Below are 72,089 nucleotides of genomic sequence, written 5' to 3' on the forward strand. Positions count from 1 at the left end.
TGCACCATGCTGATATGAGATAGTCCTTGGTTGGCTTTATAGAATGTTTCTTGTGCTTCACTTATATCTTTTGAAGTTTGGATTGCCTATTTCCTACACATAGAAAACCGCCATTTGTAGAATGCTCTTTTGTTTCACTTATATTTGTTATAGCGGGGCATATCTTTTGTAGAAAGAATTAAACTCTCATGCTTCACTTATACCTATTTAGAGAGTTAACAGGAGTTGGTCATTCACATGGTTAGTCATAAAATCCTACATAAAACTTGTAGATCACTGAATATGATATGTTTGATTCCTTGCAACAGTTTTGCGACATGAATATGTGATATTAGAGTCATGCTAGTGACTAATTGTGTATTTTAAGAAATACTTGTGTTAAGGTTTGTGATTCCCGTAGCATGCACGTATGGTGAACCGTTATGTGATGAAGTCAGAGCATGATTTATTTATTGATTGTCATCCTTTGTGTGGAGGTCGGGATCGCGCGATGGTTAACTCCTACCAACCTTTCCCCTAGGAGCATGCGTGTAGTACCTTGTTTCGATGACTAATAGACTTTTGTAATAAGTATGTGAGTTCTTTATGACTAATGTTGAGTCCATGGATTATACGCACTCTCACCCTTCCACCATTGCTAGCCTCTCTAGTACCGCGCAACTTTCGCTGGTGCATTACGCCCACCATATAGCCTCCCTCAAAACAGCAACCATACCTACCTATTATGACATTTTCATAGCCATTCCGAGATGTATTGCCATGCAACTACCACCGTTCCGTCTCATGACATGTGCCACCACTTCCATATTGCCATTGCATGATCGTAAGATAGCTAGCATGATGTTTCCATTGCTTGTCCGTTTTTTGATGTCATTACTATGCTAGATCATTGTCACGGTACACTACCGAAGGCATCTCATATACAGTCATCATTGCTCTAAATATTGAGTTGTAAGTGTGATGATCATCATTAATAGAGCATTGTCCCATGTGAGGAAATAAAAGAGGCCAGCGAAGCCCATTTATAAAAAAGAGGCCAAAGATGCCCACCAAAGTAAAAAAAATAAAAAATAAATAAAAAAAAGAGGCCAAAGAGCCCACAAAAAAAGGGAGAAAAGAGAGAAGGGACAATTGCTAATATCCTCTTTCCACACTTGTGCTTCAAATAGCACTAAGATCTTCATGACACAGAGTCTCCTATGTTGTCACTTCCATATACTAGTGGGAAATTTTCATTATATAACTTGGCTTGTATATTCCAATGATGGGCTTCCTCAAAATTGCCCAAGGTCTTCGTGAGCAAGCAAGTTGGGTGCACACCCACTAGTTTCTTTTGTGAGCTTTCATACACTTATAAGCTCTAGTGCATCTGTTGCATGGCAATCCCTACTCACTCACATTGATATCTATTGATGGGCATCTCCATAGCCCGTTGATACACCTAGTTGATGTGAGACTATCTCCTCCTTTTTGTCTTCTCCACAACCACCATATTCTATTCCACCTATAGTGTTATGTCCATGGCTCACGCTCATGTATTGCATGAAAGTTGAAAAAGTTTGAGAACACTAAAGTATGAAACAATTGCTTGGCTAAAACCGGGGTTGTGCATGATTTAAATACGTTGTGTGGGGAAGATGGAGCATATCCAGACTATATGATTTTGTAGGGATAACTTTCTTTGGCCATGATATTTTGAGAAGACATGATTGCTTTGTTAGTATGCCTGAAATATTATTGTCTTTATGTCAAATGATAGACTTTTGCTTCGAATCACTCGTGTTTTAGTATTCATGCCAAGATTAGATTATATGATCAAGATTATGCTAGGTAGCATTCCACATCAAAAATTATCTTTTTTTATCATTTACCTACTCGAGGACGAGCAGAAATTAAGCTTTGGGATGCTGATACGTCTTCGTCGTATCTATAATTTTTGATTGTTTCATGCCAATATTCTACAACAGTCATATACTTTTGGCAACTTTTTATACTATTTTTGGGACTAACATATTGATCCAGTGCCTAGTGCCAGTTCCTGTTTGTTGCATGTTTTTGTTTCGCAGAATATCCATACCAAACGAAATCCAAACGTAATAAAAACTTACGGGGATTTTTTTGGAATTTTTATGATTTTTGGGAAGATAATCAACGCGAGGCGATGCACGGAGGGCCCACAAGCCCTGTAGCCGCTACCAGGAGGTACGGCGGCGGCTGGCAGGGTTGTGGCCACTCCTTAAGGCGGTTGGAGCTCTTCTTTCCCACAAGAAAGATAATATCCGGAAGAAAAACGTGTTAAAACTTCATCCCAATCGGAGTTACGGATCTCCGGGAATTTAAGAAACGGTGAAATGCAGAATCTGAGAGCGCGGAAACAGAAGGACACAGAGAGAGAGATCCAACATCGGAGGGGCTCTGGCCGCTCTGCCGCTATGGAGACCATGGACTAGAGGGGAAACCCTTCTCCCGTCTAGGGAGGAGGTCAAGGAAGAAGAAGAAGAAGGGGGCTTTCTCCCCCTCTCTCCCGGCGGCGCCAGAACACCGCCCGGGACATCATCGTGTGACGACGATCTACACCAACACCTCTGTCATCTTCACCAACATCTCCATCATCTTCCCCCATATGTAATTAGCGGTTCACTATCCCGCAACCCGTTGTACCCTCTACTTGAACATGGTGCTTTATGCTATATATTATTATCCAATGATGTGTTGCTATCCTATGATGTCTGAGTAGATTATCGTTGTCCTATCGGTGATTGATGAATTGCTATGATTGGTTTAATTTGCTTGTGGTTATGTTGCTGTCCTTTGGTGCCCATCATATGATCCCGCGCGTGGATCACACCATAGGGTTAGTTGTATGTTGGTAGTACTATGTATTGGCAGGCTAGAGTGACAGAAGTTTCAAACCTAGCATACAAATTGATGCATATGGGATTGAAGGGGAACCAATATATCTTATTGCTATGGTTGGGTTTTACCTTAGTGAACGTTAGTAGTTGCGGACACTTGCTAATAGTTCCAATCATAAGTGCATATAATTCCAAGTAAGGGATGACATGCTAGCAGAGGCCTCTCCCACATGATACTTGCTATCAATCTAGTAACGTTGTCAATTGCTTAGGGACAATTCCACAACTCCTACCACCACTTTTCCACACTCGTTAGACTAACATATTTGTTTCTTTTTCTAACCAACCCCTAGTTTTATTTACGTGTTCTTTACTTTCTTGCAAGCCTATGCTTTCGCTCCTACAGAGTACTTCTAGTTTCATACTTGTTCTAGTTAAAGCGAACGTAAAGTGTGCGTAGAGTTGTATCGGTGGTCGATAGAACTTGAGGGAATATTTGTCCTGCCTTTAGCTCCTCGTTGGGTTCGACACTCTTACTTATCGAGAAAGGCTACAATTGATCCCCTACACTTGTGGGTTATCAAGAGTACCCGAGGATGGCATTGTATGGCAGGTGGATGTGCGCGATGTCGAAGACGATGATCTCGGTGTGGTAGTTCTAGCGCTCGCCGAAGGTGACGGGCAGATGCACTTGCCCAATGGGTACGATGGATCCCTCTGCTACCCCTGAGAAGGGCTTGGTCAGCATGAGCTTCTCATCCGACAGCTTCAGTTTCTCGAAGGTCTCGACTGAGAGGACGTTCAGCCCCGCTCCACTGTCAATGAGGGTCTTGCTGACGAGGCCGTTGCTGATGGTTGGGGTGCACATCATTGGGAGCTTGCCGTCCATGAACGTGCACCTAATCTGGTAGCTTGGGTCGAAGGCAATGGTGGTCTGGGACTAGTTGAGGGGACGCATCGCTTCAGGCCTCGGGAGGGTGGCATTCACCTCCCGGGCAAACTACTTGAAGGTGTGGTTTGAGGCTGGGGTCTGGGCACCGCCCAGGATGGAAGCCACTACCCTGGCCTCCTGGAAGCCCCCAGCCCCGTCGTCCTACCTGTCTTCATTCCTCCTCCTAGGTGGCGGAGGCAACGGGGGCAGCCCGGCCTCCCGAGGGCGAGCCACACGAGGCTGGCCGCATCACTGCCCCTCGTGAGGGTTGTCACACCAGCAGTCCTCCTCAGCCTGGCCACGCCAGGGGTCCTCCTGAGGCCGTTCACGCCACCCCTAATGCGGCTCCCGGTCATACCAGCGGCCCCCATAGCGGCCTCCTCCACGCGCGGGGCTTCAGTCGAACCGTTCGGGGCGCTTGTTGAAGTGCTCAGCACGGACCAGACGGAGTTCTTGACACTCCGAATATCATGGCCGCTGGTGCCATGGAAGTTGCACGTTGGCCCCCTCCAAACGGGCGCTCTCCCCCTCGTACATAATTTGCCTCAGGCTCAGCAGCGAGCACCACCAGGGCGTTGCGCTTCACGTCCTTGACTTTGGCTTTCTTCTCTTCTGGGTCCGCCGTCTGGGGCCCGAGGAGCGAAAAGCTTCCATCTTCAGCCTTGGCGCATTTGCTCACTAAGTTGACTATCTACAGTGCGGTACTCATTTCATCATGCATGGCGAGCTCTTCCTTCATCTTGAGGTCGGTGACCCGTCGGAGAAGGACGAGATAACGGCTTCGTCCGACGCTTTGGGGATCTTCAGGCTCACAACCGTGAAGCACTGTATGAACTTTTGCATGGTCACTCCCTCCTGCTGCTTGATGCGCCGCAGGTTGTTCATAGTGGGGGCATGTTCGCGGGTGCCCTGGAAGTTGGCGATGAAGCACCCGCTCACCCGTCCCAGGAGGTAATGGACGCCTTCGGGAGGTTGAGGAGCCACGAGAGCGCGCCACCCTTGAGCGCCATTGGGAACCAATACGCCATGATCTGGTCGCCTCCTCCTGCTGCTCTGATGCTCGGCATGTAGAGTTGCAGGAAATTAGCCGGGTCTTGGGTGCCATTGTAACGCGGGGGTAGGTCGGGCTTGAACTTGCAGGGCCACACAGCAGGGTAGAGCTCGGGGGCAATGGCGAGTCACCCCATCGGTCGAACAGGTACAATGCGCGCTGGAGCCGCCGAATCTTCTCGATCCATGGGGTATGCTTCGTGCGGGGCGGGCTCATGACGCGAGATTTGCAACATCGGGGGCGCGCATGCATTGGTGCGGGGCCGGGGGATCATCTGGCAGCTTGCTTCATCTCCGGGTCCTACCCTGGGTTCACGAGGTCGGGCGCGGGGTCGCGCTTCCTGCCTGGGCTTTGGGTCCATGACATGTCGCGCGGGTGGTCGTGGAACGTCTTGTTCCTTGTTGTTCGCCAGGGATGGCTGGGGTCGGAGTGAGCAGGAGAGCGCCGCTGAGTCACCAGCGGTGGCAATGAGCTCCTAAATGCGCTGGAGCCAGTCGTCGTGGCGGTTAGGAGCAAGCCGGTAACGGAGCAGCTCCATGGTGATGGCAAGCGCGCGTCGGCCGTGGGGCACCTCCGATCAGGCACGCATGCGATCCCGAAGGCCTGCCGAGCGATGGAGTGGCGGTGCGGCCGTCGACCGGCTCGGTCACCGGCTGCGACGAGCCTTGGTGCTCTTCGACTTCGGGGCCGGTGGCGGCATTCACCACAGGTGATGGTGACCAGCGCGTGCCAGCATCATCGACGGGCGCGATCTCGGCGATGCGGGTGGCACGGTGTTCCATGTGAACCCGGCGAGCGTCCGCCATCGGAGCCGCGGAGCTTGGTGGAGGCAGAGCTTGGAGAAAACCTCGACACGCCCCTATTTGGCGCGCCAAATGTTGGATTTCGGGCTCCGCAAAACCCTAAGGATTCCAACACTGGGACGCGTACAAAAGTCTCTCCCTGCTTTGTCTCGCCTAGCCCACTACTCAATGGAAACAATGAAGGACTCACTCGATGGTGAGGGGAACACAGAACACAGTAGTTTACCCAGGTTCGGGCCGCTGCGAAGCGTAAAACCCTACTCCTGCTTTTTGGTGGATTGCCTCTCACGGAGGTTGATGAACGAACTAGTACAACGGTCTTGAGCCTCCGGAGGCCAAGTGGCTAGGTGTGTTGCTCTAGGGTTTCGATGATCCGAGCCCTTGCCAAGTGTCCTACATTCTCTATTTATAGTGGAGGCTTGGGTCCTCTTCCCTTATGGCCTTGGTGGGAAGGGATCCCACAATGAACAATTTTGAAGGGGAACAGGGGAACATGCTCCCCTACCCAAAGGTGGTCTTCGCCTGCAAAGTAGATGTCCGCGCTGCAGAGACGGGCCCGTGGGTGACGATCTCCCTACTGGCATGTGGCTGCGGCTTTGTTGCACCAGAAGGGAAACCTTTGGAAGATGCCTTTGAAACCCTGTACGCTCCTATCCCCATTGCGCCAAAGAGGAAACCGCCCCGTCCTGCCATCTGCTGCTTGCCCGTCCTTTCCTGGCATCACCCTTGACTCCTGAGGCCCGACCTTGCCTCGGAATGTCCACCACTCCGGAGGGGTCCTGAGGGGCCCCCTGCGGGTCATGGCACTGTTCCTCCACGTAAGGCTTGGCCCCTCACGAGGGCCTTACTATGCATGGTGCTGGGTCTGCTGGTTTATTTTGGTGAGGTGGGCTTGCCCTGGGCCACAGGCAGGCAGGTCTGGGTACCCCCATTACCAAAACGCCGACACCTAGAGGTGGTGCGGAGCATGAAGCTTCTCAGAAAATCTAGAAAGAGAGACTTCAAAGACGAGAAAGCACAAGAGAAAATTCCACACCCTTTTTGTTTTCAAAACATCAACTTTTAAAATTGACAGATTTAAGTCTCGCAGAAGGTAGTTCGAAATCCAGGAAAAAGCAAGCAAACGCCGCGTCCGGCACCTATGCTAGCATAGTCATTGGTGGGCTATGTGTGTTTCCTTGCCAGCTGCGGGCATAGTGATTGGTGGACTGAGTTGATTGCCTCCGTTTTCTCCCCACCGCGGAGCATAGGGCTTCGACTAGGCGTGGGGTGGACCCCTTCTGCGTCCATGGGGGACCCTGGGCGTATACAACCTCGACTCGTGATTATGTGAGAGTGTCACGGTGATGGTGTATCTGGGAGGTCGCGAGGACGGTTTGGCCTCGCTAGTGTCCCTACACCTGAGGCATAGGCGCCTGATTCCCGAGTCGTTGGGGGACTGTGTTGATTGCCCCCCCCAGCACTGAGCGTAGTGCTTCCACTAGGCGTGAGATGGACCCCTTCCGTGTCCTCGGGGAGGGGGGGGGGGCTGGGCGTATACAACCTCGGCTCATTATTACGTGAGAGTGTCACGGGATGAAGTAGGTTCTGGAAGGATTGAAGTACGATGTAGAGGTGCGACGGGTTTATGTAGGTCTTGCGTGCTCATGCTCCTTCCCGGGAGGCCTATTAAGGTCCTACGCGCTCCTTGTCCTGAGGCCGGTTGAGGGATTTTCTATTGCTCTACGTTGGCAGGTACCAACCCTACACATTACCCTACCACCGTGAGGCGCCTCACGGGGCAAGGCCCTGGCTACCCTGATACCGACCGAATGTGCGTGGATGGCACCAAGGTGGCCAAATGGCTTTGTGACCAGTAAGGCTCCTGAGGCGCGATGCTCAGGAGCCCCGTTTAACGTTCGAGCGGCACTGCATCGCCAATATCGAGTCCCGCACATTTCCCAACCAACGCTGCATGCGACAGAATGAACGGGCGTAGCTACGAGGTCAAGCCCTGCCACGCCTGATAACGACCGAATGTCCGTGGACGATATCAAGGGTGCTAGGTGGCCTTATGACCGGTAAGGCCCCTGAGCCGCAATACTGAGGAGGCTCCTTTCGACGCTCAAGTGGCCCCCATCTCGTCATCTTGATTGTGGCCCTGGGAAGCTGCGTGGCCTCCCCAGGTCCCCCGACGGGGCGTCGTGCACCGGCCGGAGCCCCCGAGCGGGGGGGGGGGGGGGGGGTAGATCGCCAGAAGATGCAAGCAAGGCAAGATGTCAAGTTGCTGAATGGATGCAACAGAAGTTATACAGACATGAGTAAATCATATGATGAGCAGGGGTAATGCCGTGAACAGTCGAAGTTCGTGTGGTCAGCAGGCACACCCTAGAGCAGTGAACCCAAAAAATTACCTCGCATAGCTTCTTCGCGGATGAGGGGCTCCTCGTGAGGCCCGACCCTAGGCGCCTGCTCCAACTCCGTGGTTGCCCGGGTGGCCTGCGCCACGTGTGTCTTGTTGTTTCATATGCCTTGTCCTCTTGAGGCCTGGGGTCTGGTTCTTCGCAGTTCCTCCACGGGGACGGTGGCTGGCATCATGCCTTGCGGTCTGGGGCGTTGGGGGCCTCCAGGGCGTTCCTTACTACTTAAGAGAAGGCGCCCGAGGTGGACGCTTGAGGCTCTTCCTCGTCGAGAGGGTCAGGTGGTATCACATACTGCGGTACGTAAGGCTTCATGTAGGCGTTTGATCGACCTCCAAAGAAGTTCAGCAGCGCGACGGTGGTAGTTCCTCTCAACGGCGGAGGGGGATCCCCCCGGTCGTGTTGCTCGAAGATGTTCCTGCAATGGGCCTCCGTGCGAAGTCGCTTGTTCCTGTTGCCGTCGTTGGTTGGTCACAGTATTGCCCGGTGCAGACTCCCCCTAGTGCCCTGGTGTGTCTCTGTTGCCGTAGTTCGCCAGTGCCGACGCCTCCGCCACCTGCTGGCTGCGCCTGAGGGAGCGTTCCTGCCTGACCGCCCCGAGTTGTCGGGGACTGACCTGGTATTGGCATTGTCCGCGGGATTGTGCATCGAACGCCGTACCGTTCTCTTCGCGCCCGTGGTGGTTGCCTTCATGCCGCGCCTCGATGCCGGCCGCCAGGACATGGAGGAGGAGGAGGGCGGCATGAGAGGTGCTTCTCTCGGCCCCGCCCCATGCAGGAGGGGCTCCTTCGCTTGCAGGCTCGGGGACCGACACGAGGTGAGAGCCTCCGGAGACCGGCGCCGGCGGCCTTGAAGAAGAGTGTGGTCGGATGGCCTTCTCGGCGATGGCTACCAGCTCCATGATGTGGTATGCCCAGGCGTCGAAGCCCGTTGTGTCGATCGTTGGAGGAGAATCTCGCTCTCCATCTACAACATGTCGTGCGTGCCGAGGCCCGCCAAGTTGATGCGCCGCATCGGGGATACCGGTGGCACCGTCCAGCCACCGGGCGCCTGGGTGGCACAGGTGGTCGCGACGGTGGAGGTGATGTTGACAATCTGGTACAAGCCGCCTCGTACCACAACGCCGGTACACGTTGTGGCCCCTGTGGTACGGTGGTTGGAGGCAAGCTAGACGAGGCTCGAAGAAGTTTGCTGGGTGCCGCTCACCCGAGCAGCCGGCTTAGGGAAGATGGAGCTCAAAGAAGACCTCGACACGCCCCCTACCTGGCGAGCCAAATGTTGGATTTCGGGCTCCGCAAAACCCTAAATATTCGAACTCAGGGGTGTGTACGAAGATCTCTCTGGGACTCACCTCACCTAGCTTGCTGATCGTCGGGGATGGCAAAGAAATCACTCGATGGTGAGTAAGACACATAACACGGCAGTTTACCTAGGTTCGGGCCACTAGGAAGCGTAATACCCCACTCCTGCTTTGGTGGATTACCTGTCATGGAGGTTGGTGGATGGACTAGTACAATGTTTCAGGGCCTCTGGAGGCTGGATGGCCTTTGCGTTGTGTTGGTGGGTAAATGAATGGATCCCCCTCTCTACGGAGGAACCTATCCTCCATATATAGGTTCGCTGCTACTTGCTACTCTTATCACTACTGCTTTTCCTTGTCATTGCTATTGCTCGTTACACTGCTACTACCTGCTACAATTTTGGTTCGCTGGCGTTGACAGGAACTAACAATTTCCGTCAACGAGGCAAGTTGGCGCCATTGATACAATCGTTAGAAATAGTCTGCCGTGTCAACAGATTGTTTCTGACACCGTTGTTATCATATTACTTTGCTGTTACTACTTTGCTTGCAGATACTAATCTTTCAGGTGTGGTTGAATCTGATGAATTCAGCTGCTAATACTCGAGAGTATTCTCTCACCTCCTGTTTGGCGATCGACAAATTTGGCTGAATACTCTACCCTCGAAAACTGCTATGATCCCGCGCGCTGGTGGGCCGTCAACAACATTCTTCTTGTTTCGATTGCCGGAGAGTGCTAGCAGCATTCTTCTGGTGCCGTTGCAAGGGGAAGAACAGTTGACATCAAGCATTTTTCTGGCGCCGTTGCCGGGCAGGTATTGCTATATTCCCTGAGTCACTTGGGATTTATATCTGCTGATCATTATGAAGAATCTGAAGGATCTGAAGACCAAAGTCTTGCCCTCATACTGCTAGAGATGCTATGCCTCATACTGCTAGAGATGCTATGCCTGATACTGCTAGAGATGCTATGCTTGATACTACTTTGCCTGATGATGCTAGAGATGCTATGCCTGATGATGCTATGCTTGATACTGCTAGAGACACTACTTTGCATGATGTGCCACTAGGGGTATTCCTTGATGCTCATATTGCTAGAGTTACTGCCAATGCTCGTGATGCTTCTGAAACTACCGATACTATTGAGATTGAACCTGCTTTTGCTCCTATTGGATCTAGCTCTCCTAGATATGAATTGCCTGATATACCTGAGGGTTACGTTATGGAGGGAGAGATAGCTGAGGATTTTCTTGCGTGTAAGGATGCCTATGACGCTGAGAAATTACTTCTCAAGTGGAAGGAAAAATCTCTGAAAGCTAGGTTGAAATACGACCCGAAGTTTGCCACTTCACCTATCTTTATCACCGATAAGGATTATGAATTCTCTGTCGATCCTGAGATAATCTCTCTAGTCGAATCTGGTCCTTTTCACGGTTATGAGTCTGAGACGATCGTAGCCCATCTTGACAAACTACACGATATAGCCACCCTTTTCACTAATGAGGAGAAGATCCGTCACTACTATATCCTTAAGATGTTTCCTTTCTCTCTAAAGCATGACGCTAAAGCCTGGTTTACCTCTCTTGCTCCTGGATGTGTGAGTAGTCCCCAAGAGATGGTCTATTACTTTTGTGAGAAATATTTCCCTGCCCATAAGAAGCAAGCTGCCTTGCAGGAAATATACAACTTTGCTCAACTCCAAGAAGAGAGTCTTCCACAAGCTTGGGGGAGCCTTGTCCAACTACAGAATTCTTTGCCTGATCACCCTCTTAAGAAGAACGAGATACATGATATCCTCTATAACGGACTTACCGATGCCTCAAGAGACCACCTAGATAGTTGTGTCGGTTCTGTTTTAGGGAACGAACTGTAGAACAAGTTGAGACTCTACTGAATAACATCTTGATCAACGATAATGCTTGGACTATTCCCGGACCACCTCCTAAGCCAACTCCTAAGAAAAGAGGTATTCTATTCCTCGGCCCCGCAGATATGCAAGAAGCCAAGAAATCTATGCAAGAGAAAGGCATTAGATCTGAAGATGTCAAAAATCTACCACCTATCGAAGAGATCCATGGTCTCGATAACCCGATACAGGTAGTAGAAGTGAATTCTCTGTGTAGGTTTGATGAGAGTGATACTCCTTTTGATAAACCTGATAGCCTATGCTTTGATGAATTTGACAACTTTGTTGCCAAACAACAGAGTTTCAATGATTATGTTAGCAGACACTTGGAACAAAGTACTCGTACGCTTAGCCATTTAAGTGCTTGCGTAGACAGAAATGTCAATGATCTGAAGCTTCTGAGTAAACATGCCTCTATGATTACTACTCAGGTAGAACAAGTACTTAAAGCTCAGAATGACCTGCTCAATGAATTAAATGACAACTCTGTCAGAGTCATTACTAGAGGAGGCAAAATGACTCAGGAATCTTTGTACCCTGAAGGTCATCCTAAGAGATTTGATCAATATTCTCAAGGAATCAATGCCGATACACCTAGTCATCCTAAGGAGAAGAAGAAGGATGATAGAAGCCTGCATGCCAGTTCACCAAATACTGTCACACCGGAAGAACCTAATGATATTTCTGCGTCTGATGCAGAAACACAATCTGGTGATGAACATGAACCTGGTGATAATATGGACAGTGATGTTCATTATAATTCTCAACCTAGCAATGATGAGGATGTGGAGATTGAACCTTCAGTTAATCCTGATAACCCACAACCTAAGAAATACGATAAGAATGACTTCACTGCTAGGAAGCATGGTAAAGAAAGGGAACCATGGGTTCAGAGACCTATGCCCTTCCCTCCTAAGCCATCCAAGAAAAAGGATGATGATAACTTTGAGCGCTTCGTTTGGATGATAAGACCCATCTTTTTGCAGATGCGGTTAAGTGATATGCTCAAGATGTCTCTGTATGCCAAGTACATGAAAGATATCATGACTAATAAACGGAAGATAACAGATCTTGAGATCTCCACCATGCTTGTCGATTACACTTTCAAGGGTGGAACTCCTAAGAAACTTCGTGATCCCGGAGTGCCCACTATACCTTGCTCCATTAAAGAAAACTACGTAAGAACTGCCTTATGTGACCTTGGAGCCGGTGTTAGTGTTATGCCGCTCTCTCTTTATCGTAGACTTGAATTGGATAAGTTGAAACCCACTGAAATTTCTCTGCAAATGGCCGACAAATGAACTACTTTCCCGATCGACATTTGCGAGGATGTGCCTCTTGTGGTTGCTAATACCACTATCTTAACAGACTTTGTTATCTTGGATATTCCCGAGGACGATGCCATGGCTGTCATCCTCTGAAGACCCTTTTTAAACACTGCGGGGGCTGTTATAGATTGCAACAAAGGCAATGTCACTTTCCATGTCAACGGTAATGAGCACACAGTGCATTTTCCAAAGAAACAGTATCAAGTACATTGCATCAATGCTATCGAAAAGACTTCATCGATTCTAATTGGGAGCTTTGAATGCCCTATTCCTCGTGGCAAGATGAAGTATGATTTGCTTGTTGGGGGGATACATATCCCCATTGAGGTGACTTAGTGGCTATTCGAAAATTGTCCGTTCTCTCTTGAGATTCGAGAAGGTTTTGTCATCAGGAGTTGATCAACCCCATTGACGGATTTCTTTCCATGACCATGAAACGGATGAATCAAAGAGTCACATACCTCTGTTTTAAGCTTTCATTTTCTTTTGCTTAGAAGAAAAATGATAGAATTAGTTTAGCTTTTCCAGTTTTCTGTTTTAGCGTCCTGGAGAAAAATACCTCGAAAATAAAAGTTCTCCGATGGTCCTGAAAATTTAGTATGATTTTTTCTGGAATTTTTGAAAATTACTCGGCTTGAGAGCTGGCCTAGGGGCCAGACCAGTAGGCCACAAGCCCTGCCACGGCCACCCACCCCCTGGTGGCGGAGTACAAGCTTGTGGAGCCCACAGGGACCCCTCCACTCATTCCAGCTCTCAGCCTCTTCTTCCACATCCAGAAAAAATTGTTTCGTAGCTCAAACCCGTGTTCTTCCTCATTTGGCTGTGATTTTCGATCTCCTTGCTCAAAGTACCATTCTCCGAACCGTTTTAGGGAAATTACTCCTTGGTAAGTAATTCCTCCATTGGTCCAATTAGTTTTTGCTCTAGTGCTTTATCCTTCGCGTATTCTTGTTACCTTGGTGACCCTGTTCTTGAGCTAGAAATGTTGATTTTAGCTGGTCCAAGTAGTTTTAGCGTGTGATACGGTATCTAGGCACAAGTAGGAGTAGTTGCTACAAGTTGAGTTAATCCTTGTTCACTTTTCTTTCGAAGTTTCTAAAAATTTCAGAATTTTTTAGAGCTACAAAAAGAAAAAGATGAGGAGGTTCTTGAGAGGCTCTTCAAGACGTAACCCCAAGGAGGATGAGAAGAACCACCCCAAGTACGTAGTCCCTCGAGTCACAGAAGTTCGAGCGTGCGAGTGGCCAAGTGATGAATTGTTGCGCGCCGCCGGACTTTATGAAGACTTTTATTACTTGGTGGAAAACCCAGGTCTTACTGCGTTCGTTGAATATAAGTGCTCACAGTACCTCCTCCTCAACAATATTTTCATTCAAAGCTTCAACTTTTATCCGAGGAAGAATCCTCCCATGGTTGAGTTCATGATATACGATGTCCCCAATGCATGACGCTGCAGGATTTTTGCAATGTATGCAAATTACCTTATGTTGGGGATATCCGTGACCCTCGTCCATGGGACTTGGAGGATCTCATTGGTTCTATTGCTGTTGGAGAGGAGAGAGGAGTGTCTCGCGCTAGAATTGCTAGCATACATTTTCCTGTGCTTAGGTACTTCGCACTATTTGTGGGAAAATGTTTAATTGGCCGTGGGGAGGCTGGATCACTTAGTTCTCCAGACCTTGCAGTTTTGCGTGAAGGCCTTTATAACGATAAGACTTATAGCTTGGGCACTATAGTAGCTCAATGGTTGAACCAGAACCATTCTAAAGGTGTCGTCTATGGAGGTATCTACGCTACCCGTCTTGCCAGACACTTTGAGTTACCCATTAGACTGGGAGAGGAATGAGAGATGCTTCTCCCTGAGAAATATCTGGATTATAACAACATGGTTCGCCATGATTTTCTGGATAGAGATGCTAGTAGACGGATGATTTATAACCTGATATTTAGTCAGGGTACTCGAGAGACTATTACTTTGCCTGCTCCTTCTTTGTTCAATCTTCATGCAGGCAGGTACACTATTATGCCCCGGGACATCTACGCATATTGGGGCTTGGCCCAACCACAGGCGCCCATGCCCGAGCCGCGATTCGAGTACCAGACGCCAGTTTATCAGTGGGAGCCAGAGGAGCTCACATAGCAGTGGCACCCACAGTCTGCTCCGGAGTATCCTGGAGCTGGTTATTTCCCACCTTGGGAGTAGACCAAGCTAGGCGAAAAGCCTAAGCTTGGGGGAGTACGTGTTCTCACCGACGTTACATTCATGCTTATGCTTTCACTTTGTTAGCCGTTGTTCACACTTTGCCACTGTATTATCCATGCTAGTTTATTTTCGTTTTCTTGTTTTCTTGTTTTGTGTCCTTTTGAGAAAACCCAAAAAGATTTTTCTTTCTTCTTTTGCTTGTTGGGAGCTTTCCCGTGTAAATAGTTTTCTTTTTCTTTGGCTCAAGGTAGAAGATATTGGTTCCAATGCTTAGTGGTTCTTGCATGCTTACCTGTTTAGCTTTCAAAGAGCCATATTATTTTGTCTTCTCCTTTGTGTTTGCCTACAGATTCAGCTTAGTCCAATGCACGTGCGCTTATTATCGTTCACATCGTTCGATCGTGCAAATGAAAGGCAACAATGATGATATATGATGAAGTGACTGAGACTGAAAAGCTGGTATGAACTCTATCTATTTTATTTTTGTAAATATGACTAGCTTGTCGACCTAGATTCAGCTTTGTTGTGAGAGAACCATGTTTGCAGTGACAACTTAGAGATCATAGTTTCTGATGCCATGCTTATTTAGCTGAGAGCTTATAATGGTTTGTCTTGAATGCCAACATAGATTTTGAGATGACTATGATGTAGTATGATAGGATGGTATTCTCCTTTGAATGTTTCAAGTGGCTTGACTTGGCACATGTTCATACATGTAGTTGAAACAAAATCAACATAGCCTCTATGATGTTCGTGTTCATGGTGATTTATATCCTGTTCATGCTTGCATTTAATGTTAGTCAAACTCATTGCATCTGGATGACTGTTGTCGCTCTCTAGTTGGTCACTTCCCAGTCTTTTGCTAGCCTTCACTTGTACTAAGCGGAATACTGCTTGTGCATCCACTTCCATAAACCGAAAAGTTTTTCCATGAGAGTCCACCATACCTACCTATTTGCGGTATCTACCTGCCGTTCCATGTAAATTTGCATGTGCCATTCTCTAAACCTTCAAGAAATAATCTGTTTTGCATGCCCGAACAGCTCATGTGGTGACTGGGGGCTATTGGTATCTTCCATGCTAGGAGTGTTATCCTCGACATGTGTTTATTCACTGTCATTCACGAGAAAGGGGCCGGTAATTGGAATGCCCAGTTCCACGCTTAAATCGAAAACATAAATGTAAAACAAGACTCCCCCTGGATTGATGTTAGTATGGACGGTACCCGAGGATTCGGCCAGCCGTGGAGTGTGATTGATTGGTGGTGGGGGAGTTAAAACTTTACTTTTTTGTTTGGGAACCGCCTATAGCATGAGTAGCATGGAAGATATTGAGAACTCTTGGTCATTGCGTTGACAATGAAAGCATGCCACCCAAAATTATTATCTCTGTTTTCAAAGTTTGAGCTCTGTCACCTCTGCAAATCAATGCTTCCCTCTGCGAAGGGCCTGTCTACTTATTTTCCTATCGATTCATCCTCCTCTTATATAAGCACCAATTAGAGAGCACCTTTGTCATTTTTATGCTTTGCTTTTGATTGATATTGAGTATGACTATGACTGGATGTTCGTTGCTATGAATATCAATGTTTAGTCAGCCCTTGATCTTTGAAAGTGCTCTGCATTTATGTTTTGCGGTCTCACAAAGAGCTAGCGAGATACCACCTATTTGTATTGCTTCATGCTTGTTTTGATTGAAGTGTTGGTATTTGAAACTCATTATTTCTTTTTGACCGGCTACTGTAGGGAAAACCCCCCACAGCCATTTTTCCTTTATTCCCGGATATGAGAGCAATATGTACAAGAGGAAATTAGAATGTACAAAGGGGAAGAGGAGCAACGATTACAAACCTCAAGGAGGCAAAAAGGAAACCCATTTAAGGAGATCATCCCTGAAACTAGCCTTAATTCTATGAGCTAACAGAGAAATGTCATGAATGAATCCAGATCTCCATTTTCTGAACTTTGGCTGCTCCTGGTTGAAGACCTTTGCATTTCTGATAGTCCAGATGTTCCAACATGCAGTGATGACCACCTCAGCAAAGAAAGGGTTATGGAAGTCCCTTTTAGCAGCAACAGCAGCACTCCACATGGATGGACCCTGCCATGTGATCTGCAGGTAATTCCAAACCCTGGTACTGAAAAGACAGTTGAAGAATAAGTGATCTCTGTCTTCCTTGACTCGAGCGTGACATAGAACACAAAGGTTGGAGTCAGAAACATTCCAGTGACGCCGTTCAAGCATATCTTGAGTATTTAGCATGTCCATGATGAGCATCCACGCAAACATCTTAATCTTCATGGTACAGCAGCTTCTCTAGATCCAGTTGAGTAAAGGGTTTGGTATAATACTGCTATGAATATGAGCATAGTAACTCTTGGTTGTGGAAACCTTAGCATCCTTTCCCCATACCCATGTCTCAGAGGCCTGGTGATCAAGAACCAGGTCCTGAAGCAAAGATTGGACCGAAAGCAGTTCCTGATAAGCTTGAGTAGACAGTGGTAAGTGAAACATGGAGAGCATGTTGTCATCATAAAAGGCTGTAAAGACCTCTTGAGTTCTGCAGAAAGGATCAGCCACAAAAGAAAACTGTCATTGGAATCTGGCAGCCAGTGGCATAATGGAGTTTCCAATCAACCAGGAATCAGACCAAAACAGGAAGGAGTCACCCTTGTTTGGGAGAACATATGTAACTGATCTGAATTTGTCAAGCCGTTTACAGATATCCTTCCACCAGAAAGAACCACAAAGGACAGTTCCCTGAGGTACTGTGTCATGATAGTAAGTGTTCCAAATTAAGTGAACCCAAGGGATATCAGCATGATTGAGGAATTTATCAACATGTTTGAGCAGTAGTGCTTCATTCTGGACTGCTAGGTTCATAATCCCTAGCCCCCCTTTATTTTTAGGTCTGCACACCAGAGGCCAAGCAGCAAGAGAGGGTGCATGATCATTCCCATTTCTTCTCCATAGACATTGCCTTTGAATCCTCTCTAGCTGCTTCAGTATGCCTGGTGGGATATCCAGACTGCATAGAAAGAAGATAGGCACAGAAGACAGGGCTCAGTTTAAATACTGCAGCCTTCCCCCCTGAGCAAGAAAAGATGAACTAGCACTGAGTCTTTTTTCCATGTTATCAACCAGAGGCATGAGACCAATGATTCTTGGTTTAGTTGTCCCAACAGGAAAGCCAAGATATGTGAAGGGCAAAGATCCCACCTTGCAACCAATGGAGTCTGCCAGATCCTGTAGATGCTCAGGAGAAGTGTTAACAGGTAGAAGGGTAGATTTATGGTAGTTCACCTGTAATCCAGTGGACTGGGAGAAAAGTAAGAGCATTTTCTTGAACTGCAACAACTGGGATTTATCAGTAGGTAGGATGATAAGGGTATCATCAGCATATTGCAGTATGGGGAAATCCTTATCATGACAAGGTATGCAGCTGTATCAGCCCCTCCACCAGCAGTTGATTAACCAGCGTTTGTAAAAAATCAACAGCAATAGCAAAAAGCAGTGGAGACATGGGATCTCCCTGCCTGACACCTTTCTTGCACATGAACTTTTTTCCAGGCACACCATTGATCAGAACTGAAGATGAGCCAGAAGTTAGGAGATGCTTAACCCAAAGGATTCATCTTTCATTGAAGCCTTTGTGCTTAAGAATCTGGAAAATGAGCACATGTTCCACAGAATCAAAGGCCTTTTCAAAATCCAGCTTAAGAATAACTATAGGTTTCTTGGATTGATGACATTGGTGCAGGTACTCCAGAGTCCATCCCACACAATCTTGAATGGTCCTAGATATGATAAAACCATACTGATTCTTGTGAAGGCACTTCACAATCTGCAACTGGAGCCTGTTAGCAATCATTTTGGACAGAAATTTGAGACCCACTCCAGTAAGTGATATTGGTGTGTAATCTCTCACATGTTCCGGTGATCTCTTCTTTGGAATTAGAGTAATATAAGATGAGTTCATGTTCTGAAGCTGAGCCTGACCAGCATGAAAAGAAGCAACAAGTTGATAAAACTCAGGGGAGATAATGTGCCAGCATTTCTTGAAGAAAAGACCATTGAAACCATCAGGACCTGGAGCTTTGTCAATGGGCACATCCTGAACAGTCTTGTCCATTTCAGACTTAGAAAAAGGTTCTGGGAGAATATCTAGACCCTCCACCTCATGTGGCATGGATTGTAAATCAAATGCCATGTTAATGCCAAGAGAAGTTCCCATTCTATCCTTAAAGATGCCCAAAAGCTTGCAGCAATTTGATCACGATCAGATATGGTAGAACCATCATTTAACTTGAGGAATGCAATGGAATTCCTCCTATATCTCTCAGTAGCCATAGCATGGAAGAATTTAGTGTTTTCCTCACCAACCTTAACAAATCTGATAGTGGCTCTCTTCTTCCAGTACAAGCACTGAAGATGCAGAAGATGTTCCAAATGTAATTTAACAATTTTCCTGAAATTAGCTTCTGGTCTGAAAAGTGACCTCAACTCCTCAAGCTCATCCAAACACAGCACAACTTGATTACATCTGGAAATAAAAGTTTTTAACTATGATAGATTTGTCTGCCATTTTTTCAAAGCCTGCCTAAGATGCTTCATCTTATCCATAATAACAACAGTCATGTGGGTTTTCCTTGAAGGAATGAGCCAGGATTGCTGGACACATTCCACGTAGCCCTCCATTTCAACCCAGTAGTTTTCAAAGCGAAATAGGTTGCATTTAGGGATGGAAGTGTTGACAGTGACCACACAAGGAACATGATCAGAAGCAGTCTTTACAAGGGGTAGCACTTGTGTAAGAGGATATGAGGAGATCCAGTTGGCTGATGTGAAAAACCAGTCATGCTGCTCCAGAAGAGGGGAATCTTGCATATTGGACCAAGTGTAAGATCTACCTTTAATGGGTAGTTCCAGCAATCCCAGATGCCCAATAATTTCATTGAAGATGAACATGTCATTTACATCAGCCCCAGGAAGGTTTCTGTTGTCAGGGGATCTAATGAAATTAAAATCTCCAAGAAGCAACCAATTAGCCCTAGTGGGAATATTCAGATTATAGAGCCAGCTAACAAAAAGATCTCTGGCTTCACCTTGACATGGACCATAGACATTCACTAGAGTCCATGATTCACCCGTGTGATTTGAGGTAAAAGAGATGATCAATCCATAGGGTGTGCATTCCACTAGTTGACCAGTGAGAATGGAAGAGTTCCAAAGGGTGATAAGCCCCCCTGTTGCACCCCTGGAAGTGAGTAAGCAAATTGATCAAAGCGTTTGGGACAGAAACATTTGACTGTACGAAACTCTATTGACTGCATTTTTGTTTTCTGCAAGCACACCACAGCAGCTAGGCTTTCATCAATCTTGTTACGGACCGCACGCTGCCTATGGTCCGAATTTAGGCCACGCACATTCCAACATAGCACACGCCAACTTCTCGTAGAACGACTATCCATTGCACAATATATATATAGCAAAAGCAGGGCTATGTAATAGCCAGTGCGACGAAGGTTCCGAAAACCAAAAGACAGGGCAAGCAGGAGTTTGACAGTACATGGAGCCAGTACAGTAACAGATTAACATAGGTGAATTAAACATCAGTAGACGATGGCGCGGTATCAGCAGGATCTTCCATAAGTCGATCCACCGTAAGCTGCTCAGGGGCAATGCCTAGTGACTGCCCAACCTCCTGAATCACTGGGATAGGAGTGGCAGGAGGTACTTGCACATCCTCAGTCTCCTGGGATGTAGAGGGCATTGGCTTGGCCTTGGGCTTCCTCTTCTTGGGGACGTGCGCAGGCAGGTCCTGCAGGATTGGCTTGAAGCCATCGCGCTTGATGGAGCCGCGAGTACAACGACGGACAGAGGAGTCAACGACCGGAGTGGCCTTCTTGCGGGTCCCCTTCTTGGATGGAGTAGGAGAAAGAAAAGATAAGTCCTCTGCAGATGAAGAAGGATTGAGCGGTATTACCTCTTGCATCGAGAGAGAAGTACTAGGAGGCTCTGATGGTGGTGGTTCTGGAGCATCAAGGTCGAAAGCCGCAGCCGAGGATCGCTTGGGGATCATAATGGGCTCCAGAATTGGCATCTGCAGTTGACGAGGCATGTGCATAGAATTAGCAGCTCCCATGAGAGCATTGAAGGTGCGTGCCCAGGAAATAACTGGCGGCAGAGGAGGCCCGTACACAACCCTTGCAGCCCCAACAAAGATGTTGTCGGTCTGAATGTGAGGGGTTTGTAGAGGACAATTACCAGAGGATTGTCATCGTGTGCCTCCTCCATCACAGGCACATCTTCCTCCGGCTCAGCATCATGTCCCTAGGCAGCCAGTGGCATGTCAGCATCAGGGGCATCAGGGTTAGCTAGCGGGGGTTCTTGATCAGCAGGTTCCACCTCCATGTCACCCTGCGGCTGAGGGTCTAGGTCCACAAGCTCATGAACCAAGTCCGAAGAAGAAGGACTCGGTTGATCAATCACCATAGACGGTTGATCCTGAACAGGATTGACAGAAGGTGCTTCTAGGGCAGCTTCAGGTTCCCATCCTCCTCCATCAGCGGCAGCAGGCGGCTGTCCCCAACCTCCGACATCAGCAGCAGGAACAACTGGATCTTCAGGCGCCAGCGGCACCGCATTCCAACCCAGCACAGGATACGGTGGCAGAGCAAATTGCAGATTATCATGAACGAGATGTCCAGGGAGCGGGTGAGGGTTTCCATTGAGGGGCATGGGATCCTCATCATTAGGCAGAATCTCGGCAGCCTCCGCACCAAGGATGTAAACCGGCGCAGACCGGGAAACCTTGGCGCCTCCCCAAGGAGCATATTCAGAGAAGTTGATACTGCGAGGGACCAGCCGGTCATCTGGGAACGAAGCAAACACGATAGAGCGTACCAAATAAGGATCATCACTGACCCAATGGTGAAACTCTCCGAAGGTGTTGACAGCAGCCCGGAGATCTTCAGTGTTGCGGAAGTCCAGGGGGACCCCCAGAATCATTAGGCAGCCCTGACGAAAACCCTCTTGACCACGGAAACCAAGACCCTGATCATGACACAGGAAGCGCACCACAGAGTTATGAGCAACTTCCTGCGGAACCATGTCGACCGCAGCATAACTTTCGCCGCATCTCGGAGCTCAAACAATCCAACACCCTCAATCCATGGCTGGGCAGACCGAACGTGTAACCCTCGGTGAAGAAGAAAAGCAGCATCTTCTTGCCATACCTAAATCACGTTGTCAGCCGGGGGTGCGGGATGGACGTCAGCGATGACAAAACGCTCATGACATCTGGTGATGGGGACCGCAGGCGTGGTGTAGGTCTGAGGCAGCCGGTCCGGTCCTCCATCGATGATGTCGTGGCCAGGCGGGAGGAAGAACTTAGGATCTAGCTCGAAGTTCGCCATTGCGGAGGCGGTGGCGGAGTGGCAGGTGGCGTCTCAGAGGGAGTTCGAGGATGCGACGGCGATGAGACAGGACGGAACTGTGTCGCAGGCGTTGCGGTTTCACCAAGAGTATCAGTAGTTCCTGAGATATCAGCGACAGGGGAGGTGGTGGGTCTCTTACAGTTCCAAGTAGGACAATTATTACGCATAAAAGAGGCTCCTCTAGATCGTGCGTGGCCCACAGTACTGACAGCGAATCCAGGCGAAGCCGTGCAGTTCGCAGCTAGATGGCCCCGAGCGTTGCAAATTGAGCAAGAAAGGATATCCTCAACCATGCCATTAATGAGTTCATCAAAGGCCAGATGGGCCTCCTGCGAGGATGGAATATCCATCATAGGATTAGTGTCGGGCCGCGAGAAGGAGGTAACCTCAGCAGACTCATTAATGAGTGTGGAAATAGGCCCAGAATCCAAACTTGCCCCCGAAAAGTGATTCATCATTTAGAATACCATCAATCTCGGTGGGATCAGTTGTAGCTCCTTGTTGCTCGTTAGCTGATTATGCCATTGATATTAGTTTACCGTGAGACCTTTGTGTCATTTGCTTATGTGGTTAACTTGTGATCTTGCTGAAATTCTGGTTATGAGGTAGACATAGTTGCAACAACAAGATCAAACAGAGTTTGTCAAAGTTTTTCTTTTTCTCTCAGTTTGTCAACTGAGTTGCTTGAGGACAAGTAAGGTTTTAAGCTTGGGGGAGTTCATACGTCTCCATCGTATCTACTTTTCCAAACTCTTTTGCCCTTGTTTTGGACTCTAATTTGCATGATTTGAATGGAACTAACCTGGACTGACGCTGTTTTCAGAAGAATTGCCTTGCTGTTATTTTTGTGCAGAAATCAAAGTTCTCCAAACATCCTGAAAATTTACGGAGATCATTTATGGAAAATATGAAAAATATCTGCGCCAAGTTCCACCTGAAAAATATGAAAAAATGACGACACACGAAATGCATGCCTACATCACATTGACGTTCGGGAGCTAGTCCGTGTTATAGTTGTTGCATGATGTCATACGTGCAAAAGAAGAGATATGTGGCTAGATCCCGTTCGTCAACGTGATGTAGGCATGCATTCTGTGTGTCGTCATCCGTGCTTAGGGAAAAGACCTTGCATGACATCTATTGTCCATCCCTCCCGTGGCAGCGGGGTCCAACAGGAAACTACGGGATATTAAGGTTCTCCTTTTAATAAAGAACCTGACCAACGCATTAGCACTTGGGGAACACATGGACTCCTCAAACTATGGTCATGACCGGGAGTGGTTCCGGTTATTGTCACTCCAGGGTTGCCGGATCATAACACATAGTAGGTAACTACAACTTGCAAGATCGAATCTAAAACACACATATGTTGGTGACAACATAATAATTTCAGATCTGAAATCATGGCACTCGGGCCCTAGTGACAAGCATTAAGCATGGAAAAGTAGTAGCAACATGAAATCTCAAAACATAGTGGATGCTAGGGATCAATCCCCATCAAAACTAACTCGATTACATGATAGATCTCATCCTACACATCACCGCCCAGCGAGCCTACAAATAGATTACTCACGAACGACGAAGAGCTTCATGGAATTGGAGAGGGAAGAAGGTTGATGATGACGATGGCGACGATTTCCCCTCTCCGGAGCCCAAGACGTACTCCAGATCTGCCCTCCAGATGTAGAACAGGTGGTGGCGGCGCCTCCGTATCGCAAACGCGACGAAAACTTCTCTTTTTATTTTTTTGGACGAAAGACAACTTATAGGCGTGATGTTGGGGGCGGCAGGTGCCTGTGCGCCCCACATGCCTGCCCACCGCCACCGGGGGGTGGCGGAGCAGGGGCTTGTGGCCCACTGGCCCACCCCCTCAGGTGGATCCTGGCGCAGGTATTTTTGATATTTTCCAAAACTGCTCCTCGTAAATTTTCAGGACGTTTGGAGAACTTTGATTTCAGCACAAAAATAACACCAAGGCAATTCTGCTGAAAACAACGTCAGTCCAGGTTAGTGACATTCAAATCATGCAAATAATAGTCCGAAACAAGGGCAAAAGAGTTTGGAAAAGTAGATACGTTGGAGACGTATGAGGGGTCCAAGTTGTAGAGGTCGCCTGCGCCTGCGGGGGGCGTGTTTCCTCTGTTGGCTCCGGGGTGGAGAGAAGGAAGAGGTGGTGCGACGTCGAAGAGTAAGTCAACTTCTTGGGGGCTCTTTGAGCATCCATGTCGGTGATTGGATAATTTAACCCCTTTGCTTGACGTCAGGCATGTCGTCTCGCCGGGGCCAAAGAAGAAGAAGAAGACGACTGCCAAGCCGAAGGCGACTCTCCATGCCCCGCCTGCCCTTGTCGACACGTCGTCGTCTACGGGTGATGAGGAGGAGGGAATCGTAGGTTGCCCGCCCTGGCCTTGGTCGCCGAGCCACCCGAGCCCCCGAAGCATCCTGGGGAGAGCATGGGGATGCCGGTGCATGAAGAATAGGCCTCCAAGGATCCCCAGCCTTTGGAGGTGCTGACGCCCGCAGCTGTGCGACATCCTTCGAGGCCTCTTGTTCTTCGTGGCGCGGCTCCTTCAGTATCGCCGCCTGCGCCAGTGTTGGAGGCTCCTTAGGAGGGGTCCATAGGGCCTCTGGGATTCCCCGGGGCGTAATGTACGCGACCTTCCCAGCCCTGAATGATGTCGCAGTCGAGATGATGAAGGTTGAGGGAGAGGCCAAGGCATCTGTCGAGCGCTACGAAGAGGTGAAATCCCACGTGAGCGCCCTCCACGGGGAACATGCCAAGGTGGTCGAGCAACACCGCTGAAAGGAGGACGAACTCAAGGCCCGCGAGGCCAATCTTGCCGCCCGGGAGAGGGAGCAGTCCCGGGAGGCGAACCGCCTGGGTGCAGAACAGGAGCACTTGGTTGAGCGGGAGAAGGATGCCACCATGAAGGAGGCTCTCCTTGAGGCCCGGGAGAAAGCCCTCGCCGTGGATGAGGAAAAGAAGGACTCCGAGATGGCTCGCTTCCCTGATATCGAGCTTGGGCTTCACAATGCGATCCGCTACCTCTGTCGGGGAGGGTTTGACAAGCCTCTGGCTACTTCGAAGGAAGGCTTTGCCATGCTCGCGAATGGGCTCGTCGCGGCGCTGGAGGCTTCTGTCACCCATATGGACAAGACCTTGGAGAGCGAATGCCGCGACCTCTTCGTCGTGGCCGCGACTCACGTCTTCGCGACCCCGGGTTTGATCTGACCTCCGTGATCGTGTCGGTCCATACCAGGGCAGGCGACCATGCCACGGAGTCGGTGAAGGGTCCTTTGGAGGCGCTAGTGAGGAAGTTTTCCCGTGTCACGCCCCCTCGTCTCCAGGTACCGCTGGAGGCGACGACAGGGAAGACGATGGCTCCGGTGTTGACGACCAGCCACCTGCGGAAGGGGTGATCGTCGGAGGCTCCTCTTGATCTATTGCTCCTGTCATTTACCTGCAATGCACATCCTGCCTTGTGGAGGCATTAAAATTAATAGCGTTTTTATGAACTGGGTCATGGTCTGTAATAGTAGAATGCTTGAGTGTTTTCCTCGCCTTCTTCCTATCATGTTTGCCGTGTTACTCTACGTCGGTAGGGCCCGCCCCACGAGTACCTTCCCACGATTGAACTGACCAGAAACCAAGGACGGCCCAAAGGGGGAAGGGGCTATGAGCACAGTTAGGCTCCTGAGTCGCGATGCTCAGGAGTCCCCCTAGACACGCGAGCTGATCTCATGAGGAGAATGTGGCGAAGATTCTAAAACTTATAACACCTTCAGCACTCCGCGTTGGCTGGGACACCCCACGCGTACCTCCCCGTGATTGAGCCGACCGGAAACCAAGGACGGCACAAAGAAGGGAGGGGCTACGAGCGCAGTTAGGCCCCTGAGTCACGATGCTCAGGGGTCCCCCTTGACGTGCGAGTGATTCCGATGCTCTTCGTAAGAAACCAATGGTATGAGGCTCTCGAACTCCTTCAACACTCTGCTTTGTCAGGGCCCACCCCGCTCGTACCTCCCCGCGGTTGAGCCGATCGGAAAGGGGCACCTCAAAAGGGAAAGGGGCTACGAGTGTAGTTCAGGCTCGTGAGTCACGATGCTCAGGAGTCCCCCTTGACGTGTGAGTGACTCCAGCATTCTTCCTAAGGGATTTAAAGTGATTGGTCAAGCGCACTAGGCTCTACGTCGAAGGGGCCTGCCCCGCGCGTACCTTCCCGTGATTGAACCGTGGAAGTACGGCCCAAAGGGGGATGGGGTTACAAGCATAGTTTGGCCCCTAAATCGCCATCCTCAGGGAATCCCCTTGACATGCGAGCGGCTCCGCAGCTTCAGTTGTTTGCCCACACGCTGGGTGTGGGCGAAGTCGCAGATGGATTGCGCTGATCCCCTTGACGGTTGTGGGTGTAGCCATTGGCGGGCTATGTTGATGCCGGTTGAGGGCGTAGTCATCGGTGGACAATATTGGTTTCCCATGTCCGTACCCTGCACGGAGCATAGGTCTTCTAATAGGCGTAGGGTCGACCACTCCGCATCCTCGGGGGGCCCTCGACGTATACAGCCTCGGCTCGTTATTACGTGAGAGTGTCACGCTAGGGGTGTATATGGGAGGTCGCGAGGACGCTATGGCCTCATGAGTGTCCCTACCCCCGAGGCATTGGGGCCTGATCTTCTCCCCAGCATGGAGCGTAGGGCTTCCACTAGGCGTGGGATTGACCCCACCGCGTCCTCGGGGGGCCCTGGGTGTATACAGCCTCGGCTCGTTATTACGTGAGAGTGTCACGGTGGGGGTGTATATGGGAGGTCACGAGGACGCTATGGCCTCATGAGTGTCCCTACCCTGGAGTCATTGGTGGAGTGAATTCACTTGGTTTGGGTCATTGGCAAACCCTGGTGACTTCTTCTTCTTTAGGAGCGAGGCTGCGCACCTGCGCGAACAAACTTTGACCCGAGCCCCCAAGCGAGGGGGGCGATCGCCCGACAATATAACCAAGGCAGAACGTCAGGATGCCAAGTAGGTGCAATTGAACCACCAAATGATGCATAAAAAAAGTAGTAGCCGGGGAAAGTCCGGAGCTGGGGGAGGCCGCATGGACCTCGGGTTACCTACGGATTGGGCGAACCGGAAGGTTACCTGGTAGCGGCCAACAAAAAGTCACCTGATGCCTCAGCTGCTGAAGTGTTGGAGCCTCCGTTGTCTCTTGATTTCCTGCCTCCGCGTTCGTGACCCTCAAGGGTCCCCCGCCCCCCCCCCTCGAGGCTCGGGGCCTTCGCTTCGCCCGAGCATATCCTCCTGCTCCTCGCGGAGCCCCAGCAGACTAGGTACGAGCATGGCCTGCTGGAGCCTCTGGTAAGTGGTAGCCGCGTTCCTCAGCCTGAAGGGCATGAAGGTGCGGGTGGCGAGGTACTCCCACTGGTAGGCAGTCTGCGTAGGCTATAAGGGGCCATGCGCCACGACTGTGTTGGTTGTGGATGCGTTGATGCACATGCGGCGTCGACCAACCGTGCCGACGATGGCGACTGCGATGGGTGGTGCGGGGCAGTCACCGCGTCGCATGGTCTCGGCCTCATGAAGTTCTCAGATTGCTCTAATGACGGACTCGCGAGAGCCGGTCGGACGTGCTTTGGAGTGCTCCCTCGGGATGTGCTCGGACACCGCCTCCGTCTCACTGATCACGCTAGGGGCCACCATGGTGGGAGACCCCAACCCTGACACCAAGAGAGGCACCGAGCGCGCATCCCTATGTGATGGGGGCAGGGCACCGTCCTCAAGCACGGAACCTGAAGCCCCGGGGCACTCCACGGGGAGGAGCTCCTTCTTCATATTGCGCGGGTCTTTGCAAGGCAGCTCGTCGTCTTCGTCGTGTGAGCATTCCGCCGCCGCCACGCTTCCTTCTCGTGACAGGGAATGGTGATGACACCGCCACTCCCCGACATCTTGAAGACATTGTATCCATGGCGGACCACTGCCATGAACTTGGCAAGTGCTAGGTACTCGAGGATGGCGTTGTATGGCAGATGGATGTGCGCGACGTCAAAGACGATGACCTTGGTGTGATAATTCTGGCAGTCACCCAAGGTGATGGGCAGGTGCATTTGCCCTATGGGTACGGTGGATCCCTCTTTGACCCCCGAGAAGGGCTTTTTCGGCATGAGCTGCTCATACGGCTGGTGGAGCTTCTCGAAGGTCTCGACTGAGAGGACGTTGGGCTCAGCTCCACTGTCAATGAGGGTCTTGGTGACGAGGACGTTGCTGATAGTTGGGGTGCACATCATTGGGAGCTTGCCGGCCATGATTGAGCACCTGAGCTGGTCGTTTGGGTCGAAAGTAATGGTTGTCTGGGACCAGTTGAGGGGACGCAATGCTTCTGGTCTCGGTAGGGCGGCATTCACCTCCCGAGAGAACTGCTTGAAGGCGCGGTTGGAGGTTGGGGTCTGTGCACCGCCCAAGATGGAAGCCACTGCCCTAGACTCCAGGAAGCCCCCAGCCCCATCGCCTTGCCTGTCTTCGTACCTCCTCCTGGGCTGCAGGGGCAGAGGGTGCTTCCCGGCCTCCCGAGGGCGAGCCTCACGAGGTTGGTCACGTCGCTTCCCCTCCTAAGGATTATTAGGCCAGCAGTTCTCCTGAGGTTGGCCACGCCAGGGGTCCTACTAAGGCTATTCACGCCACCCCTGGTGCGGCTCACGATCATCCATGCGGCCCCCATTGCGGCCTCCTCCGCGCGCAAGGGCTTATGTCCAACCATCCGGGGCGCCTATTGAAGTGTTTAGCATTAACCTAATGTAGTTCTTGACATTCAGAGGTGTCATGAACACTAGTGCCATGGAATATGCACGTCGGCCGTCCTCCTCGGGTATGCTTCGCTTCAGGATCAGTGGCTAGCACCGCTGGGGCCTTGCGCTTCACCTCCTTGGCTTTGGCTTTCTTCTCTTCTGGGTCCACCGCCTGTAGCCCAAGGAGCGACAGGCGTCCTTCTTCTGCCTTGGCGCACTTGCTTGCCAGGTTGAACATCTCCAGTGTGGTGCTCATTTCATCATTCATGGCAAGCTCTTCCTTCATCTTGAGGTAGGTGACTCCGTCGGAGAAAGCCGAGATGACAGCCTCGTCCGATGCCTTGGGGATCTTGAGGCGCATGACACTGAAATGTTGTATGAACTTGTGCAGGGTCTCTCTCTCGTGCTGGTTGACGCGCCGCAGGTCGTTCATGGTGGGAGCGCGGTCGCGGGTGCCCTGGAAGTTGGCGATGAACCGCTCGCGCAGTCTGTCCCAGGAGGTGATGGATGCCTTCGGGTTGTTGAGGAGCCATGAGAGCGCGCCGCTGTTGAGCACCATCGGGAACCAACACGCCATGATCTTGTCGCCTCCTCCTGCCGCCTTGATGCTCCACATGTAGAGTTGCACGAACTCCAGTGGGTCTTGGGTGCCATGGTAACGTGGGTGCAGGACGAACTTGAAGTTGCAGGGCCACGCGATAGGGTAGATCTCAGGGGCGATGGAGAAGCACCCCACCGGTCCAATGGCCATAGTACGCGCGGGGGCTGACGGGTCCACAGGGTCTGCCTTGAGCGGGGCGCACTCCGGGCGCGAGATCTGCAAAGGCGGTTGTGTGAATGTGTTGGAGCAGGGCCTGGGGATCATCTGGCAGCTTGCTTCATCCCCGGGTCTCGCCCTGGGTTCGCGAGGCCGAGCGTGGGGTCGTACTTCCTGTCTGGGCTCAAGGTCCGCGACACGTCGCGGATGCGGGGGCGGCGCGTCTTGCTCCTTGTTGTTCGTCAAGGACGACTAGGGCTGGAACGAGCAGGAGAGTGTCGTTGAGTCACCGGCGGCGGCGATGAGATCCTCAATGCGATGAAGCCAGTCGTCATGCCGGTATGGAGCGGGCCGGTAACGAAGCAGCTCGTTGGCCATGGCAAGCGCGCGGCGGCCATGGGGCATCTCTGGCCGAGCGCGGGATGCCGACCCCGAAGGCCCGACGAGCGACGGCGTGGTGGTGCGGCGGTCATGCTTGGTCGGAGGTTGGGAGGAGCCATGTTGCTCTTGAGCTTCAGGGCCGGTTGCAGCGTTCACCACGGGTGACGTCGACCGACGCGCGCCGGCAGCACCGACGGGCGCAGTCTGGGTGATGCGTGTGGCGCGGCGTTCCGCGTACCCTGGAGCTTGGTGAGGACGGAGCTTGTAGGAAACATGGACACACCTCTACCTAGCGCGCCAAATTTCTGATTTCGGGCTTTGGAAAACCCTAAGGATTCGAACCCTGGGGCGTGTACGAAGATCTCCCCTCCTTCACCTCGCCTAACTCACTACTCGATGGGAACGATGAAGTACTCACTCGATGGCGAGGAAAACACAGGCACAACATTTTACCCAGGTTCGGGCCACTACGAAACATAAAACCCTACTCCTGCTTTTGGTGGATTGCCTCTCATGGAGGTGATGGGTGAGTCAGTACAGTGTTCTTGAGCCTCCGGAGGCTGATTGTCTAAGTGTGATGTTATACTGTGTGAATGAACTCCCCTGCTCAAGTATCCTACCCTGTCTATTTATAGTGGAGGCCGAGGTCCTCTTCCCTCATAGTATGGGCGGGAAGGGATCCCACAGCGGCCTATTTTGAAGGGGGAAAGGGGAACATGCTCCCCTGCCCAAAGATGGGCTTCGCTTGCCATATAACTGTCCGCCCCGCAGAGACGAGCCTGTGGGTGATGTTTGGCCTACTGGCGGGATCAATCTTTGTTTAAGCCTTAAAAATTTGTTTAAGCCTCAAGATGAATATGATATTTGCAATAATATTGAAAGTTGGTTTGGAGAAGTCATGACTTCAGTCGATGACAATCTCACTGTTTTTGAAGAGCGTCAACTTTGCATGCATGTGGATCATGAAAAGAATATCCTTTCTGATAATTATATTGTTGAATTTGAATATGATCCCACATGTAATTGTTATGAGAGAGGAAAATAATGTGGTAGAAACTTTCATATCACTAAATCACCTCTCGTTATGTTGAGATTGCTTCTTCTTCTTCCTTGCATATGGTAACGATTGGTTGTCTTGACAATCTATTTTCCTATAAAATGCCTATGCATAGGAAGTATGTTAGACTTGGATATGTTTGTCACAAGTTTCATGATGCTCTCTTTGTGTCCGATGGCTATCTTTTATGTGAGCATCATTGAATTATCAATGCCTAACTAAGGGCGTTAAACAATAACGCTTGTTGGGAGGCAACCCAATGAATTTATCTTTTGTTTTTTGCTTTCTATTTTGTTGTTTCCACACCATCATAATTCTGTTATGATTGTGTTTTTTTGTGTTTCTTTTTGTGTTTGTGCCAAGTAAAACCTTTATGACTAGTTTTGGTCATGGTTGTTTGATCTTGCTGAAAAAGACAGAAACTTTCCGCTCACGAAATTATTTTTAGTTCCTATCCAGAAAGAGCTTTTCAGTTGATTCTTCTTTCTTCTGGTTGATATGCCAATTTCCCTAATTGTCATAATTTTTCAAAATTTTCGAGATAACAGAAGTATACGAAGTATACAAATTGCCATAGAGTGGTCTGTTTTTGACAGATTCTGTTTTTGTTGTGTTGATTGCTTATTTTGATGAAACTATGGATAGTATCGGGGGGGGACCAGCCATGTATAAGTGAGAATACAGTAATCTAACATCAATCTAAATAGAAATCAAGATTACTATAGTACCTAAAGAGTTGGTAGTTTGTTTTCTTATGCTAATGATATCACGAGTTTCTGTTTATGTTTTCTGTTGTGAAGTTTTCAAGTTTTGGGTGATGTTCCCATGGACAATGGGATAAAGAGTGGAAAGAGCTCAAGCTTGGGTATGCCCAAGTCATCCCAAGCCAAATTCAAGAACACCAAAAAGCCTAAGCTTGGGGATGCCCCTGGAAGGCATCCCCTCTTTCGTCTTCAATCCATCGGTAACGTTACTTGGAGCTATATTTTTATTCACCACATCATATGTGTTTTGCTTGGAGCGTCGCGTATTATAGGAGTCTTTTATTTTTGTTGGGTCACAATCATCCTTGCAGCACACCTTTTTGAGAGAGACATGCACTCATCGTGAATTTGCTAGAATACTCATTGAGCTTCACTTATATCTTTTGAGTTAGATAACTCTGCTCTAGTGCTTCACTTAGATCTCTTTAGAGCACGGCGGTGTCATATTTTCAAGAAATAAAAAAATCTCGATCTTCACTTATATCTTTTTGAGAGTGCTCTCTCTAAGTAACTTGGTAATTGGCTTGTGCTATGAAAGTAGTGCTAAAGATGATAGGCATCCAAAGAGGATATAATAAAAACTTCCATATTCAAGTGCATTGATTAGTAAGAGAAGTTTGATTCCTAACAATTAAGTTTTGAGATATGGATTTGATAATATTAGAGTTATGTTAGTAGGGTGTTGTGAATCTATAAATACTTGTGTTGAAGTTAGTGATTCCCGTAGCATGCACGTATGGTGAACCGCTATGTTAGGAAGTCAGAGCATAATTGATTTATTGATTGTCATCCTTTGTGTGGCGGTCGGGATCGCGTGATGGTTAAAACCTACCAACCCTTCCCCTAGGAGTATGCGTTTAGCACTTTATTTCAATTACTAATAAAACTTTCGCAATAAGTATATGATTTCTTCATGACAAATGTGAGTCCATGGTATAGATGCACTTTCACCTTCCACCATTGCTAGCCTCTCTAGTACCGCGCAACTTTCACCGGTACACAAACCCACCATATACCTTCCTCAAAACAGTCGCCATATCTACCTATTATGGCATTTTCGTAGACATTCCAAGATATATTGCCATGCAACTCCCACCGTTCCGTCTCATGAGTTGTGCCGTCACTTTCATATTGCCATTGCACGATCGTAAGATAGCTAGCGAGATGTTTCAACGTCATATGCCAAGCTAGATCGTTGCACATCCCGGTACACTGCTGGAGGCATTTCCTATAGAATCATCATTGTTCTAAGATTTGAGCTGTGAGTAAATAAAAGTGTGATGATCATCATTATTAGAGCATAGTCCCAAGTGAGGAAATAAAAAAAAGGCCAAAAATGCCAACCAAAAAAAATGAAAAGAGGCCAAAGAGCCCAAAAAAAAGAGAAAAAAAGAGAGAAGGGACAATGCTACTATCTATTTCCACACTTGTCCTTCAAAATAGCACCACGTTCTTCATGATAGAGAGTCTCTTGTTTTGACACTTCCTTATACTAGTGGGAATTTTCATTATATAACTTGGCTTGTATATTCCAATGATGGGCTTCCTCAAAATTGCCCTAGGTCTTCGTGAGCAAGCAAGTTGGGTGCACACCCACTAGTTCTCCTTTTGAGCTTTCACACACTTATAGCTCTAAGTGCATCCATTGGATGGTAATCCCTACTCATTCACATTGATATCTATTGATGGGCATCTCCATAGCCCGTTGATATGCCGAGTCGATTTGAACATCTCCTCCTTTTTGCCTCACAACCTCCACCACACTCTATTCCACCTATAGTGCTATATCCATGGCTCACGCTCAGGTATTGCGTGAGAGTTGAAAAAGTTTGAGAAAGTAAGAGTGCGAAAACAATTACTTGGCCAATACCGGGGTTGTGCGTGATTTAAATTCGTTGTGTGAGGATGATGGAGCATAACCTGACTATACGATTTTGTAGGGATAACTTTCTTTGGCCTTGTTATTTCAAAAGTTCATGATTGCCTTGCTAGTTTACTTGAAGTATTATTGTTTTCATGTCAATAGTAAACTATTTTTTTGAATCTTACGGATCTGAACATTCATGTCACAAGAAAGAAGTTACAAAGGACAAATATGCTAGGTAGCATTCCACATCAAAAATTCAGTCTTTATCACTTCCCTACTCGAGAACGAGCAGGAGTTAAGCTTTGGTATGCTTGATACGTCTCCAACGTATCTATAATTTTTTATGGTTCCATGCTATTATCTTATCAACTTTGGATGTTTTGTATGCATGAATATGCTATTTTCTATCTTTTTTGGGACTAACCTATTAACTCAGTGCCAAGTGCCAGTTTCTGTTTTTTCCGTGTTTTTGACCTTTTTCAGAGCAGAATATTCAACGAAGTCCAAACGGAATAAAACCTATGGAATGATATGTAGGGAACTTGAGAACCAAGGCAAAGGACCCCGGGGGAGGTTAGAATCCCCCTAGGCGCGGCCTGGGGGTGCCTAGCAGGCTTGTGGGCCCCCCGTGGCTCCTTTGCCCTACTTCTTCCGCCTATAAATTCTCCAAAAATATGAAACTTCCATAGAGAGCCACGAAAATACTTTTCCGCCGCCGCAAGCTTCTATCTCCGCAAGATCCCATCTGGGGCACGTTCTGGTGCCCTGCCGGAGGGGGATTCGGATACAGAGAGCTTCTTCATCAACACCATTGCCTCTCCAATGATGCGTGAGTAGTTCACCACAGACCTTCGGGTCCATAGCTAGTAGCTAGATGGCTTCTTCTCTCTCTTGGATCTTCAATACAAAGTTCTCCATGATCTTCGTGGAGATCTATCCGATGTAATCTTGTTTTGCGGTGTGTTTGTCGAGATCCGATGAATTGTGGATTTATGATCAGATTATCTATGAATATTATTTGAGTCTCCTCTGATCTCTTATATGCATGATTTCCTATCCTTGTAATTCTCGTCGGGTTGTGGGTTTCGTTTGGCCAACTTGATCTATAATTCTTGGAATGGGAGAAGTGTTTGGTTTTGGGTTCATACCGTGCGATGTCCTCACCCAGTGACAGAAGGGGTAGCGAGGCACGCATCGTGTTGTTGCCATCAAGGGTAAAAAGATGGGGTTTATATCTATTGCATGAATTTATCCCTCTACATCATGTCATCTTTCTTAAGGCGTTACTCCGTTTGTTATGAACTTAATACACTAGATGCATGTTGGATAGCGGTCGATGTGTGGAGTAATAGTAGTAGATGTAGAAAGTATCGGTCTACTTGTCTCGGACGTGATGAGTATATGTATCATCATTGCCTTAGATATCGTAATGACTTTGCGCGGTTCTATGAATTGCTCGACAGTAATTCGTTCACCCACCGTAATATTTGCTATCATGAGAGATGCTTCTAGTGAACACTATGGCCCCCGGGTCTACTTCACATTATATTTTCAGCGCTACACTTTTACTTTGTTGGACTTTCCACCTTCAGATCTCACCTTGCAATTAATCGTGAAGGGATTGACAACCCCTTTATAGTGTTGGGTGCAAGTTTGTTTGTTTTTGCGCACGTACTTTGGAGACTTGTCTTGATACTCCTACTGGGTTGATACTTTGGTTTTCAAACTAAGGGAAATACTTACTATTACTGTGTTGCATCACCCTTTCCTCTTCAAGGGAAAAACCAACACAAGCTCAAGGGGTAGCACTCCTCACAAGGCTTGGTCCCTCGCGAGGGTCTTGCCTTGAGTGATGCCGGGCTTGTTGGTTTTCGGTCGATGAAGTGGGCCAACCCTGGGCCGCACGCAGGCAGGTCTGGGTACCCAGAAGGCCGACATGTGCGTCTCTCTGAAATAGATTTTTCCAGTAAACAATGATTGTGGCAAACTGAAATTAAAATCAAAGAAATGTAAATGACGCTACAAGCAAAATTCATACATTGTGATGAATAAAAACATAGCTCCATGTAACATACCTATGGATTGAGATGGAAGAGTGGATGCCTTCACGGGGCGTCCCCAAGCTTAGACACTAGAGTCTTCCTAGAATATTACCTTAGGGTACCTTGGGCATCCGCAAGCTTAGGCTCTTGCTACTTCTCATTACTTTGTCCATCGAGATAATACCCAAAACATGAAAACTTCGATCACACAAAACTCAACAAAACTTCATGAGATCCATTATTATAGACAACATAATAAACACTTTTAGGTACCGTTATAAATTGATTCTTCTATTATTTTAGCATAACGTACTGTATTCTAACATCTATGTGGCTTATGCCCCCCGATGCAATCCATAGCATAATCAAAACAAGCAAACTATGCATGCAAAAACCGAATATGTTTCAAACAAAACATTCTACAGTAATATATTTAATTGCCATACTTTTGTAACTCATTTTTTTCCGAAAAGTTAGGACGTCCTGAGGAATCTTTATATTAGTACTATGTAAAAATTCAGCTTAAAAAGACGCCCAGTAAAATCAGTGTAATTCTGCACTAGGCATCAAAGTTTCTCTTGTTGGACCTTATCAATTCATCATGGAAGTCATACCAAAGCTTTACTTGGCACAAACATTAAGTAAAACAGAAAAACAAAATAATTACAGCAGAAACAATTATGTTATCACACACTAACAGAAAGTAAGGGAAAAATTAAAGATAACTATTGGGTTGCCTCCCAACAAGCGCTATTGTTTTACGGCCCTTGCTAAGCATATTGCATAGTTTCAAGTGTTGTGATCCTTGACATTGCCTTGAGAAGTATGTTTTTCAAGGACAACAGGGAACACATCGTCAAGTAATATCTTGTCATCTTTAATGATGCTCTCCTTAATGCCTTCCCTATTCTCTCTTACTGTGATAGCCTGGCTAATTAGGGATGATAGACTACTCATATCAATAAGGAATTCCTTCTTTTCCGGGAGCCCGTTCAAACAGAACTCCAAGGTTAAGTGTGCTCGGCTTGGAGTATTTCTAGGATGGGTGACCGACCGGGAAGTTGATCCCGGGTTTGGCTTGGAGTAGTTCTAGGATGGGTGACCGACGGGGAAGTTGATCCCTAGTGCGCATGAGTGAGGACAAAGTGCACAGAAAAGACTTGAGCATTTATATGTGGGACCAGTCTAGATCCCGCCAGGAGTAACGACCACCGGTGGGTCTGTCCGGGGTGTTACACTTACCATCCAAGAGTATTGATTTTAATGGTATTGAAAACTTGGTGTTTAATATGGATAGGGTGAACCTCTTTAGATGTGTTTTCATCATAAGTATGATTATCCGTGAGCACATATCTAATCCTGTAGACTTTTTTCGTATAAAATCTATCTATCACGGGATGTTCACAACTCATATCATAGTGCTCAAAAATCTCCCGTGCTTCACGTACTATATAGTCAAATTCTTGCGCGAGGATAAGCCTGGCTATTTTCTTAACTCCAGGTTCTTTTATGATCGGCGACTCATAAAAAAGCCTTTGCAAAGTAGGGTGAGAGCGCATAAATCTTCTTTCAAGTTTTAAAACAAGAGTGGCAATAGCATCGACATTACTCTTTGTTCTTTTAAGGATTGGAGTATCCTTAGAAGTTAATGTACCCATACAATTGAAAAATTCTTGGATTAAACTTATCCCTATGACATTCACTTTTCCTACAATGAAAACTTTCTCATCTCGTTGTGGGGGAGTTTCCTCAATGGGGAACCTACTCGCATCATCCTTTTCGATGATTAAGTCACACATAGTAGCAACTATCAAGCAAACTAGAGAGCGAAGATGCAATCTAGTCACAAGCTAAACAAGCAAAGATAAATATTTTTGAATTTTTATTTTTATGAGACAAAATAAATATACCAGAAAATAAAAAGAGGAACAAGTGAATGAAAATTAGTGTGGAGTTACTTTATAGTTGGTGATGATATTCCCACGCAACCTTGGCAGAAATCCTTCCTGATACTCGTGAACTGTGTTGGGTTTTCCGTGAAGTGGAACGGGTTATCGCAACACAAAGTGGGCAAGTATTTCCCTCAGTTATGAAACAAAGGTTTATTCAACCAATAGTAATATCAGCCACAAGCATCTTCAGCGGCTGCACATAAAAGAACAAACATCGTGCACCCAACGCGGGAAGAGGGTTGTCAATCCCCTTGGTCCCGTTATTTGCAAGCAAATGAGGTGTGTAGATAATTTTACAATGCAAAATAAAATAAATGGAAAAAGGTATTGGAGGTTTTTGTAATATGTTATGGATAGACCCAAGGTCCATAGTTTGTCCTAATGGCATCTCTCATAAAAATAGCACACGGTGGGTAAGCAAATTACTGTTCGGCAGTTGATAGAAGAGCAGATAGTTATGCAATTTTCATGGCAATGATCATGTAAATATAGGCATCACATCAATAAACAAATAGGAAGACTCCTACCTTCACCTATTACTATTACTTCACTTCAAGAGTGTTTCTATGCTTGCCTCTCTAAATATTAAATTCATGACAAACGAAGAAATGCATGGAGTAAGATGACATGATGTAGACAAAGTAAAGTCAACCAATATGAATAAACCCCATAGTTTTACCCTTAATAGTAGTAACACAAAGACACAACTTGTCCCCTTCTGTCACTATGACATAGAAACTCGCCAGGTTGAATCTACTACAACGAAACTTTCTCACCGAAGAAATAACAATCTAGTTGGCCAAACTATTTCAATAGATCGGACAGAATTACAAAGCTATCATAATCATGCACATAAGATTTGTATTATATATCAGAGGAGACTCAAATATTTGTCATGAATAATATGAACATAAACCCACAATTCATTGATCCCAACAAACGCACCGTACAAAAGTGCTATATCATATGGATCAAACTGAAGATGCGATGATCATTGTATCGAAGATCAAAGAGAGAGATTGCCATCTAGGTACGGGCTATGGAGCCATATGTCTATGGTGAAGTACTCAAACATAATCATGAGTGAACGAAGGTTGATGAAGAAGCCCTCCATGATCGATCCCCCCCTCCGGTAGAGTGCAGGAACGGAGCTCTATATGGCCTCCTGTCGGAACAGAAAGTTGGGGCAACACAAAAAGTGTTTCAGGAGCTCCTTCGGTGTTTTTAGGGTAGATATGAATTTATAGGCTAGAGAACGGAGTTGGGAGAGCTACGAGGGGGCCACAATCCATCAGGGTATGCCCCCAGGTCGCGCCCTCTTGGCTTGTGGGGGCCTCGTGCAGCTTCCGACCTTGTTCCGATGCTCCACGGTCTTGTTTTGATCCATAAAAAATTACAAAAAGTTTCAGGTCAATTGGAATTCGTTTGGTACTGGAAGTTGAAAAGTGGAAAAACACACAGAGAACATCAACTGGTATTGGGGACTTGGTCAATAGGTTAGTGCTCAAAATAATGTAAATTGGTAGATAAGTGCATAAAAAGTGTTCTGATATGTTAACATAATAGCATGGAACAATCAAAAATTATAGATGCATAGCAGATGCATCGTTCCCAACCATGGAGGATAGATCACCACTCAGATTCCAGACCTACTACAGCCTCTCCGTCGACAGACTGGCTCACAACCTGATAAAGGAGTCTGTGAAGCTCCGCAAGGAACTGTACCACAACCATGAGCTACTTCGTCTAGGAAATACAAAGCGTGACATGATCAAGAAGAATGGAGCCCCCAGGGAATACCAGTTATAACTTACAAAGGAGGAGTACCCCCAGCTAGAGATGCATCCTGATACTTGTGATCTATGTTGGGTTTTCAGTGAAGAGGAACGGGTTATTGCATCACAATGGAGGTAGGTATTTCCCTCAGTTATGAAACCGAAGTTTACTGAACCAATAGGAATATTAACCACAACCGTCTTCAGTGAATACCCACAAAAGAACAAACAACTTGCACCCAACGCGGGAAGAGGGTTGTCAATCCCCTTGGTCTCGTTATTTGCAAGCAAATGGGTTTTAAATAACTGTAAAATGAAAAATAAAAAATCAAATAAATGGAAGCAAGGTTTTGGAGGTTTTAGCAATATGTCGTGAATAGACCCAGGGGCCACAGTTTTCCCTAATGGCATCTCTCGTGAAAATAGCACACGATGGGTAAACAAATCACTATTGGGCAATTGATATAAGAGCGGATAGTTATGCGATTTAATGGCAACGATCATGTCAATATAGACATCACGTTGATAAACAAATAGGCCGACTCCTTCCTCCACCTATTACTATTACTTCACTTCAAGAGCGCTTCGATGCTTGCCTTTCTATGTATTAAGTTCGTGACAAACGAAGTAATGCTTGCAGTAAGATGACATTTTGTAGACAAAGTAAACTCAACCAATATCAATAAACCCCATTGTTTTACCCGTAGTAGAAGCAACACAAAGACAACACTTGACCCCTTATATCACTAGGATATAGAAACTCACGATCTTGAACCTACTACAACGCACCTGTGTCACTAAAGAAATATCAATCTAGTTGGACAACCTGTTTCGACAAATTGAGAGAGTTACAAAGCTATTATAATCATGCAGATAGGAATCATATTATATATCAGAGGAGACTCAAGTAATTATCATGAATAATATGAACAGAAACCCACAATTCATCGCATCCCAACAAATGCACGGTACAAAACAGTTACATCATATGGATCAAAGCGAATATGCGATTATCATTGTATTGAGGATTAAAGAGAGAGAGAGACAGAGATTGCCATCTAGGTACTCACTATGGACCCATAGGTATGTGTCAAACCACTCACACATCATCATGAGGGCATCATACTTGATGAAGAAGCCCTCCGTGCTTGACCGCCCTCTAGAAGAGTGCCAAAACAGAGCTCTAGATGGCCTCCCATCGGAATAGAGACTTGCGGTGGTGTAAAATGTGTATCGGGATCTCCCTCGATTATTTTATGGTAGATGGGAATTTATAGGTCAGAGAAAAGAGTTGGGAGAGCTATGAGGGGGACACAATCCATCAGGGCGCACCCCCAAGGCTGCGCCCTGTTGGCTTGTTGGGCCCTCGTGCACCCTCGTGCCTCCTTTCGATGCCTAACGGTCTTTTTTTGGTCAAGAAAAAATAATAAAATTTTCAGGTCAACTCGACTTTGTTTGGTAGTGAAAACCTGAAAAGTGGAAAAACACGCAGAAAATAGCAACTACCACTTGGAACTAGGTCAATAGGTTAGCGCTAAAATATAATATAAATTGGTAGATAAGTACATTAAAACTATTCTAAAATGATAACATGATATAATGGAACAATGAGAAATTATAGATGCGTTGGAGACGTATGAAGCATCCCCAAGCTTAATTCTTGCTCGTCCTCGAGTAGGTAAATGATTAAAACTGAATTTTTTGATGTGGCATGCTATCCATGATGCAATCTTATGAATGTATGCTCATTGGGAAACGATGAATTGACAAATATTAACACATCAATATTTGTAAGTATAGACTAAAAAATAATTATTTTTTCAAAGTGTATGATTCTCAAAGTTTGTTTCACCCCTATCCATCTTTATTATATTAGCAAGGCATGGCGCCACCTTCACCACATAACTACAAATGTCAAGCACCACGGTGCCCAAACAAGGCAATTGGATCGTACCTTTTCAATATGCATCAAATTTTTATTCTTCACAGAATACATGAGCGTGAACCATTGGACATAGCATAAAGGTGGAATAGAGTAAGGTGGTAGTTTTCAAAGGGGTTGAAAAGTGGAGAAGATAGTCTCATATCGACTATCCATACCAACGGGCTATGGAGATGCCCATCTATAGATATTGACACAAGGAGTAGGGATTGACAGGTAAATGATGCACTAGAGCTATAAGTGTACGAAAGCTTCACTGAAGCTAGGTGGGGTGTGCTTCCCACTTGCTTGCTCATGAAGACCTCAAGCATTTGAGGAAGCCATCGTCAGAATATGCATGCCAAATTTATAATTTTTTGATTCCCACTAGCATATGAATGATATAACACGAGACTCTCTATATGATGAACATTGTGCCACTTTGAGGCACAAGTGTGGTAAAGGATAGTAGCAAAGTCCCTTCTCAGTTTTTCTCTCGTTCATTTTTTATATATGGTGGGATCATTTGGTGTCCCCCATATTTATTTCCTCAATGGGACAATTCTCTAGTAATGATGATCATCACACTTTTATTTACTTACAACTCATGGATAACTCAGTATGATGAACTGTGTAGCAATTTGACTCAAATATGAATGCCTCTCATAGTGTACCAGTATGTGCAATGATTTAGCATGACATGTATTCGGCATATGATAATTTGTGGCTTTGCCACAAATTCTATTATGAATGGTGGCTTTGACACAAATACTATGGCAGCTCTCTATGATCATGCAAAGCAATATGATGATGAGCGAACTAGTCTTGTGAAGTGATGATGGAGTTTGCATGGCAATATATCTCGGAATGGCTAACGAGATGCCATAATAGGGAGGTGAAAGGATCAATATGGTTGACTAGAGGGGGGTGAATAGGCAACTAACAAATTTTAAACTTTTCTTTAAACAAATTAGATTTACCAACAAATAGGTTTCCAGATATGAAACTAAGTGAGAAACCTATATGATGCCAACAACAACAATAATAAGCAAGAAGTAAATACAAGTAAAGGTAAGAAATAACCACAAGTGGAACCGATGAAGATGAGGATGTGTTTCCGAAGTTCCTTCCCTTTGAGGGGAAGTACGTCTCCGTTGGAGTGGTGTGGAGGCACAATGCTTCCCAAGGTGCCACTAAGGCCACCGTATTCTCCTCATGCCCTCATACAATGCGAGGTGTCGTGATTCGACCAAGTGGTACCCTCGAAGATAGCGACCGAACCTTTACAAACAAGGTTGGGGAAATCTCCATAACTTAATCGGAGGCTCCCAACAAGACCATAAGTTCACCACAACAGAAAATGAATGCAAGGTGACCTCTTCCATCTAGGGTGCTCAAACACCTAAGTGTAACAAGATCCACGAGGGATTAATGGGGGGAACCACTTTTCTCTTGGTGGAAGTGAGGGGGAAGGCCTTCTCCTCCAAACCCTAGAGTCTCAAAAGGAGTTGATGGTTAGGAGGGAGATCGGCAAGTTTGAGATCTTGGAGCAACAATGGAGCTGGAGACGAAAAATGTGAGGTCTCCTCGGGGAAGAAGACCCATGTTTATAGTGTGTGGGGGAGGGGGGATACGGCCGTTACCATACCCTACTCGCCCAACTAAGCGATAGTACTGTGCACCAGGGCGGTACTTCGACTAGGGCGGTACTATCGTCTAGTAGGTGCGGTACTTCCGCTCAGCCAGGTCGAGGGGAGGTAGGATACCAGAAAAAAATACTAAGTGGAAGTGGGCGTGGCAGAAGGGGCCGGCAGTACCGCTGGAGCGGTACTACCGCTCCCCATGGGCGGTACTTCCGTCCAAACAAATAAAAAGCCCCTAGACACCAGAGAAATAAAACAAGCGAAAGTGAGCCCAGTTGTGGTGGGCGGCAGTACCGCTGGAGTGGTACTACCACTGACCAGGGCGGCACTACTGCTCACGAGGGTGGTACTACGGCTTCTGCAATTTCCTGGGCACAATTTCAGGGCAACTCCTTTGCTCCGGAAATGGGATGGGAGCAAGAGTGAGAGATAGTGTTCCACCCAACTTTTGCAAACGCGGATCCTCTCTTGATAGTACGGGATTATCTATGACTCGAGTCCATCAACCATAAATATAGAGCTAAGCACCATCTTCACTTTCACTTACCGAGGGGAATATAACCATCTCGTGCCACCTCATAATTCTCTGAAAAGCATATCGCACACAATTAGTCTGCTAAGGGTATCGTCATCAACCACCAAAATTACGTAGGAGAAATTGTGCTCTTACAATCCCCCCCCTTTTTGGTGGATTTTCCAAACAAATGAATTAAGAAGTCTTAGGCATTCCCAAAACCTCGAGAATATAGACGGGCTCCCCCTAGATGTGCGCTCTATTTGAATATGCTTTTGGAATGCATAGAGCACGGACTAGGATCAGTACTGCCCCCTATATTTTATAGAGAGCGCTATATACTTGCGTGAACAGAATATAGTGAAATAGATAAGAAATCATATTATAAAGTTAAAGATATAACATGACAGATGGGGTAGCATATGTCTTACACCATACATAAGTTCACACAAGTCTTGGACAAACGCAAACCATAGCAAGGAATAAACAAGTTCACGAGATAGGGAAAACAAATGTAAATAAACACACTGGTGACTCAGCAAGGAAAATCCATCTTAAACTAAGATACTTTCTCCCCCTTTGACATTGAGACACAAAAAAGAGGAGACAGGAGAAGCTCAGTAGTTCTCGTCATCATCTCCCTCCGACTCATCTGAAATAGAAGATGCCTCCCCGGCAAACACCTCATCCTTAGACTCTATACACTGGTAGTTAGCATTAATTGAGTCCTCCTCATTAGTGATCTTGTCCTCTGAACTGCTCTATACATCAAGGCCAATCTTTCACATGATCATCTTGTCACGGTTGTGCGCCTTCTTGGCATCGACATGTGACTTGTACTGACCCTTTGCCTGGAAGCAGAAAAAGCCTTCATCTTCTTCCTGTCTTGGAGGCCCAAGAAGGTTCAGTCTTGGATCTGGGAAAAAATACATAATCGGGCTCGGGCTCATCATCCGAGTGAGTAGCAGCAATCTCTGGAACAACACGTGGAATGACCCAATTCTCCTTCACACGGAGCTTGATCACACCATGAGTGACCATCTGATTAGTCACCAATAGCTGAGTAGGAAAAGTAGCATTCCAGGTGTCCTTAATCAGCTTGAATAGATATGGAGCATAGATGGGAACCTTCTCGTTGTCAAACACAACAAACCTCAACCCCATCCACATAATGTGGGAAACATCCAAGGTGGACTGGCAGTCTTGCTCTTTCTGGCATAAAAGAAGGAGGTTGAAAAGATAGGAGTGCACCTGGTCCTTGTTGCCAACACGGGGAAATAGAGAGTTGCGAAATATCATGTGCATGATGTACAGAAAAGGAATGAGCTCGGTACGGTCACCCTTGGCAGTCTTCACAATCCTCGAGTAACGAATGAGCTTGTACTTGAAAATAGCAGGAATACCCTCAACATGAGGCCTCACGCTAATAGGAACATCCAGATCCATGTCAGCAATGTCCAGAGAGTTCATAAACGTCTTCCAATCATAGTCATCCAGGTCAAGCGCTTTTCCTCACCTTCATGGAAGTGAACAGTGGCATAGAATTGAGCCAAGATCTTGTTGTCAAAGTCCTCGTTGAAGCCGATCATAGGACCAAGACCCCACTTCTTGCAGAGAGTATAAGATTCAACAAAACAAGAAGTATGGGGATTAGAGGTCATGTGCCCCATATCAATGCTCTTGATATGCACAAAGAGGTTGGTCCTTGTCTTGATGATCTTGGAATAGATAAGAGATTGAGTCTTGTTCCAAAACGGACGCCCGACAAGAGCATCATCCTGAGGCAGACAATAGGGATTCTTCTAGCGTAGCACAACAAACTCGTCTTGAGGCAAATCTTGGGGCTCTTTGGGGCCCTTCTTCTTGCGGACTATCCTCCTCATAGACTTATTTTGTGGTCGACCACTCGAACTAGCCGGTGCCTCCTCAGATGCACGTGGGCGCTTGGAGTGATGCGTGGGGTTCATGCGACGAGTCATAGGACCAGTGCCGTCACCTCGAAATCACAAGAAGAATGGAAAGAAAACATGTGTAACCAGACTGCAATAGTCAAATAGGAAACCAAAACACAGATGGGAAGATGCAGGAAAGAAAGTGGGTGGAGGTGACAGGGCAGTAGTACCACTGTGGAAGAGCAGTACTTCCGTCGCAACAGTAGTACCGCTGTGAATGAGCGGTACTTCCGCCAAAGCGGTAGTACCGGTTATACACGGGCGGTAGTACCATCCTGGAGCAGACAACTGCTATCAATGGAGGCAAAAGTGCCAGATCTCTCCATCCCACAAATTTCTAATGCAAGTACCAAGATTACTGCAACAAAAGATCATCCGCACATCCTACGCATGTCGTGCAAAACAAACTAAACATGGAATTCACATGCATTGCCCTAGATCAAGATCCAACAAAATACCACGAGAGAGACATGGATCGAGGGAAGTACCGGGTTCCATGACGCGAGGAAGATGGGGGGAGAGATCCCTCCAGACAAAAAAGTGGAGGGCGGCACAGATAGAGGGATCCAGAGCCGGCCTCGGGTGATGTTCTTCGTCGCCACAGAGAGGGAGAGGCATGGGGAGAGGGAGGGAATGGGTATGGGGAGTTAGAAATCCCCCTGTCCCGATCTTAACTCCCCATAAATTCCCTGAGGCGGTATTACCGCCTATCAGCAAGGTAGTACCGCGGGAGCGGTGGTACTGGACTGGGAGCGGTAGTACCGCCTGTGACCCAAGAAACACACACCTTAAGAGATGGAGATATTGAAGGCACAAAATTGGGATCTATTTGACTACGCACAAGAGAGAATAAAGGCACAAAACCAAGGCAATACTCCACCTTTAAAGAATGCAAAACGAGAAGTAGAACACATTGTGGAGTGACCATTCATGCAATTAACGAAAATAACTTTTGTGGAAGAGTGGCGGTGGTTGAGGTAACCTATGTTTGAGTCAGTTGGTATGGCACCCCGAAGATTTTGACCTTGGGACCATCACCGAAAATCGTCTTTGAAGCACATGTATTACCATCAATGACTAATGTGAAAGACTTGATCGATTTATGCATAATATGGGGAGGGAGAGTTCATTGAGAGAACAACACTCCCCCTAAATTCATGCCATCATATAAACAAAATAGAATGGTGGGAGTGGTGGGGTCTGCCTAATTTGAATCCCCATTGCTCAAGGCAATGATATTTAGCTCATGCCTTAACTCGCGAAATCTTGCATCATTCAAAGGCTTCGTGAAGATATCTGCAAGCTGATCATTAGTGTTGAGGTAAATGAGGTCAATCTCCCCGCGCTTGATATGCTCCCGGATGAAGTGGTGAGGAATACTGATGTGCTTCGTCTTGCAATGCTGGACCGGGTTGTTGGAGATTGAGATAACACTAATATCATCACAATAAAGAGGCATTTTGTCACAAGTGACACCGTAATCCTTTAAAGTTTGCCTCATCCAAAGCAACTGAGCACAACAACTTACAAAAGCTACATATTCAGCCTCGATGGATGAAGGAGAAACACAATTTTGTTTCTTGGAAGACAAACTTACCAGAGAGCGACCAAGGAATTGGCAACCTCCGGAAGTTTACTTCCTATCCACACGGTCTCCCACCCAATCCCAATCTGAATATCCTATGAGATCAAATAAAGCACCTTTGGCATACCATAAGCCAAAGTTTGGGCTATGAGCCAAATATTGAAAGATTCGCTTGACAACCACACAGTGGCTTTCTTTAGGTGCATATTGAAATTGTGCACAAATTTCCACACTCAACATAATATTCGGTCTAGATGCACAAAGGTAAAGCAGAGAGCCCATCATGGAGCGATATACCTTTTGATCCACAACTTTACCATTGCGATCGAGCTCAAGATGGTAGTTGAGTGGCATGGGAGTGTTAGCCTTGGCTGGTTTGAGATCATCCATCTTGTACCTTTTGAGCATGTATTGAGTGTATTTTGCATGATTGATGAAGATTCCTTGATTTTGTTGCTTGACTTTGAATCCAAGGAAAAAATTCAACTCTCCCATCATAGATATCTCAAACTCTTTAGTGATTAGTGCAGAAAATTCTTCATTAAAAGCTTTGTTAGGAGAACCAAACATATAGTTGGCATATGAATAAGCTCCCCGTGACCTTCTTAGTAAAAAGAACGAGATCCGTTTTCCCAACTTCAAATCCATGGTCATGCAACATCTCGGTAAGGTGCTCATACCACACACGTGGGGCTTGTTTAAGACCATAGAGTACCTTATCGAGAACATACACATGATTAGGGAACTTGGGATACTCGGACCTCGAGGGTTGCTTGACATAAACCAACTCCTTAAGGGGACCATTAAGAAATGCAATCTTCAAATACATTTGGTATAATTTGAAGTTATCATGAGAAGCAAATGCAAGAAACATGCGAATAGATCAAGGCTTGCGACATGAGCAAAGGTTTCACCATAGTCGATACCCTCGGCTTGGGAGTAGCCTTGTGCTACCAATCTTGCCTTGTTAAGAGTGACGACACCGCTCGCATCTTGCTTGTTCTTAAAGATCCACTTTGTCCCATTGACATTTTGGTTTGTCTTTGGTCTTGGCAACAGTGGCCACACTTTGTTGCCCTTGAAGTTGTTGAGTTATTCATGCATGGCTTCAACCCAATCCATGTCTTCAAGAGCCTCTTGTACCTTTAGTAGTTCAATGCAAGAAACAAATGCATGATGGGCACTAAAGTTTGATAATTGACGACTAGTGGTTACCCCTCTCTGTAAGCCGCCGTAGACAGTCTCCAGTTAATGGGAATTATTTCTAAGCATCTTGGCATTCTTGGCCACACGCCATTCTTGAATTTCCTCAGGTGTAAGCGGAGGAGCTTGTTTGAGACTTTATCGCCTTTTTGAGTTCGCCCTTGATGTTGAGCTTGTTTTTTTCTCGCGCTTGCTCTTGATCTTAACTTGGTCTTGATCTTGAGCTTGCTCTTTATTTTGAGCATCCTCAGAGGCGTGAGCTAGATCAAGGACATCACTTGGTGCAGGACCATCCTAAAGTTGATCTTCTCCTTGATCGGGATCACGAGGATGAGGGCCTTCGGAGTGTTCTTCGGAAGCGTGTGGGTCTTGCGTCAGTGATGGTTCCACATGCGTTGAATATTGTCCTTCTCCTTCAGCCACAAGGGGTTCCTCGACGGGAACGAAGTGCCCCACACCCATTCTTCTTATGGCTTCGGGAGGAATTTCATCACCTACATCACAAATACCACTTTGCTCCACTTGGGAGCCATTATTCTCATCAAACTCCACATTACACGTCTCCTCAATGGGCCATGAGAACTTTTTGAGGACACGGTAGGCGCGAGAGTTAGTAGCATAACCAACAAATATGCCCTCTTGAGCTCTAGGTTCAAATTTAGACAATCGAGCACTTTTCTTAAGAATGAAACACTTACAGCCAAACACCCAGAAGTACTTGAGGTTGGGCTTGTTGCCGGTAAGACTTTCATATGGAGTCTTGTTCAAGCCTTTGTGAAGGTAGAGCCAATTGGATGCATGACATGCCATGTCGATGGCTTCCGCCCAAAAGTTATAAGGAGATTTAAACTCCGCCATCATGGTTCTTGCCGCATCCATCAATATCTGGTTCTTCCTTTTCGCCTAAGGAGTGTAAGGTGTAGAGTATTGATAACCCACAAGTATAGGGGATCGTAACAGTTTTCGAGGGTAGAGTATTCAATCCAAATTTATTGATTCAACACAAGGGGAAGCCAAAGAATATTCTCAAGTATTAGCAGTTGAGTTGTCAATTCAACCACACCTGAAAGACTTAGTATCTGCAGCAAAGTATCAGTAGGAAGGTAGTGTGATAGCAAGAGTAGCAAGGTAACCAGTAGCAGCAAAGAGACAGAAGTAGCAGTAGCAGCAGTGAAAGCAGTAGCGGCAAAGTAACGTAACAAGGACAGTAGGAAAAGACTCGTAGGCATTGGATCTGTGATGGATAATTATGTCAGATGTTATTCATCATGCAACAGTTATAACACTGAGAGATATGTAACTAGCTCCAGTTCGTCAATGTAATGTAGGCATGTATTCCGTATGTAGTCATACATGATTAGGGAAAAGAACTTGCATGACATCTATTGTCCATCCCTCCCGTGGCAGCGGGGTCCTAATGGAAACTACTGGATACTAAGGTTCTCCTTTTAATAAAGAACCAGACCAACGCATTAACAATAGGTGCATACATGAACTCCTCATACTATGCTCATCTCCGGGAGTGGTTCCGGCTATTGTCACTCCGGGGTTGCCGGGTCATAACACATAGTAGATGACTACAACTTGCAAGATAGGATCAAGAACACACATATATTGGCGACAACATAATAGGTTCAGATCTGAAATCATGGCACTCGGGCCCTAGTGACAAGCATTAAGCATGGCAAAGTAGTAGGAACATCAATATCAGAACATAGTGGATACCAGGGATCAATCCCTGTCAAAACTAACTCAATTATATGATAGATCTCATCCAACCCATCACCATCCAGCAAGCCTATGATGAGATTACTCACGAACGGTGAAGAGCATCATGGAATTGGCGATGAAGGAAGGTTGGTGATGACGATGGCGACGATCTCCCCTCTCCGGAGTCCAGAACGGACTCCAGATCTGCCCTCTAGAGGAAGAACAGGAGGTGGCGGCGCCTCCGTGTTGTAAAACGCGATGAAATCTTCTCCTTGATTTTTTTCCGGACGAAAGGGACTAAATAGAGCTGAGATTGGAGGCGGTGGAGCTTCGTGGGCCCCACAAGCCTGCCAGGTGCGGCCAGGGGGGTGGGCGCTTGGTGGGCTTGTGGACCCTCAGCTCCACCCCTCCGGTTGATTCTTGCGCCAGTATTTTTTATATATTCCACAAAAAATCCTTGTAAATTTCCAGGTCATTCCGAGAACTTTAATTTCTGCGCAAAAACAACACCATGGCTATACTGCTGAAAACAACGTTAGTCCGGGTTAGTTCCATTCAAATCATGCAAATTAGAGTCCAAAACAAGGGCAAAAGAGTTTGGAAAAGTAGATACGACGGAGACGTATCAACTCCCCCAAGCTTAAAACCTTGCTTGTCCTCAAGCAATTCAGTTGACAAACTGAAAGAGACAAAATAAAAACTTTTACGAACTCAGTTTGACCTTGTTGTTGCAACTATGTCTAACTCATGACCAGAATTTCAGCAAGATCACAAGCTAACCACATAAGCAAATGACATCTAGGTCTCACGATAAACTCATATCAATGGCATAATCAACTAGCGAGCAATAATAATAAGTTTCAAATGTCAAAACTTCAATCAAAACAATCATGAAGCACTACGAACAGATGGTATCTCGCTAGCTCTTTCTGACACCGCAAAAAATAAATGCAGACCACCTTCAAAGACCAAGGGCAGACTAAACATTGTAATTCATGGAAAAGAAGATCCACTCACAGTCATACTCAACATCAGTCAAAATCAAAACATTAAAATGACAGAGGTGCTCTCTAATTGGTGCTTTTATAAGAAGAGGATGACTCAACAGAAACATAAATAGACAGGCCCTTCGCAGAGGGAAGCATTGATTTGCAGAGGTGCCAGAGCTCAAGCTTTTAAAACAGAGATAATAATTTTGAGTGGCATGCTTTCATTGTCAATGCAATGACCGAGAGTTTTCATCATCTTCCATGCTACGCATGCTATAGGCGGTTCCCAAACAGAAAAGTAAAGTTTTGACTCCCCCACCACCGATCAATCACACTCCACGACTAGCCGAATACTCGGGTGCCGTCCATACCAAGATCAATCCAGGGGGAGTTTTGTTTGCAATTATCTTTTCGATTTTGGCATGGAACTGGGCATTCCAATTACCGACCCCTTTCTCGTGAATGATAGTGAATAAACACATATCGAGGATAACACGCCTAGCATGGAAGATAATGATAGCCCCCTGTCACCACATGAGAGGTTCGGGAATGCAAAACAGATTATTTCTTGAAGATTTAGAGAGTGGCACATGGAAATTTACTTGGAACGACTGGTAGATACCGCATATAGGTAGGTATGGTGGACTCATATGGAACAACTTTGGGTTTATGGAAGTGGATGCACAAGCAGTTCTCTCGCTTAGTACAAGTGAAGGCTAGGAAAAGACCGGGAAGCGACCAACTAGAGAGCGGCAACACTGGTCAAAATGCATTGAGATTAACCAACATTGAGTGCAAACATAAGTAGGACATAAATCACCATGAACATGAATATCATAGAGGCTATGTTGATTTTGTTTCAACTACATGCGTAAACATGTGCCAACTCAAGCCACTTGAATCATTCAAAGGAGGATACCATCCTATCATACTACATCATAGTCATCTCAAGACTCATGTTGGCATCCAAGACAAACCATTATAAGATCCTAGATAATTAAGCATGGCATCAGAAACTATGGTCTCTAAGTTCTCATTGCAAACATGTTTCTCTCACAACAAAGCTGAATCAGGAACGATGAGCTAGTCATATTTACAAAAACAAAATAGATTGAGTTCATACCAGCTTTCCTAGGCTCAGTCACCTCATCATATATCGTCATTATTCCCTTTCACTTGCCCGACTGAATGATGTGAACAATAATAAGTGTGCTCGTGCATTGGACTAAGCTAGAATCTGCAAGCAAACACAAAGGAGAAGACAAAGTAATATGGCTCTTTGATAGATAAACAGATATGCATGCGAGAGCCACTAAACATTGTAACCATGGTCTTCTACCTTGACCCAAAGAAAAAGAAACTATTTACACGACAAAGCTCCCAACAAGCAAAAGAAGAACAAGATATCTTTTTGGGTTTTCTCAAACTGCCAAACACACGAAAAGGAAGCGAGAAAAATAAGTAAACTAGCATGGATGATATAGTGGCAAAGTGTGAACACCGACTAACAAAGTGAAAGGGTAAGCAAGAATATAAAGTCGGTGAGAAACACGTACTCCCCCAAGCTTAGGCTTGTGGCCTAAGTTGTTCTACTCCCAAGGAGGGAAATAACCAGCTCTGGGGTACTCCCAAGTGTACTGAGGGTGCCACTGCTGTGTGAGCTCCTCTGGCTCCCACTAACAAACTGGCGTCTGGTACTCGATTGGTGGCTCGGGCACGGGCAGCTGTGGTTGGTCTATGCCCCAATATGCGTAGATGTCCGAGGGCATAATAATGTACCTGCCTGTATGAAGACTGAACAAAGAAGGAGCAGGCAAGGTAATAGTCTCACGAGTACCCTAACTAAATACTAGGTTATAAATCATCCTTCTATTTATATCTCTATCAAGAAAGTCATGGCGAACCATGCTATCATAGTCTAGATATCTCACAGGAAGAAGAATCTCTTCTTCCTCGTCTAGTCTAATAGGTATCTCAAAGCGTCTAGCAAGACGAGTAGCATAGATACCTCCATAGACAACGCCTTTAGAACGGTTCGTGTTCAACCGTTGAGCTACTATAGCGCCCAAGCTATAAGTTTTATCATTATAAAGGGCTTCGCGCAAGACCGCAGGATATGGGGAGCTAAGGGACCCAACTTTCCCACGGCAAATCAAACATTTTCCCACGAATAATAAGAAGTATGGAAGCGCGGGAAAATGTATGCTAGCAGCTCTAGCGCAAGACACTCCTCTCTCCTCTGCTACAACAATAGTATCTACGAAAGCCTCCAAGTCCCGTGGACGAGGTTCATGAATATCCCCAACATTGCAAAAATCCTGGAGTGACATGCGCTGGGGGATATCATATAATTTGAACTCAACCATAGTTGGATTCTTCCTTGGATAGAAGTTAAAGATTTGCATGAAAATATTAGTGAGAAGGAGGTATTGCAGACATTTATCTTCAACGAAGGCGGTAAGGCCTGCGTTCTCCATGAAGTAGTAAAAGTCCTCATAAAGTCCGGCGGCGCGTAAGAACACATCGCTTGGCCACTCGCACGCTCGAACTTCTGCAACTTGAGGGACCAGATACTTGGGTTTCTTCTTCTCATTCCCATCATCCTTGGGGTCACGGCTTGAAGAGCCTCTTAAGAACCTCCGCATCTTTTCCTTTTTCTATCTGTGAAAATTTCTGAAATTTTTAGTGATTCTAAGTAAAAGTGAACAAGGCTCAACGAAACTCATAGCAACTACTCCGACAAGTGCCTAGAAGCCATATCACGCATCAAAACTACTTGGCACTAGCTAAAATTAGCATGCAAAGCTCAAGAACAGGGTCACCAAGGAAGCAAAAATACGCGATGTATAAGGCACTAGAGAAAAAACTAATTGGACCAATGGAGGAGTCACATACCAAGGAGCAATTTCCCCAAAACAGCTTGGTGAATGGTGCTTTGCACAAGGAGAGCAAGAACACGGGTTTGAGCTGTGAAACAATTTTTTCTAGAGGTAGGAGAAGCATATGGGAGCTAGAATGAGTGGAGGGGGTGCACGTGGGCCCCACAAGTCTGTTCGGCAAGGCCAGGGGGGTGCCCGCACCTCCAGGGCTTGTGGCCCACTGGTGCAGCCCCCTGACTAGCTCTTCGTCTCAGTATTTTTCAAAAATTCCAGAAAAAATCATACTTGATTTTCACGGCATTCGGAGAACTTTTATTTTCGGGGTATTTTTCTACGGGACGCTAAAAGCAGAAACAAGGAAAACTAAACTAAATCTATCATTCTTCTTCTAAGCAACCGAAGGCGAAAGCTTGGAACAGAGGTTTGTGACTCCTCGATTCATCCATCTCATGGTCATCGAAAGAAATCCGTCAATGAGGTTGATCAAGTCTCCTTGACAAACTTTTTCGAATCACAAAAGGAAACAGGGAATTTTCGAATAGTCACTAGGTTACCTCAATGGGGATGTGAATATCCCCAACAAGCAAATCATACTTCATCTTGGCAGTAGGGATAGGGCAATCAAAGCTCCCAATACGAATCGATGAAGTCTTTTCGATAGCATTGATGCAATGTACTCGATATTGTTTCTTCGGAAAGTGCACCGTATGCTCATTACCGTTAACCTGGAAAGTGACATTGCCTTTGTTGCAATCTATAACAGCCCCTGCAGTGTTTAAAAAGGGTCTTCCAAGGATGACCGCCATGGCATCATGCTCGGGATTATCCAGGATAACAAAGTGTGTTAAGATAGTACCATTCGCAACCACAACAGGCACATCCTGGCAAATGCCGATAGGGAAAGCAGTTGATTTGTCGGCCATTTGCAGAGAGATTTCAGTGGGTGCCAACTTATCCAGTTCAAGTCTACGATAAAGAGAAAGAGGCATAACACTAACACCGGCCCCAAGATCGCATAAAGCAGTTCTAACGTAGTTGCCTTTAATGGATCAAGATATAGTGCACTACAGGAATCTGCTGCTTTGCCGACAGCCAGAGCTGACGGCAACGGCCTATTTAACAGATGGCAAAGGCTTTGCCATCAGGGTGCGGTCGGCAAAGAAGCCGGCCACGATTTTATCGGCAATCACCTTCTTTGCCGTCAGCTTAAAATTGACTGACGGCAAAACCTTTGCCATCAGCTTTGTGGCATGGGCTGACGACACAGAGCAATGACGGCAACTGTGCAAGCCGAGCCCCGTTAGAGGGTTAACGGCAGGCTTTGCCGTCAGCTGGATGTTGGCGGACGACAAAGTGTATTTCTGGTGGACCATACGTGTTAGGGATGCTAGCAGCACTGCCATGTGGGTCCCCTCTTTGCCCACTGCCAGAACACAGCTGACGGCAAAGCCGAAAACCTAGGTCCACTCTTTGCCATCAGCCGGAGCACAGCTGACTACAAAGCCGAAAATCTAGGAAAATTTGGTGTTGTCACAGTTGCCAGGTTACATAGGCTGTCGCCACGTGTCCTCCTTTGCCGTCAGCCCACCGACGGCATAGGCTTTGCCGTCAGTAAGCTGTAGGCAAAGACCCTCTCTGCTTTTTTTATATTTGTTTTCTGTTAATTCCCTGCATTTGCAAAACATGGATACAAACAACAATATATATAAATTTGCCCAGGCCCTAAACAGCACCGCAAGTGCATCACAAAGTGCAAACAGCACCACAAGTGCATCACAAAGTGCAACCAACACCAATATATGTAATTAAAGTGCAAACAAGATCACAAAGTATTACAAAGCATCACAAGTGCATCCGCAAATACAAGTGCATTACAAAGTTCATCTAAGAGTACATGAGTATAGTCCCTGGAGCATCCATCCATATGCCATGCTGCTTTATCAAAATCTGCATAATGAGAAAGAAGTTAGAAGAAGAATACAATAAGAAAGAAGTTATCTAAATTAAGCTAAGCAATTAGAAGAAGAAGTGGAAGAAGAAGAAGAAAAAGAAGAAGAACAAGAAGAAGAATAAGACGATGGAGAAAAAGAAAGAAGAGAAAAAGGAAGAATAAGAAGATTTGTTCTTCTTATTCTATCTTTTTCTCCTCTTTCTTCTTCTCTTATTTCTTCATCTCTTCTTTGTTCTTCTCTTCTGGTTCCTTTTTAACTTTCTAAACTAATTATGTCATTTTTGAGCTCTAATATCAACTAATTATGCCATTTTTGTGTTATCAAGTAATTTTGTCTTTTTGAAGTAAGTAAGCTAATTATGTAATTTTTTAGGTAAGTAAGTTAATTATCAACTAGAATTTACTAAGCTAACTAAAGCATGGCTAATATCAACTAGAATTTACTAAGCTAACTAAAGCATAGCATAATCTAAGTTGATCTAAACAATAAGAAGAATAAGGAGAGGAATAACTTACCGAATGCCAAGTCACGGAGGAGAAGCACCATCTCGGTTGGTCGCTGGGTTGCTAGGGCTCTCACCAGGAGAAGTAAAGGGATCGTGGGATTCAACTCTGGAATGATGCTGCAACAAAGCAAGAGTTAAAATATGTGGTTAGCACGCCGACAGACAATGGTATAAGACCGTGCAAGGTTGGTCACTGAAAGGGAACTCACCGTTCCCACCAGAGAAGGCAACGGCGGAGGGGGCGGCAAACCTTGCTTCTCAGACATAGCCTACAAATTAGTTGTCGAGGAGTCAAATAAATAGCCTTGTTGTTTCTAACACATAGCCTTGCTTCTCACACAACTAACTTACCGCAACGAAGTCGTGCATGGCCTTCACATGAGCATTATTGCATGCCCTCTCCTCCTCAAGCAACCTCTGCGTATTTTGGTCCCTCTCCTCCAACAAGAGCCTAGTGGCCTCCCTCTCCTTCTCAAGTGCGGCCTGCAACCACTCCTCAAAAGGAATTTTCATCATCCATCCAGGGACAAATGAACGAAAGAAATAATGAAGAAAACTAACCTCGATGGCAAGATCAACTAGCCTCGCGCGTTGCCATATTACAAAAGCAGAGCTCGTTTGCCACTCCTTGATCTGAGATAGAGTCTGAGTGATAGGGATGAACCAATCACACATGGCCAGCGTTCCATGACTCTTACCGCCACCAGAGATCATCAACGCCTCCGGATCGATAGGATTCTAGCTCAGGTCAAAGTCAGGCCCGCGCAACCGTTTGACCACCTCAGAATAAGACGTCATCTTGCTATAGGCGGACAGGCTTGTGTACGCCGACGACCCGTCCCCCTCAGAATATGCCTTCGCCATGTTGTACGAGCCCTTATGGGCCATGCTAAACGCGGCGTATCCGTGAGGCTCGGGCTGGTTATTGTGTTTGGCCTACAAGAAAAGACAAAGAATTAGTACAACAAAAATCATGAACGAATGAATTATTGATGGAACAAAACAAGACACACATACCCATTTTTTGGCGTATTGCTTGATGTTGGCATTGCCTTGGTGGTGTGGAACACCAACCAATTGGGCACGACGGTCCTTGGCCATAGTGTGGGTGCTCAACCAAGCCTCTGTGCACCACCTGTCCACTATCATCTCCCAACAATCCATCTTATCGGCCAACCATCTCGGGGGCACCTATGAATGTAAGTTAATGAAGAATGAAACTAAGTATTATAGCTAAATAGACCAAACTAGCCCTAACAAAACTAATAAAGAATTGATCTTTGGAATGTACATACCACCATGTACTCGGTCTTATCAAGGTAAATCTTTCGACATTCAGCCTTTGTCTTCGGCTCCCCTTGCTTCGCGTCCCAATCTCGAACAGCCTAAACACGCAGCTCGTGCCTCGTCTTATTCAATAAACTCTTGCACTCTTTCACAAGGTTCTTCTTGGCCGCCTCCTCTGTCCCCTCCTCAACCCTAAAGTAACTCTGCAATTATGCCATATAGATGCATAGATGAATAGTGAAATGATTTGGAAGGAAATAACAATATATAACATTGTATAATTTTTATTGGGTAAAATGATAGTTACCCAAAAATCAGCCAACACCTTGTCGGCCACGCTCACGCAGACAACACCATTCACATGTGTGTTTTCCGGTAGCAGAGCGGCTTGGTATTGCTCCCACTTGAGTCCTGGCTGGGGAACCATACCCTCACGGGTAACTACACTATCCCGGGGAAGTGCTCCCTAAGTAAAGCACCAAGGAGGCAGTTTGGATTCTGGGTATTCTCCGGGTAATTCCACCCCCTACATAATGATCAGGCAAAGACCTTAGCTACTTGGTGAAATATAATAATATAAGGTACACAATATATATCAACTTACTTCTCGCAATCTGGCTCAATGAACGCCCTGTGCTGCAACTCCAATCGGTCTGGAACTCGTGTCATACCACGTTGGTAGATCGACTTGCTGGTAGACGGGCTCCACCTCTCTCCCTCATCCTCCGCCTCAGCCCCCTCAGCCTCCGCCTCAGGCTCCACCTCATCCCCCTACATCGGTGTCTGCTCCTGGACGGGAGAATCCCGCACCGGTGACACCCTCGTCTGCAAGGGTGAAGTGGCTGAGACAGAAGTAGCCGAGGGTGGTGGCGACTGGCTCCTATCAGGAAGCCTCCGTCTCCCACGACCACATCCTATGCCTCTCTTCTTTCCTCCGCCTCTCCCACGGGGCTCCTCGGCAAATCTCTACAACAAAGTTCTCCGTAGTTGCGCAGGTGCTATCCTCAACTTATCCCCGCATGCCATGTCTCACCACCTGGAACGATAAATAGTTAAATAATTAGTACAAATTCAAGGACAATAATTAAACGAACAATAATAAATACATGAATAATTCAACTAATAATTGAATAATTAGACAACAATGTTTGTGTGTATACAAAGTACTAATAGTCGGGATCATCTATCTCTTCTCCATGGTCAATTGAAGCAAAATCATCATCAGTATCACATGTGTCGCATGATTTATATCGTCATCGGGTTCAGGGAAATCATGTGGAAGGACTTTTTGTAACCGATCAAGCATTGATAGCTCATCCGCATTGGTAACCTCTTCTACTTCCACTTCTTCCTCATCATCACGCGATTCTTGTTCCTCCGTGTTCAGGGTGGACGTAGAGAAGTTTCGGGTACGACGTCTCACACCACGTGATTCTTGGAAGAATTCTCCATCATATGTTATTGGGTCAATTTGAGGTTCATAATCGTACTGATTTGGGGGAGGTGGTCTAAGATGTGGCGGCACATCGAACACAATGTACCAACCTTCCAGGTTCTTAACACTTTGACGACAGTATGGCAGATAGAAAACTTGGGTGGCCTGATGAGCCACAATATAGACATTGGCACCGCTTAACTGCCTGTCTTGTCGAATTTCGACTAGCCCAAGATGTTCATGAGTCTGTCTTGTCTTAGTAGGATCGAACCAATGACATTTGAACACAAGAACGTTCGGAGGATTTTCACCATAATAATGAAGTTCGTAGACTTCTTCAAGCCTTCCATAATACTCGACACCTCCCTCGCCTATAGCAGAGACATCGGAATTGTTTGTTTTTCGACCGGGCATTGATAGCTCTTTGCTAGCAGTACGAAAGCGATACCCGTTGATGTCGTACTTCTGAAATGTATGAACCTTAAACTCAAAACTATTAGCTATTTGTCTCAATTCATCGTCGACTTGCTCATCTGAATTAGCCTAGAAGTTAAGAAAAGATAGAATTTGGTGTGTTACTCATGAGTAATAGCAACAAAGGAAATCACCTATTATATATAAGGGAGGTACCTTTTTTTTGAACCAAGGGATGAAATCGGGATAGCCGCCTCCTCTCTTTTCAAGAAGTTCATACTCGAGAATGGATTCTTTTTCGATTGCAACAACATTCGAGAATTGTTTGACGTATCGACTGTATCAATTAATAATAGTTGTTAGACACAAAACTTGTTAGAAGTTGCGAAACAATGTAAAGAGCACTTACTCGATGTATGGCCGAACTTCTGTTAAGTTGTTCAATATATACATCGTTAGTGTGCGCCACTCCTCAACGCACAACAACTTTGGTTTTCCCATACCAGAAGGTTCGAGATTCCCTTTGAAGAGGCTGAGATTGGATTCACGTCGTTTGGGGTCGCCCACATTGTACCGAGGCTTTGGATTATGCAAGCTATGCATAGTGGCATCATAGTGTGTTGTTACAAAGTTCGCCGCCTATTCGGTAATGAACGCCTCGGCCATCAATGCTTCAATTCTACGTTTATTTTTACATTTTCCTCGACGTGTCTTCTGTATCCTTTCAGTTGCGTAGCACCAACGATTTTGCACAGGTCCACCCAATCTTGCCTCGGTTGGGAGATGGAAAATCATGTGTTGCATCGTATTAAAGAAGCCCGGTGGAAAAATCTTCTCTAACTTGTAGAGCAACTCAGGCGCCAACTCTTGCATCTCATCTATCATGGCATGTGACAACTCTTTAGCACAAAGGACATGAAAGAAATAGCTCAACTCGGCTAATACTAGCCATTCAGCGTCAGGGATATAGCCGCGCAACACCACCGGCATTATCTGCTCAAGCCATATGTTCCAATCATGACTCTTGAGCCCAAAAAATTTCATTTTTTCAATGCTCGCTCCCCTCACTAGATTCGCAGCATACCCATCGGGGAATAACGACTTTTTTGCACCCACAAGAGGATTTCCCTTATTGCTCCCTTCTCAAGATTGTACCAGGCAGGTGGTTTGGACCAATTTTTTCTTCCTTTTGGTTCTCGAATGTTTAGTGATGGCCTATTGATACGTCCATTTTGCATCATGCTTTCATGTTGATATTTATTGCTTTTTGGGCTGTTATATTACTTGTGGTACCATATTTATGCCTTTTTCTCTCTTATTTTGCAAGGTTTATTTGAAGAGGGAGAATTCCGGCAGCTGGAATTCTGGACTGGAAAAGGAGCAAATCCTAGCCCACTATTCTGCACATCTCCAAATGCCCTAAAAATTTACGTGGATTTTTTTTGGAATATATTAAAAATACTGGGCGAAAGAACTACCGGAGGGGGGCCACCAGGGCCCCACAATCTTGCCCACCGCCACCACCCCCCTGGTGGCGTAGGGCAGGCTTGTGGGCTACCTGAAGGCCCAATAGCCCCCCTCTTTTGCTATATGAAGCGTCCTGGTCTGGAAAAAAAATCAATCGGGAGCTTTTTCGTGGTTTCGCCGCCACCACGAGGCGGAACTTGAGTAGATCCAATCTAGAGCTCCGGCAGGACGATCCTGCTGGGGAAACTTCCCTCCCGGAGGGGGAAATCCTCGCCATCGTCATCAGCAACACTCCTCTCATTGGATGGGAGGCATCTTCATCAACATCTTCATCAACACCATCTCCTCTCCAATCCCTAGTTCATCTCTTGTAACCAATCTTCGTCTCGCAACTCCGATTGGTACTTGTAAGGTTGCTAGTAATGTTGATTACTCTTTGTAGTTGATACTAGTTGGATTACTTGGTGGAAGAGTTTATGTTCAGATCCTTGATGCTATTCATTACACCTCTGGTCATGATTATGATTATGTCTTGTGAGTATTTACTTTTGTTCCTGAGGACATGGGATAAGTCATGCTGATAATAGTCATGTGAATTTGATATTCGTTCGGTATTTTGATATGTTGTATGTTGTTTTTCCTCTAGTGGTGTTATGTGAACGTCGACTACATAACACTTCACCATATTTGGGCCTAGAGGAGGGCATTGTGAACTAGTAAGTAGATGATGGGTTGCTGGAGTGACAGAAGCTTAAACCCCAGTTTATGCGTTGCTTCGTGAGGGGCTGATTTGGATCCACTAGTTTAATGCTATGGTTAGACTTTGTCTTAATTCTTCTTTTGTAGTTGTGGATGCTTGCGAGAGAGGTTAATCATAAGTGGGATGCTTGTCAAAGTAAGGGCAGTACCCAAACGCCGGTCCACACACATATCAAACTATCAAAGTAACGAACGCGAATCATATGAACATAATGAAACTAGCATGACAGATATTCCCGTGTGTCCTCGGGAGCGTTTTTCCTCCTATAAGACTTTGTTTAGGCTTGTCCCTTCCTACAAAAGGGATTGGGCCACTTGCTGCACCGTTGCTACTACTTGTTACTTGTTACTCTTTTCTTGCTACATTTCACCTCGCTACACAATCACTTGTTACCGCTACTTTCAATGCTTGCAGTTATTACCTTGCTGAAATCTGTTTATCAGAGCCTTATGCTCCTCGTTGGGTTCGACACTCTTACTTATCAAAAGGACTACGATTCATCCCTTATACTTGTGGGTCATCACCTATCACACGGAGTCTCCTCGTCAACTTTAGCCTTTGTATTATCTTTTCCCTTATTAGTGCGGAAAAATGTGCCAAGAAGGGCCTCGGCGATATTCTTTTCAGTGTGCATCATGTCAATGTTGTGCGGAAGTAAGAGGTCTTCGAAGTAGGGGATATCCTAGATGCGTGGCCTGTGGGTCCAGGCGTGTTCCTCATTATAACCCAAGAAATACGCTGGACGGTTTGGATGAGGCTCCATAGATTTTAACTTTTCATTAATTTGTTCCCCCGTCAACGGAGGTGGTGCCGAGTGTTTGACAACTTTACCTTCCATGAAATTCTTCTTGTCTTTCCTGAATGGATGGTCCGTAGGCAAGAACTGTCTATGCAAGTCAAAGCAGGAATACTTCCCACCCACCGGCAACCAATGAAACTTAAGAGCTGCCTTGCATTGTGGGCATGGGAACCTTCCATGCACACACCAGGCAACAAAAAGTGCAAATGCCGGCAGATCATGCAACGAGTATTGGTACCAAACATACATTCGAAAGTTCTCTTTCTTAGCTGTGTCGTATGTGTTTACCCCATTCACCCAAGCTTCTTTCAAGTCATCCATCAGCGGTTGCATGTACACACTCATATTCTTCCCCGGGTAGTTTGGCCCTACAACTATCAACGTCAGAACTATGTTCTTTCTTTGCATAATGGATGATGGTGGAAGATTGAGGGGAATGAAAAATACAGGCCAGCAACTATATTTGTTAGCCGTCATACCAAAAGGATTGAACCCATCAAGGTGGATGGCGATTCGACAATTCCTTGGTTCTTTAGCATTTTCCTTATGTATACTATCGAATGCCTTCCATGCGTCACCATGTGAAGGGTGTACCAACATCAGAACTGCGTGTTCATCTAATTCTTTCCTAATTCCATGTTTGTGCCATGTCATCTGTTTTGCTGTTTCTTCGAGCATGTAAAGTCGTTGATGTCTTGGTAGGATCGACGGATACCGTAGGACACTCACGGAGATTTTGCTCTGCTTCTTCTCACCTTCACCGTTTTCTACCTCGACATATCTGGAGGACTTGCAAAATGGACAATATGTTTCGTCCTCATACTCTTTCCTAAATAAGGCACATCCTTTCTCACAAGCATGTATCTGCTCATACGGCATCTTGAGTGCACTAAGGATTTTGTCTGACTCATATAGGTTTGAAGGCATAATATGACCTTCGGGTAGAAAGCGCCCCAATAGGGTCATCACTGAGTCAAACAGGTCTCTTCCAATGCTGAATTGGGCTTTCAGAGCCATTAGTTGTGCGATGGCATCTAGCTGAGAAATCTTAGTGTGCTCGTGAAGAGGACGTTTTGAAGACTCCAACATGGCATAGAAGGCTTTCGCGGATTCCTTCATCTCTTCGTCCTTGTTCCGAGCATCATCAAAGTGATTCACCATGTCTTCAATCCCTGTACCATAATCATCGGTGAGCCGACACAACACCTCTTCTTTGTTACGTTGGGCCGACTCACCATGAAATGTCCACAAGGTATTGCTGGGAGTAAAACCACGCATCTGCAGGTGTTTACCATTACTTCCTTTCTCTGTCGTGAATAATTCTTGCACTTAGTGCAGGGGCACCATGTTTTTGGCTGGCCTTTGGAAAATGTCGTTTGCACGAATTCATAGGTTTTGCTCAATCATTCATCGGTCATCTCTCTCTGACTGTGGTGACAGGTGTACATCCATTCACGATCAGTCATTCTTGCAAGCTAGCTATATAGTATTCACATATAAACAATATTAATTATTAGTTCATCAAGTATGTTAAATTAATTATGGCCATTTTTTAATCATGGTGAATACATTGGGATGCACGGCATGCACACCTACCAGCTACTAGGTAAAGATGGGTCCTAATCGCACCCGAGTATGTGTAGATTGGGTCATTTCCCCATGCTTTGCTCCCGATCCAATGCAAAATTTCGGCAGCACCTCCCCGCTGTTCTCCTGATATACGTCTCAGCAACTAACCAAGAGGATGTGTACCCGGAGAACAACAAGGAGGCGCTGTCGAAATTCTGCATGGGATCCAGAGCAAAGCATGGGAAACGACCAAATCTACACATACCCGGGCTGTCCATGGATAACGTTGGACAATTCGAAAGAATTACCGTTATTGTATGCAAATGCATGCATATTTATAATAGGAACCCTTTCGAACGGGAGACGCATATTGGTTACGCAACAACTTTGCATTTTAATACTAAAAATACCTAGCTAGATAGTGTCATCAGCACGAAGGCCGGGATAGAGCAAAATAAAGGGGGTGGAGGAGGAGTTAACAAATGTGATCACTTTCGAATGCACGGGAAGGTCGTCGAAAACCAAACCCTCGCGGAGAAGCTACTACACATTTAAATGCACTCAATCAACTCAAATACGCACTCGCGGTAATTAAGCTAACTCATACTAACATCTATTATTAATAATTTATTTTTCAAGTTTTGTTACTCTTCTCTTCTTATATTTCTTTTCTTTTTATTATTTTGTTTTCTTCATTTTTCTCTGATTCTCCCCTTCTTCTTCCTCTTTTTCCTTTTCTTCTTCTTCTTCTTCTTCTTCTTCTTCTCATAATCTCCTTCTAATTGGTAACTAAATTAACTAAAAATCTACCACTAAGTAATTGCTAACTAAATTTAACTAAAAATCTACCACTAAAAATCTAGCACTACTAATTGCTAACTAAATTTAACTACTAATTGCTAACTAAATCTATTATCTACTACTAACGAATCTAACTAAGATAGAAAAAATAAACTAAAAAAAAGAAAAAAAAGGGGAGGAGGAGCTCACTGGCGAGTCGGGGCGGGGCTGGCGCGGGGCGACGACGGGTGGTCGGGATGGGCCTGGTGCGGTGCGGAGGCGGGATGGGGGCGGGGTAGGCGCGGGGAGAGGACGGTGGCGGGTCGGGGCGGGGCTGGCGCAGGGAGAGGACGGCGGCGGGTCGGGGCGGGGCTGTCCCGGGGAGAGGACGGCGGCGCCGGTGAGTCGGGGCGGGGCTGGCGCGGGGAGAGGACGGCGGCGCCGGTGAGTCTGGGCGGGGCTGGCGCGGGCAGAGGACGGCGGCGGGTCGGGAGCAGATGGGATCGAGGTGAGAGAGGCGGCTGGTGGGGGAGGGTCCTATGGCTGGGGATAAGGCACGTGGCTTTGCCCTTAGCTGGCTGTCGGCAAAGACAGCCGTTAGTCTTTGCCCTCAGCTGGCTGTCGGCAAAGATAGTTGTTAGTCTTTGCCCTCAGCTGGCTGTCGGCAAAGACGGACCCCGTTAAGCACTGGTTGAACGTGGGACCGGGTTAGCTCCCTATGTCGTTAGCCGCCCTATGCCATCGGTCTTTCGGTCCTTTGCCGTCAGCTAGCTAACGGCGTAGATAAAGCGGACGACATAGATTTTCTATGTCGTCAGCCGCGTCTATGCCGTTAGCATTTTTTGTGGCTGAGGGCAAAGTCTCTATGCCATCAGCCCGTGAAATTGCTGACACCAAAGCTAAAAGTTGTCAGCAAATTATGTTTCTCCAGTAGTGGTGGGCACTACGGGATCACCTAGTTTCTGAGGAGTTCCACCCTTGAAGGTAGAGTTAGCAAGCATGGTGGAAATCTCAACCTCAGGTATCCTCCTCTTATTAGTCACAATATCCTTCATGTACTTAGCATACGGAGACACTTTGAGCATATCCGTCAAAAGCATTTGCACAAAGACCGTAACATCCAGTTTTTGTCCTTCCTGAATACTTAACTTATTTCAAAAATCAGGACCAATTAATTTTTTTTGTGAATGCTTGTGATGCTTGGAGTGACTATTGTTTGCCTGTTTGCTTGAATGAATGTGATTGTTCCCCATTAATTCTTGCCATCCTCCTAATCACCTTCTGATTCCATGATATCCTGCCTAATGATCATGCCATGTGTTTAGGATAAATATCTATTTTCACCAAATATTATTTTCACTAAAAAGCATTTTTTGAATTAAACTTTCAAACCCGTGAGATGAGGTTCGTACTACAAGTCCTCAATCTAGGGAATTTCTTTTGCACCAATTATTTTATTTAAAACCTATTAACGAAATATCTTCCAAAAACCACCATATTATTATTTTAAAGGTTATTTTATTTTTTATTTAAAAGCCCTTCTATGAGGCCAGAAATGATCTCCTATGAAGGAAAGTTATTTTTATTGCTTTTAAAATATTTAAGAAAATTTAAGGAAACTCACTAGATATATTTATTCCATATTTATGAGTTTCAACACATGGTCATGTTCAAAATATTGGGCAAACCCCTCCAAAACCATTCCTGCCTATTTCAAGCTTTTGAAATATTTCTATAAGAAATATTCTCAATAAATTCCAGTAAAATTCTAGCATGTCATCTATGATATTCTTGATGATCTTGCCAAGTTTCATTTCAATCCAAGTTGATTTGGCTCCCCTAATCACTCTAAAACCCTGTGTGTCCAGAATCAAATTTGAGCAACTCTACATTGTGAAGTGTCTCCAATTAAGCTCCAATTTGGTGGACATGTTCCAATACTCCAATAAGGCATCCACACCAAGTGGTACAAAAAGGAGAATAGAGGAACTTGTCCTAAGACCCTCAAACCCCTCTCTGTTGATTTCTGACTTTGGTAAACTTTACATTATAAAGTTTCCCCAATTGACCTCAAACTTTTTGTGCATGCTGTAATGGTCAAATAATGCCCCTACACCAAATATTGGATTTGTGGGAATATAGGTGAATAGGGTTCTAAGAAGAAACCCATTTCTGCAGCTTTCTAGGGTTTTTCAAGTCTACATTGGAAAACTTCTCCAGCAAATCCCAAATTTGGTGTGCAAGCCTATTGTCATCTATTATTTCACCCTGTTAAGTTTCATAGTCATTGGAATCCATATGGTAGCCTAACCACAGATCAAACACCTTGTGTGCACTCACTAATTTGGCTTCTTTTGCCCCTTTCACTTTTACCCTTGAGCTCAACTTTCTACCACAGTCTCACATAGTCATATTTTACCTCCAGTAACTTCCCCATGGCCACTGGTCAATTATTGGAGAAGGAACCTTTGTAAGTTTCTCTCATTTTCACCCTTGTAAGCACTGTTTTACCTCTCTTTCCATTCTTCCGCTTAAGCTAACACTCCTAACTCTTTCCAGACAATCTATCCCATGCCAAAGCATCATTTGGAACCAATAGATGGCATGCTCATGTGGAGAAAATGAGCAGCACTTCCACAAATGGTTTTCTGGCTGGATCATGGCTTTGAACAACAAGTAGTAGCTACCCTCCCTTGTTTGAGCTGAAACTTTGCAGTCTTGTAGTCCTTCCATGCCTAACACTGCGAGACATAATTTGTCCCCAAGGCTCCCCTCCTAAGACCCATTTTTTTGAGCTTTAAGTTTGCTGTTAGAAACTTTGCAGCAGTCAAAACTAGTTCAAACCAGCTCCACTAGCCACCAAACTCCAGAGTCCCCTTCCAAATAGCATGCCCCACCTCCCACACAGCTTTGACTAGTCAGTAGAGTCCTGTGGGAACGGGTGGCTGTGGTGACCACCACTCTGACCTGCAAACCGGGTGCTCTGCACCTAGTTTCTCTCCTGCCGACCGTTTCTTGGTGAAGCAGGTTGTCCCAGCGTGTCTCAGAGCATCCTTTGACCGTTCCAAGCCACTCCCAATCACTAGCTACCCTCCAAGCTCCTCCTAGGGTGTGTGGCGACCATGCACCGAGAGCTCACGAGCTCTCTCGGCCCTCCCCTCTCCTATCTCCTCCCCCTGAGCCCTCACTTGCTCTCTTTCATTCTTCCTCTCTTCCTTGGACCCCGAGGCACCCCATTTTCTTTCCTTCCGTGCTCTGTTCCCCCTCCCATGTCCAAATCTCGCCGGCGGCACCCGCCCAATTGGACAGGACCGAGGCTCCCCCTCACCCCTAACCTCCCCTTCGGGCGCTCCTGCCCGGTGCAAGCCGTTCCCCTTCCTCTCGGCCTTCTCCGGGCGCCTAGGACCCGGACTGAGGAGGCCACGGCCACCACCGTTGGCGCGGGAGGCGGCGCCGCTCTGGGCCTCTCCGGCCAACAGGGGCCCCTAGTTGGGCGCAGCACGTGGCCCTGGTGCAATCCGGCGGCTGGACCGCGGCCAGAGGTGGTTGAAGGCGTGGGTCACCGGCGGCAAGGCTCCTCTCCTCCTCTGCTGCCCGTTTCGGCGGGAGGTTGAAGAAAGGCCGCTGGCCCCGCACGTCAGTGGGTGGCCAGACCGCCAGGTGGGCCGCGCCTCGGTGGGGAACCGTCTCCCCGCGCGAGAAGCGCACTTCGGGCATGGCGCCTCCTGCGTGGCTCCTCCCTGGTCGGATCAAGCTGTTGGGCCGACCGAAGGCCTATCTAGCGCTCTGTGCGCTAGTTAGCCGAGGGAATTAGCTCCTCTTATTTTTTTTCTGTTTTTGCTTAACTCGTAAATTCCATCAAAAAATCATTCTAACTCCAATTCCACTGATTCAAATTTCTGCTGGATCCTAAAAATGAGGCCTATCCAAATAAGTGCTTTGTACAATTTTCCCTACCCATTTTCTGTGGCATTTCATTTAAAATCCAAATCTGTCCATATTTGACTCCACTTTGGAAATTTCCATAGGATGCAAATCAACTCCAAATAGATTGATTCAAATTCCTAGGGTCTTCTAAAATCATCCCCTATTTTCAGAGACTTGGTCAACATTTTTATCAAGTTTCATTCTGTTGTTTAAAATAAATAGCTTCCTATTGATATTTACTCCATAGTAGAAAACCCCTAGAATATTCATACCAACTCCAAATCTAGTGAAACCACTTCCTAAATATTTCTAAAATCATTCTCTGTTAAATGGGTGTCTCCACTCATTTTTAACAAAATAATTTCTGTTGGCTTCTTCAATGATCACCTATTGCTCGTTCCATCCATTCAAAAATCCTTGATGATTCAAATCTCCTATATCAAGATTCAGGTATTTTTCTTATGACCAGAGAGGTCCAAGAAAAATATAACTTATATTTTTGTGGCACTTTTATTCTGCTTGGTATGTGGCTTACTATGGTTGTTTCCGATGATAGTTGACAGTAGACGCAGTATTCGGAGTTGGAGCGGAAGACATCGAAGACCCCGAGGACTTACGTGAGCAAGGCAAGCAGCCCTTTGACCATGACTTGAGCATATGAATTGATTCATGCTAGAATAGAAAGTACTTTTCCGTTGCATGTGATCATAGTGCCGGTTCATCACTGGTGTGATGGTACCGAAGACTTCTTCGAAGCACGTGCATGATGGTGATGTTATACATATGGCTCCTCGGAGCACAAGCATGATGAGCTTGACCCTACCATCTATGAGGATCATGCTACTGTCATGTTGACTAGTAGAGTTAGAGAACCATTGCATGAGCATGATGATGAGTTAAATCAAAGGTTTATGAAAAACCCCGTCGGGTGCCAATAAAGCCCGATGGTGATGATGAGATGGGTGGCCACTTTCTGTGAAGTGGTGCACATGTGTTTTGTGTGAGTATGGTTTTAGAAATGGGATTAGATTTATGATGTGTCGACCATCCCAACCTTACCAGTATGACCACTTTACCCCTTTATGGGATGCGGCTTTGTTGATTACTCTGGTCGGTACTAGCAAAGAGCCACATTACTAGTGGCAGGAGTGATTGTCGTCACTCTCGTGATGTGGTCGTGCCAGAAAGGGCGACTATGCCATTTTTATGAGTTCCAGGCACACCGTTGGTCCCTGCATGGTTGATACTGTCCAGAGTTGGTGCTCGTAAGACGTACAACATGTGGGTTGGGTACTAATCAACTGGACCTCTTTCTTTAGTATCGTCAGGGGAAAGATAATGATTGGGGTACTTACCTCGCGTATATGTGATATACCTCGAGTCGTGGATGACACAGAAGTTTCCCGGATCTCGTGGGTCCAGCGTACTACCTCTGCAGAGTGTCAAACTATTCGAATAGTCGTGTCCACGGTCAAGGATAGTTGGGTAATCCTGCTTAAACTACGTCCAGCGTTTCCGCATAAACCAAGTGTGCGTGAGTGAGTGTGTCTGGTGTTGGAAAAAGGTGCTATTATGAAATTAATAATATGACCAAGTACGGTGACTTGGCATATAGGGTAAACCCGGATGGTTTAGCCCTCAACTGATTTATCGAGGATATGACCAAGTTTGGTGACTTGGCATGTAGGGTGAACTCGGATGGTTCAGCCCTTAGCAGATATGTTGATATCTATAACCTGTTCTTCAAGAGTAGTTCTTTAACTTGATGCATATTCATGATCATTCCACCCAGATGAGTTACACTAAAGATGCATGATACTGTTATCCTTCACTTTCATTTTTCATATCATGGTCTGTTTTGCGAGTACATTCAAAGTACTCATTGGCTTGCCACTGGTTATTTCATTGACCAGGTGTGAAAGACAGGATATGGTGAAGATGAACTCAGTGACGTTCTTGCGAGCTAGGATGCTTCCCAGTCAGAATGCCTGTAGGTTAAGGCTGATGGCATGGGTTCACGCTTTCAACCAATAATTCCGCGATTGGTCTAGTTTGGTGCTTTGGCCTTTAAGGCCTTATATATGTAAGACTCGACCGAAGTGGTCATTTATTGTATCAAACGGTATGAATGGATGTAAGACTCTTTTATTCGGTGTCTGTGTTCGGTGAGCATTGATCTCTAGGATCACTAAGCACGGCGATCTCGACTCGTAAGCTGGGGTCCCCACAAAGATAGGTCTAATCATTTCAACAAATCGCTCAAAATCCTCATCATCCTTTTTCTTGGATGGTTTGGGAGGAAAGGGCAAGGGTTTCTTTACCATGCTTCCTAGCAGCGAAGTCGTTCTTATCGTATCTCCTATTCTTAGGCTATGGGTTATCAAGATCAACAGTTTCAGTCTCCACATCCTTATCATTTCTAGGTTGAACATCATCACGAACATCCTTATTGATATTATCTTTAGGCTCATGTTCATCACCAGATTGTGTTTCAGAGGTAGAGACACCGTTTGGGCTCTCAGGTGTAACAGCAACAGGGTTGCTAGCGTGCAAGTTCCTATGACCTCTCTTCTTCTTCCTAGGATGACTGGGTGCATCAGTGCTAACTCCTTGAGAATCTTGTTCAATTCTCTTAGGATGACCCTCAGGATACAAAGGTTCCTGGGTCATTCTACCGCCTCTAGTGACGACTCTGACAGAATTGTCATTCAACTCATTGAGCAAGTCGTTCTGAGCTTTAAGTACTTGTTCTACTTGAGTAGTAACCATCGAGGCATGTTTACTCAAGAGCTTAAGATCATTGACGTTTCTGTCTACACAAGCACGTAAATGACTAAGCATACGAGCATCCTGTTCCAATTGTCCGCTAACATAATCATTGAAACTTTGTTGTTTCGCAACAAAGTTATCAAATTCATCCAGGCATAAGCTAGCAGGTTTATCAAAAGGAATATCACTCTCGTTGAATCTATGAAGAGAATTTACTTCTACTACCCGTATCGGGTTATCAAGACCGTAGATCTCTTTGATAGGTGGTAGATTTTTGACATCTTCAGATTTAATGCCTTTCTCTTTCATAGATTTCTTAGCTTCTTGCATATCTTCAGGACTAAGGAATAAAATACCTATTTTCTTCAGAGTTGGCTTAGTAGGTGGTTCGGGAATAGTCCAAGCATTCTCATTGCACAAGATATTATTCAATAGGATCTCA

This window comes from Hordeum vulgare, chromosome 4H (assembly GCF_904849725.1).
Source record: "Hordeum vulgare subsp. vulgare chromosome 4H, MorexV3_pseudomolecules_assembly, whole genome shotgun sequence".
Classification (NCBI taxonomy): domain Eukaryota; kingdom Viridiplantae; phylum Streptophyta; class Magnoliopsida; order Poales; family Poaceae; genus Hordeum; species Hordeum vulgare.